Source organism: Pan paniscus, chromosome 23, assembly GCF_029289425.2.
Source record: "Pan paniscus chromosome 23, NHGRI_mPanPan1-v2.0_pri, whole genome shotgun sequence".
In the NCBI taxonomy this organism is placed as follows: Eukaryota; Metazoa; Chordata; class Mammalia; order Primates; family Hominidae; genus Pan; species Pan paniscus.
In genome coordinates, this window is record NC_085927.1 from 46,835,782 (window position 1) to 46,896,729 (window position 60,948).

The 60,948-nt window shown below is 51.7% G+C and overlaps 3 protein-coding genes across 12 annotated transcripts; 1 reads left to right on the forward strand and 2 right to left on the reverse strand.

The window, feature by feature from the left end:
* Window positions 1-9,292: 9,292 nt before the first annotated feature.
* On the reverse strand, window positions 9,293-29,006 carry CIMIP4 (ciliary microtubule inner protein 4). Of its 4 annotated transcripts, none has more exons than XM_055105734.2 (7): window positions 28,865-29,006; window positions 28,617-28,792; window positions 25,103-25,162; window positions 22,976-23,442; window positions 20,977-21,121; window positions 9,662-9,772; window positions 9,293-9,456 (listed from the first exon to the last, which is right to left on the reverse strand). In XM_055105734.2, the coding sequence occupies exons 2-7, from the start codon at window positions 28,633-28,635 to the stop codon at window positions 9,359-9,361; spliced, it is 900 nt and encodes a 299-aa protein (XP_054961709.1). In that variant the 5' UTR covers window positions 28,636-28,792; window positions 28,865-29,006; the 3' UTR covers window positions 9,293-9,358. The 4 variants fall into 4 exon arrangements, with proteins under 4 accessions (XP_054961709.1, XP_003821589.2, XP_054961710.1 ...); XM_055105735.2 differs by having other exon boundaries at window positions 9,318-9,456; window positions 28,617-28,703; window positions 28,865-28,945; XM_003821541.5 differs by lacking the exon at window positions 28,617-28,792 and having other exon boundaries at window positions 9,294-9,456; window positions 28,865-29,003.
* A 2,994-nt stretch (window positions 29,007-32,000) lies between these two features.
* TST (thiosulfate sulfurtransferase) lies at window positions 32,001-40,714 on the reverse strand. Its single transcript, XM_003821545.5, has 3 exons — window positions 40,563-40,714; window positions 39,301-39,916; window positions 32,001-32,461 (listed from the first exon to the last, which is right to left on the reverse strand). Exons 1-3 carry the CDS (start codon window positions 40,698-40,700, stop codon window positions 32,163-32,165), a joined length of 1,053 nt encoding a protein of 350 aa, XP_003821593.2. The 5' UTR covers window positions 40,701-40,714; the 3' UTR covers window positions 32,001-32,162.
* Window positions 40,715-40,762: 48 nt separating this feature from the next.
* Window positions 40,763-50,997, forward strand: MPST (mercaptopyruvate sulfurtransferase). Of its 7 annotated transcripts, XM_063603249.1 has the most exons (4): window positions 40,925-41,035; window positions 45,383-46,001; window positions 46,193-46,318; window positions 50,400-50,536. In XM_063603249.1, the coding sequence occupies exons 1-3, from the start codon at window positions 41,000-41,002 to the stop codon at window positions 46,270-46,272; spliced, it is 735 nt and encodes a 244-aa protein (XP_063459319.1). In that variant the 5' UTR covers window positions 40,925-40,999; the 3' UTR covers window positions 46,273-46,318; window positions 50,400-50,536. The 7 variants fall into 7 exon arrangements, with proteins under 7 accessions (XP_003821591.3, XP_003821590.3, XP_063459319.1 ...); XM_003821543.4 differs by lacking the exon at window positions 46,193-46,318 and having other exon boundaries at window positions 40,763-40,938; window positions 50,400-50,997; XM_003821542.4 differs by lacking the exon at window positions 46,193-46,318 and having other exon boundaries at window positions 40,890-41,035; window positions 50,400-50,997.
* The last annotated feature ends 9,951 nt before the right edge of the window (window positions 50,998-60,948 follow it).

The following is a 60,948-nucleotide window of genomic DNA, read 5'->3' on the forward strand; positions in this document are numbered from 1 at the left end:
CCACCACTGCGCCTGGCTAATTTTTGAATTTTTAGTAGAGACAGAGTTTCACCATGTTGGCCAGGCTGGTCACGAACTCTTGACCTCAGGTGATCTGCCCGCCTCGGCCTCCCAAAGTGCTGGGATTACAGGTGTGAGCCGCCCTACCCAGCCAGTTGTGTACATTTGATTGGCTTCCTTCTTTCTCTCTCTTCCCCACTCCCCTCCCTGCATCTCCTCCTGAGGGTTCCCAAGTAAACCCTTGCATGGGAATCCTTGTTCTGGGGTCTGCTTTTAGGGAACCCAAACTCTGAGGCTCTTCCCCAGCCATGTGGCTTGGTCCCCAGGGACTGTTCTGGAGGGGCTTTGGTTTTTATTCTCAGCTGGGCAATGTGTAATATGCTTATCTGCCCCCTGCAGGCAAAGCCCGGCCCAGACTCCACCCTAGGGTCTAATTTCTGTCCCTACAGATATCCTTCATCTCCCCTCTCAGCTTTCCTGCGTCTAAACTGAAACGGTTTCTCCTTTGTCCTTTCTTTGTTTCTGATCATTTCTGGGTGGCTGGGGTATGTGGAAAATATACTAAGGCTAAATCACACTTATCCAGCCCCTCTTCCATGCCAGGTACTATGGCAGGCGCTTCATCCCAGGAGCCCGTAGACTCTCACGACCGCCCCACAAGGTAGGTTCTCTGACTATCCCCAGTTTACAAATGAGGAAACTGAGGCTCAGAGGAGGCCTCTTGCCCAGGGTCTCACAGCTGTTTGGCAGCTGAGCTGGCATCCAGAGCTGAGTCCTGGTTCTGGCCACCCTGCATTGAATTAGCCAGGACAGCGAGGTCACTGAGGGGGTGCCCCAAAGGAAGGCGAGACACCTGAGCTCAGTTCTGTGTCTTCCTCTCACATGCTTGGGGACCTTGACAGTTCACTTTATTTTCCATGCATGCCTCAGTTTCCCCATTTGTTAAACAGGAAGGTGCAGATAGGGGCCTCTAAAGACCTCCCAGCCTTTTTCCTCTTGCTCTTCCTCAGGGAGGGAGCACAGTGTTATAAAGACTTCAAGTCTACAGTCCAAGAAGCCCTGCTTGGACTGTGGACCTCAAGTCGGCCTGTAATTATCTCGGGTTAATTTATTTGAAGACGTTGCCTGGCTTTTCCCCAAATCCTACCAAATGCATCTGCAGCTTTTCCTTCTCCTTCACCCAGCTTTAAAATATCTCTCGCACTTCATTATTAGGAAGAATTTAATGACTAGCAGCAAATAGGAAAATCTCCATGTAAACTTCCTCCTCTGGACTCTTTGTTTGTTTGTTTGTTTGAGACTGAGTCTTGCTCTATCACCCAAGCTGGAGTGCAGTGGTGTGATCTCGGCTCCCTGCAACCTCCGCCTCCTGGGTTCAAGTGATTCTCGTGCCTCAGCCTCTCAGGTAGCTGGGATTACAGGCACCCGCCACCACACCCAGCTAATTTTTGTATTTTTAGTAGAGTCAGGGTTTCACTATATTGGCCAGGCTGGTCTCAAACTCCTGACCTCAAGTGATCCGCCCCCCTCGGCCTCCCAAAGTTCTAGAATTACAGGCCTAAGCCACCGCACCCGGCCTGTCCTCTGGACTTTTTACATACGTATTCTAGACCTCAACCTTGCCCGCCATAGTTTGTACTTCCCCTGAGCAACGTGACCTTGGTGAGGTTAAAGGTGAGGACCTCCAAGTTAAACCACCTGGATTCAAACCCTAGCTCCAACACACTAGCTGTGTGACCTTGGGCGAGTCACTAGAATTCTCTGTGCCTCAATTTCTGGATCTATGAGGCAATGAGGACAATAAAGGTACCTACCTGGCAGGGGTGTTGTGGTGACTAAGTGAGTTCATGTATATACAGTGCTTTCTCAGTGCTAGCTATTATTCTTAATGGGGTCACCCTGTGGTTCAAGTCCCTTAAGTCTGAGAAAATGTGGTCTCTCCTTGGTGAATCAACTTATCTGTGTTGGACATTGCAAGAAGGCTGGGGAGTAAGGTAAATAGACCTAACTAAATATTATATAAAGGCCAGGCACAGTGGCTCACATTTGTAATCCCAGCACTTTGGGAGGCTGAGATGGGTGGAGCACTTGAGGTCAGGAGTTCAAGACCAGCCTGGCCAACGTGGTAAAAACCCCATCTCTACTAAAAATACAAAAACTAGCCAGGTGTAGTGATGCACACCTATAGTCCCAGCTACTCTGGAGGCTGAGGCACAAGAATTACTTGAACCCGGGAGGTTGCAGTGAGCCGACATCGTACCACTGCACTCCAGCCTGGGTGATGGAGTGAGACTTTGTCTCAACAACAACAACAAAAATCTTTAAAAAATTAAATAAATAAATATTATATAAAACAAAATCTAGGGAAAATCCCTTAGGGGGGTCACAGGTTAAGATGACTGAAAGAAACCTATAATCACCCAGAATTGATTGCACAAAAGAATGGGCTTGCTTGTTTAGGGACAGCCAGAGGGGATGTGCTGTGGGAACCATTTGGGGAGCAAATGGGCAGCTGAACTATGTATTTCTGACCTCCAAAGGGCCCACAGTGACCAACTCCCTTCCCCCTGGAGACCTGGAATGTTTTACCCTAGGAAGTCTGCATGGGACCCTGACCTGCTCCAAAGCTCTAGTAACGCTGACCCCAAATCACCTGGGGCCAGGAGCAATGCTCCCCAGCTTCTAAATTCCCACCCTGGAAGCCCCAGGCAGTTGACTTCCATCCCCCAGGCTGCACCCTCTCTCTCCTGACCCTTCACCACCTTGTATTAATTTCATCTATGTCTCATATTATCATCCCTCTGAGCCAAGGACTACTCATCTCGTCTCCCACATGGTGCCAAACACTCAGCATATAGTAGGTGCTCAGTAAATACTGGTCTGCTGGGGCCAGACATGGTAGCTCACACCTGCAATCCCAGCACTTTGGCATGCCAAGTTAGGCGGATTGCCTGAGCTCAGGAGTTCGAGACTAGCCTGGGCAACATGGTGAAAACCCATCTCTCCTAAAAATACAAAAACTAGCCAGGCATGGTGGCATGCACCTGTAATCCCAGCTACTCAGGAGGCTGAGGCAGGAGAATCGCTTGAACACAGGAGCCAGAGTTTGCAGTGAGCCGAGATTGCACCACTGCACTCCAGCCTGGGTGACAGAGTGAGACTCCGTCTCAAAAAAAAAAAAAAAAAAAAAAAAAAAAAATATATATATATATATATATATATATATATATATATATATATATATATATACTGGCCCCCTGAAAAGGGATTTGGATAGGAGGGGCCCAAGCCTGGCTCCTGCCACTGCCCTGGACAGGTCACCTAACCCCTTTTGCTTGTCGTAAACCAGGGAAGCCAGCAGCACAGGGAGGCTAAGATGCCCTCACTCAGACTGATTCATGCAATGCCAGCAATGAAAGAAACTCAACCCCTTGTCCTGAGAGTAGGCTTACTCCCTTCTCTGATTATCTGCTTCCCAAGTGCGATGCCTGCAGTGTGGGCCAGAGGAAGGAAGTGGCCAGGCCTTTGGCAGGCACATTTCTCCATGAGCATTGGTAATGGGCATCTGGATTAACACATCAGTCCATCTAACCACCCCCCAAAACAGGACTCCTCTTCCTCGGCTGACCTCCCAGGCTTCTGAACCTGCAATTTTAATAAAATCATTGTCATAATCACAGCCGTTGTAACTGATGTTCATAGTTTTCTCTGTCTGTGCCAGGCGAAGTGAGGAACAGCGAAAACTATGTATAATAATTTGGAGTGACGCAATCAATTTTAGCGTGTTCAAAGTTCTGAGAAGTCTTGCCCAAAAGCAATCTGTATAGTGTTATGTAAACCAGCATAACCTGATTTATTTGACAATGGGATAATTTTTCATAGAACATCTGTTAACATGCCACAGAGTTCTTTTAAACATATTTAGGAAACAGGGCCTGGAGGAAGGAAAAGCATAAGTGTTTATTGCGTGTCTATAACTGGCTCTGTGCCAGATACATGGCATGCATTTTCTCAGGTAATCTTCACAATAGCCTCTGAAAGAGGTGGAACTGTCCCTTTGTTAGTACTCTAGAAATGAGAACTGGCTCTGACAAGCGAGGTGGTCTTCCCAAGAACACGAGCCTAGCTAGAGTCTCTTGTTGCCTTTCTACAGCAAACCTGCATTTGAATTTTCCTTTGCTGTGGCTCCTTCTAGTTTCTGTTTATTACAGAGTCCATGATTCTGGGAGGGAGAATGGGAAAAAGATCAGCCTACCACTCTGACATCATTGAGAGTTTGGATTTGCAAAGCAGGCAACGTAAACTCCTCTCTTGCAATTTAAGCATAAATGTGTTCAATGTGGCCTCAGTTTCCTCATCTATAACATAGAACTGGAGTGGGAGTAGGAAAGCACGGTTAGAAAGATGTAACTAAATGGTTTCTCTGTCCCTCCACAGCATGTGCATTGTGGGCTTATGATTCCGAATCTCTGGGCCTGCAATTTGGACATACTGCCACCAGGGGGCGATCTGGACTGGGATTATAGCCATGGCAGGCTCATCTACTGTATCCTGGGTTAAAGCAACCTAAATTGATTTTACTGGTGTTCCCTTGAGTGGTACACGGATATTACAGAAATTATGAAGATGGTTTTCAGTCACAATGGGCAAATGAGGCCCTGCATGAATTGAAGTGTGACCAATTTTTTTCACTATGTGAATTAATGCTTACGTACTACCTGGCCCCTGTGCCTCCTTGAAAGTTAAGAATCATTGTGAATTCCACTATCTAGGGACCTCAGGAACATGAAGAACAAGGAATGCTATTGGGAACCACACCAGTGAAATAAAAGACCTTCTTTAAGTTAAAAAAAAATCTACGCATATTTTATTTACTTTGCCAAAATTACAGCTTTTCTCTCTCTAGAACATTCAATGTTTAATTTAAAAGGGTTCCTCTTTCTGAGGATGAATCTTTAACTGAGACAAAGTCATAAAACATGAGACATTTGTTCCCTTATGTCAACATTGAAATTGCTCACTTAACTTTAGATCAGCTCACCAACACTGTGTTTCTCAGACACTCTTGCTAGCATCTTAGTTATCTCATCAGAAAGCATTTTGGCAGCTCTCTCTTGTAAAGCTGCTTCTGAAAAGTACTAAATTAAATGTAATGTGAAGTTGGATTTCTGTGGCATCCTTCCCATTCACCTTCCATACTCATACCCATAAGCAATGGACTGGTTTTGTGTGTCCCTTTTGAAGGCTACATCAACAGTACATTTCCTGCTGTAGGGGTCGTTCTGCAGATTGTCATTTTCACCCACAATGATGTATTGTGAGATCTTCCTATGCTGATACATGCAGATGTGGTTCATTTCTTTCCACTGCCATAGATCATCCCATTTGTCCATTGTCCAGCTAAAAAGCATTTAGGTTGTTTTACTTTTTTTTTTTTTTTTGAGACGGTGTCTCGCTCAGTCGCCCAGGCTGGAGTCCAGTGGCATGATCTTGGCTCACTGCAACCTCCGCCTCCTGGGTTCAAGTGATTCTCCTGCCTCAGCCTCCAAGTAGCTGGGACTACAGGCACCCGCCACCATGTCCGGCTAATTTTTTTGAATTTTTAGTAGAGACACGGTTTCACCACATTGGCCAGGCTATTCTCAAACCCCTGACCACAAACGATGTGCCCACCTCAGCTTCCCAAAGTGCTGGGATTACAAGCATGAGCCAGTGCACCCAGCTGAGAACAAGATCTTTTAATACTTGCCAGGTTGTTTTCCTATTGTAAACTACGCTGCAATGGAGATCTTTGCACGCACTCCCTATATACATGTTCAAGGGTTTATCTAGGCTGTGTAGAAATGGAAATTGTAGGTTGTATGATATAATTTCAATTTTGCTAAATACTCACCCACAGCTCTTGGCTCATAATTCATCAAGGGTATGAAAGTTTCCATTTCCCTCATTCTCATCTACACTTGCGTTTTAATTCTTGCCAACCTGATGGATTGTTTTCATTTGCATCTCTGATTATTGGGGATAATGAGCATCTTTTCAACTCTTCCGTGTGGCTTCTTTAGTCATTAACTCTTTATGTTCCAGCCAGACTGTAAATTCCTAGAAGGAAGGTCTGAGTCTCAAATGTAAGGCCCTCACAGAGGACAGCCCTGTCCAGGCATAGACTCTCTGTTTCCTACCTCACCTCTGTGTTCCTCCTTGGAGCCCTACCTTCCAAGCTTAACAAGCTACCTGCAGCTTGCCAAATGCATCATGCTGCAGTTTCATGCATACCATGCCCTCTGTCTGGAATGCTGTGCCTCTTCCAGTCCACCTGAACATCCTTATTCATGTTCCATGATTCATCTCAAGAGCCACCTCCTCTATGAAGCCTACCATATGACCGGCACCCTACCCCATCCCAGGCAGAGCTAACCACGTTCTCCTTTGTGCTTTTGCTGGCCCCACGTGAACGTCTCACTGCATGTGTAAGACTTCTGAGCATCTATGTACTGATGTATTTGTCTTCCCGCCAGACTCTGAACTCTTTGAGGACAGGCGCCATGTCTTATTTATTTTTGCACGTCCAGCTCATTGGTCAGGGCTGGGCAGGGGCATTATCATGGGTAGATAAGTCTCTAAGGCAGTTTCTTCCACATCAATCTCCTGCAGACTGCAAAGCTCTGAGGTCTGGACTGTATTGCATATTGCATATTGCATATGCATATTGCATATTGCATATGCATATTGCATATTGCATATTGCATATGCATATTGCATATTGCATATGCATATTGCATATTGCATATTGTATTGCATTCATATTGCTGTTTTCACTGTGCCTAATAGGGCTGAGTGTTTGTGGTGCTCCGTCAACAGGCACCACAAACACTCAGCCCTGTTAGGTACTGCACTGTCATACTACGTACACTGCAGTACGATTGCCTGGTAGAGTAGAAGTGACTTTGAATAGAAATTCCTGGGTTTGCACCCCCAGCTTCCTATGCATATAATCTTGTACAATTTCCTTGGCCTCTCCAAGCCTCAGTTTCCTCATCTTCATAAAGGGAGTGATAACAGCTCTGAGGACTGGTGTAAGGATGAAATACAGTTGCGTATATAAACCATGTGGCACATAATCATTTGCCACGTTATCATTTCTATGTCAGAACAGCACAGAGTCTGCTTTAGCCACAAGACTTTGGGTGGCTCATTTTTTCAGGTGTCACATGTGATGGGCACATAGTAGTTGATGAAGACAAAGTCTAGTGTTTCCAGTGCCCAGAACAGTGTCTTGCAGAAACTAGGTACCCAGTAAAGAAGTTGAACTGAACTCTGCACTTTGCACATAATTAGGTATTTGATGAATATTAAATCAAGTCAGATTCACTTCCCTGTATTGCATTCTGATCCAACCCTACCTTTAAGTCATTCCTGGACGGGCGTGGTGGCTCACGCCTATAATCCCAGCACTTTGGGAGGCTGAGGCGGGCGGATCACTTGAGCTCAGGAGTTCAAGACCAGCCTGGTCAACATGGTGAAATCTCATCTCTACTAAAAATACAAAAATTAGCTGGTCATGGTGGTGCACTCCTGTAATCCCAGCTACTCGGGAGGCTGAGGCAGGAGAATAGCTTGAACCCAGAAGGCGGAGGTTACAGTGAGCCAAGATCACACCACTGCACTCCAGCCTGGACAACAGAGCCAGATTCCATCTCAAAAAAAAAAAAAAGAAAAGAAAAGACAAAGAAAAAAAAGTAAGTAAGTCATTCCCTTTTGTGGGAGGAGGGGCAGTTGAGGGAGAAGTAGGAACATGTCTCCTCTTCTCCCAGTAGTGATTTTGATTCTTCCTCTCGCTTTTGATCTTTCAAAAGCAAGATGACCACCAGGACAAACTATTATTTTGAGGTCGCCAATGAACCATTCCTGCATACAGTAATACTCTTATGTAGTCCCCTCTCACAAAGTCTGGGCTTCGCCATATGTCTCTTTGGCCACAGGGACATTGACAAGCCAGTGCAAGGCTTGATAAACCATTGCACATTGAATCTTGTCCCCTGAGACGGCTCCTTCTTGAAACCCAGTCCCCATTCCAAAAGAAGCTCAAGTGAGCCACGAAGAGAGGCCCCATGAGAGATAGTGATGATCAGCCAGCCCCCCACTGTGGTTCTCATCCCAGCTGAGGCACTAGGCATGGGAGAGGAGCAGGCGTCTTCACAGCAGATGCTATACAGAACAGAAATGAGCCGTACCTCCTGAGCCCTGCCTAAATTGCTCAATCATGAGCAAATTAAGGATCATGTCATTTTAAGCCCACAAGTTTTGGTGGTGTTTTGGAACACAGCAAATAATAAATAACCCATGGGTAGAGCACGGTCTGAGGGTGCAAGTCAGTGATCTGGGGGTGGAGTGTGCTGCGGGCTTAGAGACTCATCAGGTGAAAAGCTTCAGGATCAACTGGAAAACAGAACCGTCTGACCTAGAACCCATTATCTGGGGACTCTTCCCTGGGGCTCCAAGCCCCACGGATCTTATGGGCTGAGGATGCTTTTGGCTGCTTAAACAATGAGGAGACCTCAGGCTCACATTACAGGAAGTCCAGAGGCCGGCAGCTTCTGGCCAAGTTGATGGAGCAGCTCTGCGAGGCCATGGAGGACCCAGAATGTGCTGCGTGGTCTGCAATTCCTCTGGTCATAGGTGTCTGGCAGGAGTGGTCTGGGCTGCATGGTTCCTCATTCATTACATCAGGAAAGATGGATGCTCTCTCAGCATTCCCAGCTGAGAAAAGAATTTCCCAGAAGGCTGCACACATCCACACGTTTCCTTGCATCTTACTGGCCCAAATTGAGTCATATGTGCATGACTGAACCAATCACGTGCAAGAGGTGGGGTTGGAGTAGGGGTAAAGAATCACCATGAGACCAATCAAACCCGCCACTAGATTGGAGGAAATGTGTGTGGCCAACTCCTCTGAAGTCCGTGTCTCGTGGGGGAGGAATGGATGTCTGGGAATAATTGGCATCTTCTAGGAAGAGCATGTAGGGTAAGATCCAGCCGTGTCCACTATAGGACCCCCTCACATAGGGCATGTGGGAGAAGCCAGGCACCCTGGGCTTGAGACAGAGTCATGCCCAGCTCTCATGTCCTTTCCTGGGATAATGGGTGAAGGTACGTGTGTGTGCATGTGTGTGCAGGAGGGAGGACTAGGGAATAGTTTGGGACCAGGGCTTCTATCTTCCCCCAGTTGGTCTCTCCAACACCACACATCGGCCTCCACTCCAATGTGAAGAAAGGCACCAAGCACAGGAGGACTCAGACCTGAGCCTTTCCTTATTGTTAGCACTTTATTTGAGTAGAAGACACCTCTACTGTGTCAAATCTAGTACTTTGAGCTCTTGGATTTGCTGTTTTCTCCATATTTCTCTTCCAGTGCTTTCTGCAAGTTCAGGTTCATAGCGTTTTTCTGGTGCCACCGTCCTACAGCGAGCAGGAGAAGAGCCAGCACAGATTAGATCATCTGGCAGTCTCTGGAGTTGCCCAGAGCCCAGGGATGACTCGTACCTCTTCCAAGTCCACCCCTGGCTCTGTCTCCTGCTCTGGTTTCTCTCTGACCCTTAGAGCCAACACACCCTGCCGGTGGAGGACAGCCCCTGCCTCCCATCACCCGCAGCTCCTCACTTACCCAGATCATCCGTCTTCCTGCCATGCCAGTGTTCTAAGTCCCTCACTGATTTCTCAATGACCTCTGGTGTGTAGGAAGCCTTCATGAGGCTCTTTGTCTCCTCAGCAGCCCCTGTAGAATACCATGAAGAAACCCCAAGTGCCCAATTCAGTGGCAGTCGGGTACTCCATGGCTTATATTGGGTGTCAGTTTCCTCTACGGATGGTAAATTGTGGAACGGAAGGAAAGTGGGAAGGGTTTCAAAGTAAAGTCGTTTGGGTTCAAACCCAGACTCCATTATTTATGGGTAGTATAGCCTCAGAGAAATTTTTAACCTCTCTGAGCTTCAGTGTCTTCAACTATACCAAGAAATGAGATTTTTTTGCATGGTTGGAAAGACAAAATTATTGGACATTCATCAAGACATCTAGCAAGTGGCAACTAATACCTGTAACTTAAGAAAACTTATCTCTGTTTTCAAAATTCAAACATGCACAAGCAGATACGTTGCAATGATCAAGAGTCAGCAGAAACACCAAAGGACAAAATCTCCCAAATTAGCAAAGATTTGAATGATCAGATACAGAATACAAAATAAGTATATTTAGGCCGGGGGCAGTGGCTCACGCCTGTAATCCCAGCACTTTGGGAGGCCAAGGCGGGTGGATCATGAGGTCAGGGGTTCGAGACCAGCCTGACCAACATGGTGAAACCCCGTCTCCACTAAAAATACAAAAATTAGCTGGGCGTGGTGGCGGGCTCCTGTAATCCCAGCTACTCAGGAGGCTGAGGCAGGAGAATTGCTTGAACCCGGGAGGCAGAGGTTGCAGTGAGCCGAGATCGCGCCACTGCAGTCCAGCCTGGGCAACAGAGAGAGACTCTGTCTCAAACAAACAAACAAACAAACAAACAAAAAACTATATTTAATGATTGAAACCATAAGAGAGAATAAAAATATAAGCAAAGAGTAAGAAACCATCCAGAAAGAGCAGATAGATTAGTAAGAGAAGCAAACGGAATTTCAGAAATGAAACACATAATAATTGAAAAAAAATTAAACTCCATGGCAATAAGATGCCTGGGACTTGCTTTGAAATAATCTTGGGTGGGAGTGGATGGGTGGGAGAAAAGATGAGACAAGATCAGCTATGTATTAATCATTGTTGAGGCTGAGTGGTATATGCAACATCTATTTATAAACTAAGTTCTCTTCTTTTCCATAAGCTTGAAAATTGCCATCATAAAAGTTTAAAAAGAAATTCAATTAACAGATAAAATAGCAGATCAAATAAAGCTGAGAGAAAATGGTAAACTGGAAGATATACCTAAAGAAATTAATATTAGGATGCAATACAAAGAAATAAAAAGATGTGGGCTGGGCGCGGTGGCTCACGCCTGTAATCCCAGCACTTTGGGAGGCCGAGAATATATATATAAATTCTATATATACATATATCTAAATCCTATATATAATACATATATAAATTCTATAAAATAATAACATGTAAGCTGAGGTGGAGGTCGGGAGAGTAATTAAAGTTAATTAAAGTTTTTTTTTTGTTTTTTTTTTTTTTTTTTTTTTTTTTTTTTTTTTTTTTTTTTTCCCAAGGCAGAAGAATTTTTCTTAGTACAGAACAAAATGAAAAGTCTCCCATGTCTACCTCTTTCTACACAGACACAGCAACCATCCGATTTCTCAATCTTTTCCCCACCTTTCCCCCCTTTCTATTCCACAAAACCGCCATTGTCTTCATGGCCCGTTCTCAATGAGCTGTTGAGTACACCTCCCAGATGGGGTGGTGGCCGGGCAGAGGAGCTCCTCACTTCCCAGTAGGGGCGGCCGGGCAGAAGCACCCCTCACCTCCCGGACGGGGCAGCTGGCCGGGCGGGGGGCTGACCCCCCCCACCTCCCTCCCGGACGGGGCGGCTGGCCGGGCGGGGGGCTGACCCCCCACCTCCCTCCCGGACAGGGCGGCTGGCCGGGCAGAGGGGCTCCTCACTTCCCAGTAGGGGCGGCCGGGCAGAGGTGCCCCTCACTTCCCCGACGGGGCGGCTGGCCCGGCGGGGGGCTGACCCCCCCACCTCCCTCCCGGAGGGGGCGGCTGGCCGGGCAGAGGGGCTCATCACTTCCCGGTAGGGGCGGCCGGGCAGAGGCGCCCCTCACCTCCCGGACAGGGCGGCTGGCCGGGTGGGGGGCTGATCCCCCCACCTCCCTCCCGGACGGGGCGGCTGGCCGGGCGGGGGGCTGACCCCCCACCTCCCTCCCGGACGGGGCGGCTGGCCGGGCGGGGGGCTGACCCCCCCACCTCCCTCCCGGACGGGGCGGCTGGCCGGGCGGGGGGCTGACCCCCCCACCTCCCTCCCGGACGGGGCGGCTGGCCGGGCGGGGGGCTGACCCCCCCACCTCCCTCCCGGACGGGGCGGCTGGCCGGGCGGGGGGCTGACCCCCCCACCTCCCTCCCGGACGGGGCGGCTGGCCGGGCGGGGGGCTGACCCCCCACCTCCCTCCCGGACGGGGCGGCTGGCCGGGCGGGGGGCTGACCCCCCACCTCCCTCCCGGACGGGGCGGCTGGCCGGGCGGGGGGCTGACCCCCCACCTCCCTCCCGGACGGGGCGGCTGGCCGGGCGGGGGGCTGACCCCCCCACCTCCCTCCCGGACGGGGCGGCTGGCCGGGCGGGGGGCTGACCCCCCCACCTCCCTCCCGGACGGGGCGGCTGGCCGGGCGGGGGGCTGACCCCCCCACCTCCCTCCCGGACGGGGCGGCTGGCCGGGCGGGGGGCTGACCCCCCCACCTCCCTCCCGGACGGGGCGGCTGGCCGGGCGGGGGGCTGACCCCCCCACCTCCCTCCCGGACGGGGCGGCTGGCCGGGCAGAGGGGCTCCTCACTTCCCAGAAGGGGCGGCCGGGCAGAGGCGCCCCTCACCTCCCGGATGGGGCGGCTGGCCAGGCGGGGGGCTAACCCTCCCACCTCCCTCCCGGACGGGGCAGCTGGCCGGGCCGGGGGCTGACCCCCCCACCTCCCTCCCAGACAGAGCGGCTGGCCGGGCAGAGGGGCTCCTCACTTCCCAGTAGGGGCGGCCGGGCAGAGGCGCCCCCCCACCTCCTGGACAGGGCGGCTGGCCGGGCAGGGGGCTGATCCCCCCACCTCCCTCCCGGACGGGGCGGCTGGCCAGGCGGGGGGCTGATCCCCCCACCTCCCTCCCGGACGGGGCGGCTGGCCGGGCGGGGGGCTGACCCCCCCACCTCCCTCCCGAATGGGGCGGCTGGCCGGGAGGGGGGGCTGACCCCCCCACCTCCCTCCCGGACGGGGCGGCTGGCCGGGCAGAGGGGCTCCTCACTTCCCAGTAGGGGCGGCCGGGCAGAGGCACCCCTCGCCTCCCGGATGGGGCGGCTGGCCAGGCGGGGGGCTGACCCCCCCACCTCCCTCCCGGACGAGGCGGCTGGCCGGGCAGAGGGGCTCATCACTTCCCGGTAGGGGCGGCCGGGCAGAGGCTTCCCTCACCTCCCGGACGGGGCGGCTGGCCGGGCGGGGGGCTGACCCCTCCACCTCCCTCCCGGACGAGGAGGGAGGACGCTCCTCACTTCTCAGATGGGGTGGCTGCCGGGCGGAGGGGCTCCTCACTTCTCAGATGGGGCGGTTGCCAGGCAGAGGGTCTCCTCACTTCTCAGACAGGGCGGCCGGGCAGAGACACTCCTCACATCCCGGACGGGGCGGCAGGGCAGAGGTGCTCCCCACATCTCAGACGATGGGCGGCCGGGCAGAGAGGCTCCTCACTTCCCAGATGTGATGGCGGCCGGGAAGAGGCGCTCCTCACTTCCTAGATGGGATGGCGGTCGGGCAGAGACGCTCCTCACTTTCCAGACTGGGCAGCCAGGCAGAGGGGCTCCTCACATCCCAGATGATGGGCAGTCAGGCGGAGACGCTCCTCACTTCCCAGACGGGGTGGCTGCCAGGCAGAGGCTGCAATCTCGGCACTTAGGGAGGCCAAGGCAGGCGGCTGGGAGGTGGTTGTAGCGAGCCGAGATCACGCCACTGCACTCCAGCCTGGGCGCCATTGAGCACTGAGTTAACGAGACTCCGTCTGCAATCCCGGCACCTCGGGAGGCCGAGGCTGGCGGATCACTCGCGGTTAGGAGCTGGAGACCAGCCCAGCCGACACATCGAAACCCCGTCTCCACCAAAAAAATACGAAAACCAGTCAGGCGTGGCGGCGCACGCCTGCAATCGCAGGCACTCGGCAGGCTGAGGCAGGAGAATCGGGCAGGGAGGTTGCAGTGAGCTGAGATGGCAGCAGTACCGTCCAGCTTCGGCTCGGCATCAGAGGGAGACCGTGGAAAGAGGGGAGAGGGGAGAGGGGAGAGGGGAGAGGGGGGAGGGGAGAGGGGAGAGGGGAGAGGGGAGAGGGGAGAGGGGAGAGGGAGCTCTATCTACCACACAGTCCTTCTCTGAATCCTCTTGTTTTTTTTTTTGAGACGGAGTCTCGCTCTGTCTCCAGGCTGGAGTGCTGTGGCTCAATCTTGGCTTACTGCAACCTCCACCTCCCAGGTTCAATCTACTCTCCTGCCTCAGCCTCCTGAGTAGCTGGGATTACAGGCATGCGCCACCACACCCAGCTAATTTTTGTATTTTTAGTAGAGACAGGGTTTCACCATGTTAGCCAGGATGGTCTGGATCTCTTGACCTTGTGATCCGCCCATCTCGGCCTCCCAAAGTGCTGGGGTTACAGGTGTGAGCCACGGCGCCCAGCCAAAGTTAAAGCCTTCTAAGGCCCTTAGTGTTCAGGAAAACACAAATGCCTAGATTAACTTTATAATTTGTTAATTACGCATATAAAAATGTCAAAGGTAACCACTCAAAGAATAAGAGGAGTAGAAAAGAACAAATATCAGATTGAGAAAAATAAGAAAGCTGATGCAAATCCAAAAAGAGAGAGAAAAATAAGCCACAAAGAAAAAGCAGCACACCATCCTGGCTAACATGGTGAAACCCCGTCTCTACTAAAAATACAAAACAAAAATTAGCCGGGCGTTGTGGCAGGCGCCTGTAGTCTCAGCTACTTGGGAGGCTGAGGCAGGAGAATGGCGTGAACCCAAGAGGCGGAGCTTGCAGTGAGCTGAGAGCACGCCACTGCACTCCAGCCTGGGCAACAGAGTGAGACTCCATCTCAAAAAAAAAAAAAAAAAAGAAGAAGAAAAGAAAAGAAAAAGCAGCACAAATAGAAAACGAAAAATAAGATCATGGAAATAAACCCAAATAGTCTATATCAGTAACAAGAATCAATATGAATGAATTAAACCCATTCGTTAAAAACCAGATGATGACACTACAGAAAATGTTTTCCAGGTATATAGCATTGAAAGCATATTTAAAAGGACACAAAGAGAGGATAAACATGGAAGAATAGAAAAAGATATACCCAGGCAAACACTAACCAAAAGCAGTCTGGTCTAACTATATCAGGCGAAATAGACTGTAGGGCAAAGGCACGATGAAAAACAAAAACAATTGCAATTCATTAAGGTAATGTAATGATTCTGAACTTGCTACACTGAAATAATCTCAAAATAGATAAGGCAAAATTGACAGAACCACAGGACAAATGGACAAAGCTGCTATTATAGGGGGAGATTTAAAGACACATATTTTAGTAACTAATAGATCAAACAAATAATATTAATAAGGATTAGAAGATTTGTGCGGAAATCATTAACAAGCCTGTTCTATAGACAAATGCAGAATCCCTTACCCAAGAGATTATTATTATTATTATTATTATTATTATTATTATCATTATTTTGAGAGGGAGTCTTGCTCTGTAGCCAGGCTGGAGTGCAGTGGTGCGATCTCCGCTCACTACAACCTCCGCCTGCCTCCGCCTCCCGGGTTCAAGTGATTCTTCTGCCTCAGCCTCCTGAGAAGCCATTACAGGCGTGCGCCATCACGCCTAGCTAATTTTTGTATTTTTAGTAGAGACATGCGCCATCATGCCAGCTAATTTTTGTATTTTTAGTAGAGACGGGGTTTCACCATATTGGCCAGGATGATCTCGATCTCTTGACCTTGTGATCTGCCTGCCTCCGCCTCCTGAGATTTTTTTTTTTTTTTTTTTTTGAGACGGAGTCTTGCTCTGTCACCAGGTTGGTGTGCAGTGGCACAATCTTGGCTCACTGCAACCTCCGACTCCCTCGTTCAAGCAATTCTCCTGCCTCGGCCTCCCAAGTAGCTGGGATTACAGGCACTTGCCACCACGCTCAGCTGATTTTTGTATTTTTAGTAGAGACAGGGCTTCACCGTGTTGGCCAGGATGGACTCGATCTCCTGACCTCGTGATCCACCTGCCTCGGCCTCCCAAAGTGCTGGGATTACAGGCGTGAGCCACCGCGCTCGGCCCCTGGAGAGATTATTTTTAAGCACACACAGATCATCTACAGAAATCACCATCTACTGGGCTCTAAAGCGAATCTGAACAATTTCAAGGGATTGAAATCATTACAGGGCTGTGCTCTCCAATGACAGTGACATCAAGCTGGGAGATGGAATCCACCCCAAAGACAAGAGAGCAAACCAAGAAAGAGGAAGACACCAAATAAAGGAAATCGGAATTCCAACAATGGAAAGAAGCGAAAAAAAGAAAATCCTTGGTAAGCTGGTTCAGGGATCCCTGGATACCTGGACACAGAGGGAAAAGGACAGGATGTAAGCTACCATTCTGCCTGCTCTGTGACTCAAAGACACAATGTCCAGGTGAGCCCAGCCAAGGTTTTGATTTGTACTTGGCTTGTCCTTACCATGGGCTGACCCTCTACTCTCCCCTCCCAGCCCTGCTGCTTGGAGCAGATGAGGACCTTCATGTTAGCCCACAGGGGTGTTCTGCTCTGACCTCCTTCTGAAGCTGGAGCCACGGTGAGTTGGGAGGCAGAAAATACACAAAGGGCCACTCACCCTGGCCATATTCCTGCAGGCCATCCCACATGGTCCTCCCACAGCCCTGTCTGTGGGAAGCCTATACACCCAGGACTCACGGCCATGGCCAATACTCTCCCCACATGAAGTTCGCTAAAATCTCAGGACACCCAAAGCCAGACTAAGACCCAGAGCCAGCTCCATTTTCCCCCATGCTGTTTCCGTGGTAGTGAATAAATTTCATGAGATCTGACGGTTTTATAAGGGGAAACTTCTTTCACTTGGTTCCCATTCTCTCTTGTCGGCCACCGTATAAGACGTGCCTTTCACCTTCCACCATGATGTGAGGCCTCCCCAGCTACATGGAACTGTGAGTCTATTAAACCTCTTTTTCTTTATAAATTACCCAGTCTCAGGTATGTTTTTATCAGCAGTATGAAAACGGACTATATTATATTTAATGATGTAATGTTAGAATCAGGAAGGAGATAAGGATGCCTGTTTTTCCTGCTTATATACACCATTGTCCTAGAGAGGTCAGCCAGATGCTGATATAAAGGTAAGAAAAGCCTAGTGTTTAAGAATTTAAACTCTAGCCTCTGACTGGCAGGGTTTAAATCCCAACTCTGACAGTTCCTATCTGTGTGGCCTTAATTAAGTTATTTAACTTTTGCATGACTCAATTATTTTTTATCTGGAAAAAAATGGGAATTGTAGCATTTACCACATGGGATTCATGTGCAGAATAAAATATATATATAAAGTACTCAGAGCAGTACCTGGCATATGTTAAATACTGTGCATAAATGTAGCCATTATTACTATTCAAAAGCACTCCTAAAGAATCTATAACTAGTTACTGGAATTAATTGGTGAGCTGCATAAAGCCTGTGGATATGAGATTAATATACAAAAACAAAAATTGCATTTGTGTATACGGTATCAGCAGCAAAGTTAGAAAATATAATTTTAAAAAGATATCATTTTCAACAAGCAGCAAAAAAAGAGATTCTCCTGAGTAAGTCTAACAAAAAAACCTGCATGATGTTTATAGAAAAAAAAATCACAAAATGTTACTGAGAGATATCGAAGGAAGACTTAAATTAATGGAGGTATATACCATATTCATATATTAGAAAATTCATTATAAAGCTGACAACAGCCCTTAAATTGAGCTGTAGATTCAATGTATTTCCAATCAAAATCCCAACAGGGTTTTTCATGGAAATTTCTGTATATTAATAACATTTGTATGGAAGAGTAAAGGGCCTAGAAACCCAAGACATTAACTGGTGATGGTGGTGGAGGGGTGGTAGTGGGAGTATTGCCTGACCAGATATCAGGCTACTTATAATACTTTGGTGATTAAAAATGTAATATTAGACCAATGGACAGAATAGAGCCTGAAACTGATCTATGCATGTGTCAAAACCTGATGGATAACAGAAGTACCACTGCAGGTCACCGGCAGGAAAGATGAGCCTATTCAATAAAAGGTACTGAGGCAGTCAGTAACCCACATAAAGAAGGAATTGAAAATGAATCCCTACTGGGGAAAGATTTCTGGTGTTGTTGTTCCATTATTTTGAGGGCTGGGCACATAGATGCCCAAGGAATGCCTGAGCTCGTCATCTCACTCTTTATACAGCTGGGCAAGCTGCCTAAAGTTTCCTCAAGCCTCAGTTTTACTACTTTCTTTAAATGGCTAAAACTCACAAAAGCCATCTACAGTTTTTGAAAATGAATCCCTACTTCATACTAAAAACAAAAATCAACCCCAGGTGGATTAAAGAGTTAAATGTGAAAAGCAAAACTAAAAATTTTAGAAGACTGTGTAAAAGATGATCCGTGATTTAGCGTAGAATAGGAGTCCCTCAACCTGCTCCCCCTGGCAGCTTCTCTAATTCAGTAAATAGCCATCTCATCCTTCCAGTTGTTTAGGTTTCACCTAAACACTAAACTAAAACGTTGAAGTCAACGTTAATTCCTCTCTCACCCCAAAATCTATTCATTAGCATATTCTTTTCTCTCTGCCTTATACAAATATCCAGAATCCTACTACATCAGGCCACCTTCACCATTACCTCCCTGAGCTGCTATATTGCACAATGGTGCCTTCCAAAATAGTGCAGGTGCACTAGCCCAGCTTCCAACACCAAGCCACCATCATCTGTCCCATCTGGAGTTTTGCACCTGCCTCCTACCGGTTTCCCTGTTTCTGCCCCATCTCCCTATGTCCATTCTCTCCGTAGCAACTGGAGTGAGCCCTTAACCTGAGCCAAACAGGGCCATTCTCCTGCTTAAAATCACGGCTTGGTTTCTCATCTCTCTCTGAGTAAAGACCTTCCAGCAGGCTTCACGACCCAGCCTGTTTCCTCTGATGTCTTCTGCCTCACTCCTGTGCAGCCATACCAGCCTCACCAACCTCAAACAGCAAGTATAAAGGCTAACCCTGGGTGGGTGGAAACAGAGAGGGACAGATGGATGGGCACACTGACAGCACTGTGTGGCAGGGTGAAGCCCTGATTCATAGTGTTTGCCAATTTCCAGAGTGTAAATACTACTAGCATGACCAATTTTAAGACAGCATTTATGTGCCAGTCAGTTCAGGGAGACAATTGCCTCTTGTGAGCTGGTGCAAGCTGCTATGAGCTCCAGCACACCCTTGGCACAGTTCTACTTCCCAGGCAGGATGATGGGACATGGACATTTTTAAAAATAGATTATTTTACATTTATGTAGACATTATCATACAAAGTTGTATGGAATAGCTATTTGGTGACCGATAGTTGTTAAAGAGAGAACTGGAAGGCAGGATCTGGAAGGCCCGGAACAGAGAACAAGCAGAACTGTATTCTCGCTTTCCTCCCCCAGCACCATCCCTTCTCCAAGCTCAGAGAAAACTCCAGAAAGGCTTCCAGTGGGTATCTGGTTCCTCGGGTGACAGGGATCCAAGCCAGGTGGAAGAGGTTTGTCAGGCCCTGGGAGCACTGGAGAGGGCCTGGAGTGAGGAGAGAGGAAGGAGCCGTACCAGAAAGAGCCTTATTTTGCAATGAGGCCAAACCAGAATGTGGGGCAGAGAGAAGCCCCTGCGTGCTGTGACAGGCATCTGAGCCATCCAGAAGACCCTGGGAACAGGATCATAGCTAAGGAGGTGACTTAGTGGTCAAGAAAAGACTATGAGGCTTTGAAGGCGGAAGGAACACCTGACTTTGAGTCCTAGACACAATGCAGACTACTGAGAGTTCTAAGGCAAATGATCTGAAATCTGCCCGTGAAATGGAGCTAATAGCACTCTCCCCACCCCAACCAAACAGGACTACACTGATCCAATGGAAACCCTGTGTAAATGTCAGAGCCTCCAACCCACCCTTCCTTTCTTCCCAGGTGGCGCCACCTCCAGGCTCTGGAGAAGAAAAATGATAGCCTGACAGCTACTGAGTGCTCACGACTTGCCTCGGCCAAGCACCTTCATGTGGCACTTCATAAAGTCCTGCCAATGACCCAGCAAAGGCCATACTCTCATTATCATCCCCACTGTACCGAGAAGACAGCGGAGGCTTGCGGAGGCTTGCAGAGGTTGAGGATCCCACCTAAGGTTATACCCAGCTAGTGAGTGGCTGAGCTGAGCTTTGAACCAAAGAAACTTGATATTGTCACTGTGACCAAAGGTGCCTGGGATGGGGCTGGGGTGTGGGGAGCAGCAGTCCCAGTTCTACTGGGTCCTGGGCCTCCTACTGGCAGATTAAGAACAAGAGGTGGGCAGGGCGCAGTGACTCATGCCTGTAATCCCAGCACTTTGAGAGGCCAAGGTGGGTGAATCACTTGAGCCCAGGAGTTTGAGACCAGCCTGGGCAATATGGTGAAACCTTGCCTCTACCAAAAATACAAAAAAAAAAAAAAAAAAAAAAAACCAGAAAAGAAAAAAATTAGCCAGGTGTGGTGGCGCGCATCTGTGGTCCCAGCTACTTGTGGGGGAAGGGGGTGGCTGAGGTGGGAGGGTTGCTTTCTTGAGCCTGTGAGGCGGAGATTTCAGTGAGCCAAGATTGTGCCACTGCACCCCAGCCTGGGCAACAGAGTGAGACTTCAAAAAACAAAAGAAGGGAAGGAAAGGGAAGGGGAAGGGAGGGGAGGGGAGAGGAGGGGAGGGGAGGGGAGGGGAGGAGAGAGAACGGGAGGGGAGGGGAGGGGAGGGACCAGAGGTGCCTGACTGCCAACTGGGATGAATCATCCACACATCAAGGACAGGGGACTGGATGTTCCCAGCACTCGCAAGCTGACATAGAGGACACATGGGCATGAAATAAGTGTCCTTGAAGATGTGCCCTGGGGTCCTAGACCCCATATGGAGTGGAAACCCCAAAGGCCTTCCCTGCCAATGCCTGGGAGACCATGGGTGTTCACGGCCCCACCCTTGCCCTTTGACTTGACCTCGAAACAAGTTTGACCGCATGTTGTAGCCGAGGTCATAGTAGTCTGAGAAGACGGAGGAGATTTCCACAGGATTCTGGGTCCTGCTGGGCCATGAGCTTGCCCTTCTCTGGCCCTCGAAGACTTCATCAATAGCCTTTTGAGCCTGAGCAGGGAGGCAGGGACGACAGACAGGGGATGGAAAAGCAGTTTCAAGCCCCATATCTCCCTCCAACTCCTCCTCCCTTGACCCTGCCCTCCCCACCCCGATCCCACCTGTAGCCTGCAGCCCTCAACCTATTCACAGGGCTGGGGAGCTGGAGTATACAAAGGCCTCAGCCCCAACCCCTCTCATCATCTGCACTGCTGTGGGTGGGGGGCATCAGGTTAACGATCATAAAACCTCTTCCAAGCATTGAGCATCTGCTACCTGCAACATTGGGGTGGGGGGTCTCTATAGGGTGCCACTCTTCCCACCATTTTATAAATGAGGAAAGCGGGCCTCAGGAGGCCAGAGATCACCCAGTTCACATGGCTGGCAGGCCACAGAGCCCTGGCTTGCCTCCTACAACTGAGGCATCACACAGGGCAGCTCTGGGTGGGTGCTTAACTTTCAATGAGGCCAACTCCCTCTTCATACCAATAGGGAAACTGACACACAGAGAAGCTGAGCCCAGGTCCAGGGGCAGGACACCTAGGTTTGAGTTCCAGTTCTGCAATATATCAGCTGTTGACTTTAGCAAGCCTCTTCTCCGCTCTAGGCCTCAGTTTCCCTACATGTAAAATGTGAAGGCAGGGTGGAACTGGATGGTCTTTGAAGTGGCTTCCAGCTCTGACACTTGCTGGCTCATTGACACTTGTGACATAAGTTACAGATGGGCAGAAAACACGGATTTCTTGATTCCAGCCAGGGACAACGGTGGCTGAAGAAAGAAAGGACTTCTCCCAAGGCTGGGCAGGGCAGTGAGAGGTAGTGACCACAGAGTCAACCTCAAATTGGGACAAGTTCCTCCAAGTGGGGCAGAACATGTCAAGACTGTGACCTTCCAGACTTGCTGGTGGTGGGGTCACTGCACTTTAAGATGACAGAGTGGAAGGGGAGCCTAGGAGAAGCCTGACCCCCAGCTTTTGTGACCCAAGCAGATCGTAGCCCTTCCTTGGGACTTGGTTATACTATCTGCTAAAAAGGAAGCAATAACTCCTGCCTGACCTTCCACACAATGCAGTTGCTATGAGGGTTGAGATGGTGGCTTTAAAAATATGTCTCAGAATGACAGGACAGAAAGAACATAGCATTTGACCAGAAACGGTAGATGAATTTTATCTCAAGTGTCAGTTGATTTGTAATGACTGCCTGGAATGCTATATCGGGTGGAAAAGAGTGCTGGCATTGACTAGTGATGTCTGCCATGAATGCAGGCTGGGAGGGTTGTGATACGCACACCATGTGTTTGTCAGCCTGATCTAGTGCAACTGCCTCGCTTTACAGATGTGGAGACTGAAGCCCAGAGAGGGTAAGTAACTTATCCAAAGTCATCCAGCATTTAGGATCAGGTCCAGGATTCAAACCCACATCTTCTGATTCCCAATAAATGCTATCCATCCACTAAATGCTGTCTTCTTTGGGAGACTTGTTCAGATGGAAAACATCCAATTCACACAAAAGGCTTTTAACTGCAAAGTCATTAAGGACCAGAGTTCCAGAATCTGCCGACCCAGTTTGCACCCTCGTCTCACACAGTTAGGTGAATTTGGTTGACTGACTTAACTCCTCTAAGCCTCGGGCTCCTTATCTATAAAATGAGGACAATAATAGTACCTTCCTCATGGGTTGCTGGGAAGATGTAACAACTTGTTATATGTGAAGTTTAAACAGTGCACAGTGCTTGGCACACAGCAGATGCTCAGGAGATACTGCTTTCTAGTGGTATTATTATAGGGACTCTGTACTCAAGAGTGAGTTTATCTTATGTCCTCATTATAAGACTCTGCATCACCCTCCTGGCCCCTGCTATGACACCTGCTCCTCGGAGACCAGCTGGTCCACCACATTGCTCCCAAACTTGTGGCGAATGTTGTTAGGAATGATGCTGCCCTTCTGGTTCGTGGGCGTGCTCCTCTGGTCCTGAGCCCCCAAGCTGGGACCGTCATCCGTCCCCTGGCATGGCTGAACCCCCTCTCCCGAGGTGGCCCTGTTCTCTCTCGAGGAGGATCGAGAGCCCCCATTCTTCAGGGACCTGGACTGTGGGTCCATGCCCAGAGAATCCCTGCTGGCAGCAGTCGGGGGTGGAGGGGGAATCTCCTTCAAGTGGCACTGCCCTAGGGAGCTGCCTTGAGCGCTGGCTCCCAGGGGCAGGGGCTGTGGGGATGACAGACCCTGGTTCTTGAACTTGGAGGTGTCCAAGGAACTGTAGGCCGCTTTCCAGGGGTCCAAGTCCTGTTGGCCCTCCTTGTCATTCAGATGGGCCCTGGTCAAAGTGGTTGTACCTGAGCAGGACAAAGAGAAATAGAGGGGGAGGGAGAGAGACACGCAGACAAGGGCAGAAAGTAGAGGGTGGGGAGGGGGCAGAGATGGGGGTGAGGAGGGGAAACGGACAGACAAAGAGCCCCAGAGCTCCACAGCCAGAGAAGGGGAGAGGGACAGAGAGGAAGCGCAGGAACCAGAGGCATGGGTGGGAAATTAGGAGACACAATGGGAGAAGAGAGGCCAGCCTGCGTGCCTCCCACGGGCAGGGTTAGTCCACATTGCCTGGGGCAACAAGGGCTGCCGCCCAAGCCTGTCCCGCCTTGAGGCCTAGCTGTGTGACCGCAAGCAAGGGACTTGGCCTGTCTGTGCTTTCATGTCCCTGGCTCCATTTGGATAGTTCCCTTCCCCACTTTTCCATCTTGAAACCTCCCCCTCACTCTCCGCAGTGAGAATCTGGCAGCAGCGGCACTGGCAGAGGCGTTCCTGGGGCTAAGCCACATGCCTGGGAAGTACTGGAGTTGGATGGGACTTCCAGACTTTGCTTCCAATGCAAGGCTGCTCCCCAATACCTACCTCCTCCCTTCGCCAGGGCTGAGAAGTGGCACCATCCCAGCCACCTCCCAGGCTCTCTCCTCCCCGCCTCTCCCTGTCTCCCACGTCCCTGCCCACAGCCTCCGCTTCTCTAGGTCCCTTGCTCTCAGCCTTCAGTGTCTCCTCACAGCCTGGCCTCATCCTCCACCCCAGATTACAGCTGTAAATATGTTTGGTGGTCTTCCCTCCAAAACCTCAAGTCCTCTTAAAAGGTACATAAGGGCTGGGCATCGTGGCCGTCAGGCCTCTGAGCCCAAGCTAAACCATCATATCCCCTGGATGATAAACCTCCGCAGAGTTTATCTAAATGTGGCCATGTATGAGGATTCCCTAGGCTCTCATTAAAAATACAGATGCCTGGGACCCTCTCAGAGCTGCTGCATCAGAAAGGCCCTGAATCTGAGTGTTTAACAAGGCCCCTGGGCATTCAGGTCATTGGAGGAAGATTTTAGCAGGATCGCTGCCCCAACTCACTGGACTCTCTTCTCCCCATCCCACCTGCCAGCCCCAGCCACCCTGCACTCACCCCTGGGGACCATTCTCAGAGCGGGCCTGACTCAGTCACGCCTGCATCAAAATCTTTCCTCTTGTCCTCAGGGCAGAGTCCCTGCTCTCGGGACTCCACAAAAGTGCCAGCCGTCTCTCCCTCCCAAGCCTTTGCCTGAGCTATTTCTCCTGCCTGGAACACTCCCCTCCACTCCTTGGGCTACACTACCCCTGGTCTTGGCTCACGTGTAACCCCATATATACCTCCCATCCATTGAGGCCAGGCCCCTCACCATGTTCCCCCCACAGCCCTGCCCTGGTACACACAAGACTCAGAGCACCTGAGTCACCCCCTCAGGATGGAGACCATATCGGGGTGATAATCCCTGCACATGGCAGGATGGGAGGGCTCAGTAATTCCGTTCCCTCCTTTTTCCTTCTGTCTTCCAACAGAATGCCCCCTAGGAAGCCTGGGCCGATGGTGGGTCTGGAGGCCAACACAAGACGGAGCGGGAGGAGAAAGGGCTGGTGCCCTGCTGCCCCAGGGAGTCCCTCCAGAAGCCTGGATGTGCATTCAGCACATCCCTGGTCTGCCTGTCCTACCTGCTCCGTGGCCCAGCTCCATAGCCTCTTGCTGTGGGACAGGCAATTCCAAGCTTAGTCCTGTAAACAAAGCACCACGTTTCATCGTCTCAGATAACACACAGAGTTTCTGTGAACAAGGATGAGCTGGGAGCTGAACAGGAAGGCCTGTGGCTGTCTGCCCGCCCTTGATCAGAGGTTCCTAAGCTGCCCCTGGTGCCCTCTGGCACTGCCCAGACCCACGGAGCCTCTGCCCCATTCACTCATCACCCCTGGCACAGGGGCTGCCTCCTGGACTTCTGCAGCCTCTGCCCTCTCTGAAAAGCCCTGGCCACCCCCACCCCACCCCACCAGTCCTCAAAGACCTTTCTCAAGCAGCCTTGGAACCCTGGGCTCATTTTACTCCTTCATAATTTTTCCTTTCATCTCCTCCTCCTCTTCTGCCCCATCACCACCACCCTAGGAGACCCTAGCAGGCCCCTGGCTGTGAAGCCCATTGCCCCGGCTCCCATCCTGGCAACCATTTGTCTTCCTGCAAATAAGATTGTATCCATTTGCTGAATGGTCGTTCGTGGTCAGGGAAGGGAAGCAGCTTAGCCACCATGAAGGAGAACCAAGAGCAGGAACCCACACTTTGCTCTGTTGTAAACTCAGTCTTCTCTCTAAGGCCTTGGATTCAAATTAGAGGGGTAGATTCAAAAGCCTCTGCAGCTTTCGTGCTTGTGTTTTGTTTTCTTATGTGATCTTTCTTTTTTTTTTTTTTTGAGACAGGGTCTTACTCTGTCACCCAGGCTGGAGTACAGTGGTGCAATCTCAGCTCACTGCAACCTCCACCTCCCAAGTTCAAGCAATTCTCCCACCTCAGCCTCCTGAGTAGCTGGGATTACAGGTGTGCGCCACCACATCTGGCTAATTTTTGTATTTTTAGTAGAGACAGGGTTTCACCATGTTGGCCAGGCTGATCTCTAACTCCTGGCCTCAAGTGATCCACCCGCCTCAGCCTCCCAAAGTGCTGGGATTACAGGTGTAAGCCACCATGCCCGGCCTGTGACTTCGGTTTTGTTTGCTCTCTTTCCCTGGTTCTCCTTGGTTTGCTCATTCTGATGACAGCAAATGCCATGTTTTGAGCTGCCCTGTGGAGCAGCCCATGGAGCAAGAAACTGAGGGTGACTTCTGGCCAAAAGCTCATAAAGAAGAGAAGCCCTGAGTCCAACAGTCTTTGAAGAACTGAATGAATCCTGACACCTGAATGAGCTTGAAAGTGGATCCTTCCCCAATTGAGCCTTGATATGAGAACACAGCCTGGATGACACTTTCATTACAGCCTGTGGGATACCCTGGGCCAGAGGACCCAGCCAAGTGAGCATCCTGACTCCTATAAATTCTGAGATCATAAATTTGTACTGTTTTAAACATACAGTGTCAAACTTCTAAGCTTTATGGTCATTTGTTATGCAGCAATACATAGCTAATACATATTTTGGTACTAACAGTGGGGTGTTGCTATAACAAATACTTAAAAATTTGGGACTGAATTTGGAACCAAGCAGTGGTCAGAGTCTATAAGGATTTTGAGAAGCATGATAGAAAAAGCCTAAATCACCTTAAACAGTTTTTTTTTTTAAGCAGAAATCTGGAGTTGGAAGATGCTGTCAGTGAGGGCCCAAATGGAAGTGAGGAATATATTACTAGAAATAGTGGAAAAAAGACCCTTGTTATGTAGTGGCAGAAACGGTGACACTGTCATCTGCAGTTATGTGACTAATGAACTGAATGACTTAGCTAAAGAGTTCCAAAGAAAAGATTGTAGTTGCCTCTTACTTTCTTCTTGCTGCTTGTAGTGAAATGTGAAAGGAAGGTGATGAATTGAAGAAGGGACTGTTAAACAAAAAGATGCCAGTACTTAATGGTTCTGAAGTCTCATCCTTTCCAGATCCCAAAAGATGCTAAAATTAAGAAATAGCTTCAGAAGACTGTCTGGAAAGTGTGCCCAGGAGTGTGACTGTGCGACCTGTTGTTAAAACTTCAGAAAGATCAAAGGATCAGGGTATTACTCTGTCACACAAAGGGTGCTTTAAAGAGATTAAAGAGATGCCTGATATATCCTCTTAACAGAACCGTAGGACCTCTAAGAAGCTTAAGGCTCCTCAACAGGAGCCTCAGTTAAAAAGGGGTGTGACTTTTGTTCAATGGAGTGAACCCCTGTAAGTTTTACTGTTGAGAAAATAACATCAGCAAAATGTTGGCAACTTCGGGTAAAAGGGATAGAGACAGTACAAAATGAAAAGATACCATTGAACAAAAAATAAAAATAAAAAAGACAAGTCAGAGAGTGGATGCAAGAGTCCAGAAGGCAGAGCTGAGAGCCATGGAGAATTATCCCCAGGCCTTGAAACCTAATCAAGGAATGTCCAACATTTGTGTGGCTGGATTTCAAAACTGCTATGGACCATTGACTCCATGTCTCCATTTTCCTCAATTTTGAATAGGAATGTCACTAGTTCTTATCCTATGCCTATCACATCACTGTATGTTAGGTGTGTTCAGGGCAAATTACTTAGTTTCACAGATCTATGATGGGGAAGAATTGAATCTGAGAAGCTGTACTTAAGGAACGACACTGGAGGAGCCTCAGCCACACCTGGAGCTGATTTATATGACCAGATTCTAGCTTTTAAACTGATGCTTTAATAGGATGAGAATTTTAAAGATCTTAGGAGGGGATGACTGTATTTTGCATGTGGAAGGGATGTACATTATTGGGGGCCAGAGGGCAGAGAGTGGCAGGCAGTCGACATGGCTCCCAATGATCCCTGTTTCTTGGTATAATTCCCTCCCCTTTGGTGTGGACTGGACATAGTGATGAATGGAATGTGGCAAAAATGAGGGATGTTGCATCCATGATGAACTTATAAGAGACTACAACTTCTGTCTTTTTCACACACTCTCTGCAGTTCTCCTCAGCTCATCTTCTCTGACAGAAGCCAGTTTCCCTGTTGTGAGATGCCCTATGGAGAGGTCCACAGGGCAAGGAACTCAGAGTGGCCTCTTGCCAACAGCTCCAGAGTAGCTGGATCCTGCCATGTGAATGGGTTCCTTCTCTGGTCGAGCTTTGAGATGAGACTAGAGACCCAAGCAACACCTTGATTGCAGCCTGTGAGAGACCCTGGGACAGAAAAATCACCAACACTCCACCGGTATTCCCAACTCACAGAAACTGTGAGATAGTCAATGTTGTCTTAAGCCCACTAAGTTTTGGGGTGATTTGTTGTGCAGCAAGAGATAACTAACACAAGTCCATGTCAAGCATTCTCACATCTGGTAAATTAGTCTGGTCTTCACAAATACCCAGTAAGGTGTTCGGAGACACTACTAATTTATCTTCTTTCACAGATGGAGAAAATGAGGCTCCGAAAAGACACAGGACTTCACCAGGTGGGGCTAAAATTAAATTGCACATCTTCAAGCTAGGTGAAGTTCAAGTTAGCTCCAAGTTTTCTTTCTCCGCCTATCCCCAGCCACCAACCTGACGTACCCACGGCAGCTCTGTACATCCCAGTGCACTGCCAGTCCACAGCAATCTGGACGGGCTACAATAGAAGTGTGGACTCACTTCCAGTTTCTGACCCAGAGAGAGAGATCCCAAGAGACTTTGGTCAAAGAGGGCGGGAAGGTAATTCCAGTCTAGGCAGTCTTCACTCACAAGCAACTCTGAATGGGGAGAAGGAAGATGAAACCTCATGTCCTGGAAGAACCCTGGCCCTTCATAAGTCTCTGCCTCACCTCTCCAATCTCTTTCATAACAGCAGGAAACACGTGAACCACACTGATGTGTGCTGAAGCCCAGAAGTGCAGATCCCCGCTGCAGAACTACTGGTGAAGACCAATGGATGGTTGCTGGGAAGTGGCCCTCCCCAAGATGTTCATTGGAGTTGCCATGGTGATCACTATACACAGGGCTCTGTTACCTCAGAGGGCTGATAGGCCCACCCGTAGGGAAAAGAGGCCAGGAGAAAGCCAGGATTGAGGCCAGGAAAAGGCAGGAGGGGCTTCAATTATTGTTCACTCTCTCATCCACTCAAGAATGTCGGTTGAGCCCCCACTACGTGCCAGGTGTGCCAGGCACAGGGGGCTCAGATGCTACCAAGTGCAAAAGATGTTCTTGGGAGCTCAAAGTACTAAGTAGGGAGAAGAACTAGCTCTGTGTAGGACAAAGGAGGAAGGACTTATGAAAGAGCCATTTGAGTTGGATCTTGAAGGATGCCTAGGAACTTAACAGTTTTGAAGGGATGAGAATATTAAAGGCATGGATGTGTATAACAGCATAAATGTAGGTCGAGGTCAATGGGGAAGGAGAAAGATGCATCTGGAGCTGTCTGATTTGGACACCCAGGGATAAGGGACCTGGGAGTAAAACTAAAGCAAGGGTCCTCTCTCCTATTCCTGAACAACAAGGGCTACAGAAGGAGATCAACAAAATTAAGTGACTTCTTTTCTGCAGAGAAGAAGGAGGCAGAAGTCATTGGTGCCAGCACTGGCCCATTCCTGTCTGGCTGTTGCTCAGCCTGGACAAAGAGTGGGTATAGTGAATGCCTCCTGCAAGCCCAGCCTTTCAGGATTTCCCCAGGAAACAGAGAGTGCTGTGGTTAAACTTGGAGTCCCCAGAATCTGGGCCTGTCACTTATTAGATAAGAGACTGGCCAAGTCCTTTAGCTGAACTTCCTTCACATGTGAAACAGATATCACCCAACACTAAGGATAAGGGTGATGGGCGAATAAAACAATTTTTTGCAAAATGTAGCACATTGCCTTGCACAGAGAGAGACATCACAAAACTCTAAGCTACTTCCGCAAGCAACCCATCAGCAAGTCGTTCAAAGTACACTAGATTTGGATGCCTTCGTCCACCTCCACAACTCCCCCTACTCCCTGGTCCAAGCCACCCTCATCTCTTGCCTAAGTATTATCTATTGCTGCACGACAGTCTTGCCATAAACTTCGAAGCTTAACATACAACTGTTATCTCACAGTTTCTTTGGGTCGGGCATCTACTCATGGCTTAGCTGAGTTCTCTGCATTGGGGTCTTAGCAGGCTACAATCCAAGTATTGGCCAGGGCTGCAGTCTCATCTGAGGTTCCACTAGGGAAGAATATGCTTCCAAGCTCATGTGGCTGTGGGAGGATACAGTTCCTTGCAGTCTGTTAGACTGAGGGTCTCAGGCTCTCTCTGGCTGTCAGCCAGAGGCCATCCTCAGTTCCTTGCTATGTGGGCCCCCCAACACCAACATGACACTGACTTCATCAAAGCCAGCAAAGAGGGAGTCCCCTTGCAAGATGGGGCATTACAATGTTGTGTACCATAGTCACAGAAGTGGCATCCATCACCTTTGCCATAGGCTGTTGGTTAAAAGCAAGTCACGGGTCCCACCCGCAGTGAAAGGGAGAGGGTCACACAGGGCATGAACACGAGGGGGCAGATAACATGGGGACCACCCTGGAGTCCACCATATCCTCTGACAGTCTTCTCACTCAACAGCCCAGCAATCCTGTTAAGACCTATGTTAGATCATATGTCACCCCTCTAATCAAAACCTTCCAGCTCAACCACAGTAAAAGCTGACATCCTCCCATTTATCTGCAAGGCCCTACCCAACCTGTCCACCATTCTTCTCTGACCTCTGCTCCTCTCACTTTCCCAAGTGCTCCCTGGGTCCCTGCCATGCCAGGCTCTGCTGTTTTTTGGGCACACCAAGCACAGTCCCTCCTCGGGGCCTTTGCACGGGCTGTTCCCTCTCCTCTCCTGCAACTTCCTTCCCCCACATGCCTACATGGCTTGCCTCTTCACCTCCTTCAAGACTCTGCTCACCTTCCCAGACCACCTTTTCTTAAAAAGCATCCCAGCCCACCCCACACTCCCTACTCCTCTTTTCCAACCTTTTCTACCATTGCACCTTATTGCCATCTGACATACTGTGTATATTTGCTTCTTCTTCCCACAGTAGGATCTGAGCCACATGTGAGCTGGGAAGAGGACTGTTTTGTTAGTGGCATGGAAGTGAGAGGGGTCAACCCTCCAGACTACCAGTCCCACCACTACAGGTCCCACCGGCCTCAGCATTCAGCCCCATCACCCAACCTGCCAGCCCCAAAACCAACCTCCTCAGCATCTCCTGAGCACCTATTTGCCCCAATGCCAAGCCAAGGACAGACTTGGTCTCCGGCCCTCCAGGATCCTGTCTTCACTGGGAAGGCTGGATAGTGGGGAGCCGGGAGTCCCCAGTACGTGGGGCCCGGAATTCTTCTTGCAACCCCAAAGGAGGTCTAAGAGAGGCTGTTTCTGGGAAACTCGAAATCCAGCCACATGGGGCCAAGCTATCAGGTTGCTTTCTTCTACTGTGGCTTCCTGATTCACCTGCCAGAGCCTGGACCTTCTCCCAGGGCCAAAGCTCTTTCTCCAGCCCCTCCCTCCACTGCTCCCCAGGGGGTCTTACTCTGAGCCAGAAAAGGTGCTCGAGACAGAGGCCACCTTCCTTTCACCTGCTCCTGAGCATGGCCTCTTCTGAGAGGCCCTGGGGCTGTGTGACACCTCTATGGACATATTGGGAAAGCCAGCTGTCCCCGCGCCCCTACCCAGGAGGCTGGGGCTACAGCAGCTGGGACTTCAGCTCTCTGGCTTTCTGGTTCCCTTCCCACCTGTCTTCCTGGTAGGACCCAGCATGCTCTGGGACAGAGTCCACCTGACATGGGACAGCAGGAGGCTGTTTCTGCCAAAACTGGGTGAAAGTGGTGTCCTCGGTATGGCTTCCCCAGCCAGAGGGGCTATGGTGGTCTCTGTCCTTGGTGGAGTCTCCGGAGTTTGAAAGAGATGGAAGTTTGGGGGCAAGGATGGAACCCAGAGAGAGGCAGGCAAACACACTACTCAGAAAAGGCGAAGTTTATTCCAGTGTTGACAGAGAGAGGGTGAGCCTTGCACAGCAATTCTAAAAACATGTCATCTCCTTCACCTAAGAGGTAAGAACCGGCTGTAAGTCATGGGGTCACTAAACCGGCCGCAGTTACAGTAAGCAGGAGAGGTCACGGCTCAGGCCTTCTCAGACCTTTCCTGGGACACGCGGCTCTCTGGGGGGGCCCGGCGAAACCACTCGGACCAGGAGCCGTCGTACACGGCCACGTCAGGCTTGCCGCAGAGGTAGGCGGCCAAGGCCACGTGGCAGGCGGTGACTCCCTTGCGGCACGTGGCAATGAGAGGCTGCGAGAGATCCACCTTCTTGGTCTGGAACAGAGCACGGAGCTCTTCTGGGCCCTTCTCGAAGCCATCCTCAGTCAGGAAGTCCATGAAAGGCATGTTGACGGCACCACGGATATGGCCCGAGTCCAGTCCTGGGCAGGGCAGAGGACACAGCTTAGGGGATGTATGAGGCGTGGGGACTAATGGGGCCTGGAGGATTCCATCAGCTGTAGCTGGAAGGATAGATAGCTTTGCAAATAAAAATAACATCTTTGCTCTGCTTGGAGCTCAATTTATTCCCAGCCCCACCTACTATCATTTCTCATGACTTAAGATGCCTGCAACTCCTCTCCTAACACCTGTCTTGAAGTAGAGATGCCCCAAATCACACCTGCTTGAGAAGACAGCGGCATGAGTCTCAGCTCCACTAACCTTTACCTTGGGCAAATCATTTCACTTCTCTGAACCTCAGTTTTCTCATCTGTAAAATGGGCTCAGTGGTACATACCCATCTCACAGCCATGTTGAGAAGAGCAAATGGGACAACTTACTGCAAATGCTATGTGTTGAGAACACAGCGGTGAAAGGCAGAGACACAGCCAGGCCCTCTGGGAGATTCCAGTCTAACAAGAAAGGCAGATGCTAAACAGATAACCACATAACTAATCAGATATGTCCCCATTTTACAGATGAATCCGCTGAGGCTTGGCAAAACAACACGGCTCACCTAAGGCCACACAGAAAGATGAAGGCAGACCCAGGATTACATCGGGGCCTCTGGTTTTCTGTTAAGCACACAGTTGCAGAAAGAGCAAGTGACCTGGTGTCAGACGTGAGGTCAAATCCCACTGGAGCAAGTTATGTCAGCTCTCTGAGCCTCAGTTTCTCCATAGGAAAAATGGAAAGGAGAGTATCCACTGCGTATTGGCTGCTGCACGAAGCGGGTGGCACAAGGAAAGCGCTGGCTTTGGAGGCTGGCCCACCCACCCTGCCATGCTGCGCCCCCAGCCACTTCACCACCTATGGAGGGGGTAGGGGGAGAATAGGGACAGTGTGGGCCTTTTTGGTCCCCTCCAAGAACTTGGATGGAAGCAGAGTGGAGGGACTCGGCTGGCTCTAGAGTCCTTTCTGGAACTGTCTCAGTACCCAGTGAGGGCCCTCGGCCAAATCTGGCTTCAGAAGAGCCAGGAATTGGGGCAAAGGGGAAAGCCATGGCCAGAGCTGGTGCCACCCACAGGGTGAGGCCACAGGCCAATCTCACACATGCCCCAGGCCACTCCTGTCTTCCTCGAGCAGCCCACACCCTGGCAGGGGTGGGGGCTCTATGGTTGGCCCCACTCCCAGTGCCCAACCTGCACTTTGGCCTGACACAGGCCTATCTCCATCTCTTTGAGCCCTCCTTGCTCCCCAAATCCCCACCCCCATTCAACCTGGATTATGGGACAGGGCAGGAGCAGGGTGGCAGGAGTGGGAGGGGAAGGATCTGACTAGTGTGGCCAAGGCACATACTGGGGCTGGGTACAGCCAAGCAGGCCCTGAACCTCCGAGCCTCAGTCTCCCTCCTGCAGAACGGGGACAAAACCCCACCTAGGCCGGATGCAGTGGCTCACGCCTGTAGTCCCAGCACTTTGGGAGGCCGAGGTGGGTGGATCACGAGGTCAGTTCAAGACCAGCCTGGTCAACATGGTGAAGCCCCGTCTCTACTAAAGATATAAAAAATTAGCCGGGTATGGTGGCATGCGCCTGTAATCCCAGCTACTCGGGAGGCTGAGGGAGGAGAAACGCTTGAACCTGTGAGGCGGAGGTTGCAGTGAGCCGAGATCACCCCATTGCACTGCAGCCTAGGCAGCAAGAGCGAGACTCCGTCTCAAAGAAAAAAAAAAGTAAACCTCACCCACCTCACAGGTGTGAGGGGAAGTCTAACTACTGCAGCTAAAAGCACCCAGTGACCCTGGCAGGCACACGATTCGGTACATCATCACGCCAGCTATGCCCTGGTCCTTTCACCCTGGGGCCAAAGAGGATTCCAAAATCTATTAGTACAAGTCGAGTTTGATTGGCAGTGGTGTTTACAATCAACTGATCACCAGTTACAGATTTCTTTCTTCCTTCTCCACTCCCACTGCTTCACTTGAATAGCCTGAAAATAAAGTAGAAAGGCCAGGCATGGTGGCTCACATCTGTAATCCCAGCACTTTGGGAGGCCCAGATGGAAGGATTGCTTGAGCCCAGGAGTTGGGTAACATAGCAAGGCCCCATCTCTATAGAAAAAAAAAAAAAAAGAGCCAGGCATGGTGGCATGTACCTGTAGTCCCAGCTACTTGACAGGCTGAGGTAGGAGGATCACTTGAGCCCAGGAGGCTGTAGTGAGCTGTGATCATGCCACTCCAGCCTGGGTGATAGAGCAAGACTCTGTCTCAAAAATATAATAATAATGAATTAAAAAAGAAAGTTTGATTGCATATAACGTATAAAATTAGAGCAATTTCTTCCTGTTGCGTTTCACCTGCTTTGCCTGGAAACTTGAATCTAAGATGTGTGCCCACCCTACCAACGAGGAACAATGGATCAGCTGGCATCGAGGGCATTCTTTCCCAAGAAACCCAGCTTTAAAATGTTTCCACAGTGGGCTGGATTGAAGTGCATTTGAAAGCACAACGGGTTGAATCCTGTTTTGTTTTGTTGTCCCCATCCCTGATGACACAGCCCCACTGTGTTCTTCTTATTACATAAAGGGCACCCCTTCTGAGTAAAGATGAAGTCAGGGAGTTTCTGTAGAGCGGGCCTCCCACACTGGGCCAGCTGGACGGGGTGAAGCGAGGGGAGCTCAGGGCCTGTCTGGGGCATTTAAATGAACTGTGGGAAGGGCTGAGATGAACCTGGGCCAGAGAACTTTCAAGAACAGCCAGTTTGGCCGGGCGCGGTGGCTCACGCCTGTAATCTCAGTACTTTGGGAGGCCGAGGTGGGCGGATCACGAGGTCAGGAGATCGAGACCATCCTGGCTAACACGGTGAAACCCCGTCTCTACTAAAAATACAAAAAAAAAAAAAAAAAAAATCAGCCAGGTGTGGTGGTGGGCACCTGTAGTCCCAGCTACTCGGGAGGCTGAGGCAGGAGAATGGTGTGAATCCAGGAGGCGGAGCTTAAAATGAGCCAAGATCGCGCCACTGCACTCCAGCCTGGGTGACAGAGCGAGACTCCGTCTCAAAAAACAAACAAACAAACAAAAAGAACAGCCAGTTGGTGGAAAGGCACGTTGGGCCAGAAAGCAGAGGCTCCCATGCTTCTCTTCCCAAGTCTAGCTGAAGGCTTCTGGCTCTCCCTGCCCCCAGCAGGCATGCCCCCATTCCCATAACCTGCGGCACCAGGCACTTGACAGCAGGTGCTCTCAAGAATTTTATCCTCCTCAATCCTCACAAAGCAGGGGAGATTATTCTCTCAGCATTGCTGGGGAGCCCAGGCTCAGAGAGGTGAAGTCGCTTGCCTCAGGACACACAGCAAAGGTAAGTGAAGTCTGATTGGTCTGCCCCCAACGCCTGTGTTCTTTGACCACCCTGAGCCTCCCTGGAAAAGGAGACTGAGGCTGGGGAATGGATGAGATGACCTCTTGTGCTCAACTACTAGAGTTAACATCCCTCAGGCCACTGGTAGGTGTGGATTTTTAAGGCCAGGAAAAGCTGTCTGGCCCTTTCTCCTTTCACTAAGGAATCCAGAGCAGGCAGCCCCAGAAGGCAACCCCTTAACCCTGGCCAGGAACAGGCAGCCCCGCACCTTCCCTCTTCCCTCAGCCAAGCTCCCAGCCCTGGGAGGGAGAGATAGGCAGAGTGGATTTTCAGTCCCATACAGCAGCCCGGGAGCCACACCATGGAGCCGTGACCTTTCCCTCAGCCCCTGGGTTTGCTTACAGCTCACCCCACCCACAGCAGTAGCCTTGGGAAACAGCCCCAACTTGAAGCCTGCCGACCTGGGGTCAAGTCTCAGCCACTTTGCCTTAACAGAGAAGCCCTTTCCTTGTCCCCACCCACAAAGTGGGACCCAGCCTACCTACCCCTGCCTGCCTCCCCTTGCAGGGCTGCTGTAGGTGTCCAGAAGAGACTATATAAAAACGGTTCTGTAAATAAAAGTGCTCATTAGCGGGTCGATACCCTCCTCCCTTCTTCACCCTCACTCCCTCCAAGAAGGGAGGCAAAGAAAATTAAGTCGATAAAGAAACTGGGCTGGATAAACTCCTGCTCTGCCTCTCTCACTTCCTCCAGCCCCCCTCTCAGGTGAGCAGCGCTCCTTTCACGAACAAGTTAGCGGTGAAGGCACTAGCCTGAGGCTAAGCATCAGTATCACACCTGGATGGAACCTCAGATCTGGCTGACTCCAGGACTAAGGGCTTGTGGAGGCACAAAACCACAGCCAAAGAGGAAGGCGCTTGCCTAAGGTGAGCAGGAAGTGGCCGCCAGGTGTCTAAGCTCTGCTTCCCGCTCCATTTAGGGTCATTCCTTCCAGAGATGATCAGGGCCAATGCCTGACCCCCAGGTCTGCCACCCCCATGCCCCTGTGTGTTACATCTGGACCGCTGAACCTACAGGGTGCCTCCCTGATCCCACACCACGCTGGGAACCATAAACTTGGCAGAGCCTCATGTGCCTTTGTGTCCCCAAAATATCTTGTATGGGAGGCCAGCAAAGCCTCTTGGAGGAGGGGGTTGGGGGGGAAGTGCCACACCCTCCAGTATTTGTATCGTTCCTTACCCTTCTCGAAATCCCTTTCCAGCCACTGCTACTTTTTTTTTTTTTTTTTTTTTTTGAGACAGAGTCTTGTTGTGTTGCCCAGGCTGGAGTGCAGTGGCGCGATCTTGGCTCACTGCAACCTCCACCTCCCGGGTTCAAGCGATTCTCCTGCCTCAGCCTCCCAAGTAGCTAGGATTACAGGCACGCACCACCACACCTGGCTAATTTTTTTTTCATTTTAGTAGAGACGGGGTTTCACCATGTTGGTCAGGCTGATCTCGAACTCCCGACCTCGTGATCCGCCCACCTCGGTCTCCCAAGGTGCTGGGATTACAGGCGTGAGCCACCACGCCCGGCCACCACTGCTACATTTAAACAAATGCATACTCATGTGGGTAGGGCTGGCGTGACTCCTCTCATTTTATGATAAGGAAACCCAGAGAGGCCAAGCGACTGGACTGAGGTCACTCCAAGGAGGAGCGGCTGAGCTGAAATGAGAATCCATGTTCCCTGATGCTCCTGAGGGAAACTGAAGGAGGTGTGAACACGATTACAGAGGAGGAACTTCAGCATCCCGGGCCTTCAGGAGGCATTACCCACTGCAGGCCATTCTCCTCCTCTGAGCCTCAGTTTCCTCATCTGTAAAATGGGTGAGGACATTGGGCCTGGCACCTCCAAGCTGTCCCTTCCACTTATTTCTTAAGTTGCTTCAGGGCAGGCTGGGAAGCAGCAAGAGAACCAATTCCACTGATCCTCCCCCATGACAGCTTAAATCCCAAGGAGAAGAGGCGTCTTGAACCAAGGCCAGGAGAGGGCTGCAGGCGTTCCCAGCCAGGATTCTCTGGGAGGTGCCAAATGAACTTGAATCTTCAACTCCAGACCTTCAGAGAGCAAGCAGGCAAGAAAAATATGGGGCCTGGAAAAAGCTGCGCTGGAAAGGGCAGAGACCCTGCTGTCCTGGCTCTGTCACTAACTAGCTATGCGGCCTTGGCCCCTGCCTCTGTGCACCTCAGTCTCCCCTCTGTCAGGTGAGGTCACCGTTCAGGCCCTCCAGCTCTAAGAGTGTGCAAAACAGTTTTCCCAGCATTCTCTCTGTAGGAGGTACAGACAGGAAGAGATGTTTTTCAACAAGTCAGGCAAAATGTTGCACACGAGTTAGATTCTGTAGAGAAGGAGCTCTGACTGAGGAAAGAGCCACCAAGGAGGTGCCCAGAGACAAGAGAGGGCCCTGCTCCTGGAAATGGCCAGGCAGGGACTGGAGGGCACTCAGCAGGAGTGATGGCAGCGAGACGGCAGTCCTGCCTCTAGAAAAGGGAAGACCTCCGAGATTCTCTCTGGTTAGGAGGTTCTAGAACTCAGCATTTCCTCTCCTGAGGCTCTCCCCAACCCTCAAGCAGTATCCAATCCACCTGGCCTTCCCTTCCACAGGAGGGGAACTTCTGAGTCGCCTTCCTGGGGCAACTAGCAGAGGGGACTCCCTCCTGGCCCTGGGAAGTAGGGGTAGGGCAGCATTGGGTGCGTCCTGGTTTATAGCCCTGGTTTGAAACAAGGCAGCATTGGATTCGAATCCTGCCTTCCACCACTTTATGTCCTGGCATCTCAGTCCCCCCACCCCCCGCTACCAAAACAGGGGCATTGAGCTTTGTTCGCTGAGATAATGCGGTGCCAAGTGTCTGGCATGAAATGGCAGCTGCTGTTACAGCTCTGCCTATGGGCTGCAGCTGCCTGGAAAGGTTATGGAACAGACGGCCTTTGCAAACAGCAGGCAGGGGCCCCAGGAGAGCTAGATTTGGGGAGAGGGGGATCCTGGGGGGAGGGATACTGTTGATGTCTATAAGGGTTTCTGTGGGACGAGAGAGGCCTGGAGAAGCTGGATGTGTCGGTGGGAGGTTTCTGTACAGCAATGCAAACGCTGGCTCAGGGGCATGACACCCTTAGGTATATCCCAGTACATGTGGGGCAGCTGGTGCCTGGGGAGTGGAGATGGTGGACATGTCACCAGTGACTTCTGCTGATGTCACTCCACACAGATGCTAGGTGGCTTCTTAGCACATGGCTATGAGGACACATTCTTGGGTCCTTGTGCATCCAAGCTGAAAAAGCCTTTAGGTTTGTCTCCACTTTCTGGTTTTATCAATGGAAAGACTGAGGCCTACATGGGAGGATTGAAGGCATGGGACGGACCCTGGAGAGGGTCCCAGTCATCCTTACTCCCTATCCTTCCATGGGGCAATACTCCCCAGGGACCACCCAGCACTGGGACACCTACCTACTGCATCCGGCTCCGGCTCGGTGCCCAGGAACCGCCCTTGAGACCGTGAATCCACCAGCTGGAACCTCTTAGATTCAAGGTTCTCCAGCACCTGCTCGTAGGTCTTGAGCAGGGAGCGGTCCAGTGTGGCTTTGAAGACGGCCGGTTCTGGGCGTGAGGGCTCGGATGTCACCGGGTGGCCCTCCTTCAGCCAGTTCCGGAAGCCACCATTGAGCACTGATACGGTGCGGTGGCCAAACACACGGAACATCCACCAGACCCGGGGAGCATAGAAGCTGCCCAGGTGGTCACCATCATACACCACCACGTGCGTGTGGTTGCTGATGCCCAGGCGGCCCACATACTCGGCGAAGCCAGCCTCGCTGGGCAGCATCATCTCGTAGGGCGACGCCGTGTCCCGGCACTCTTCTATGTCAAAGAAAGAGGCGCCGGGTACGTGGCGCTCGAGGTACTCCTTGCGGGCCTCTCGGGTGCCTGGTGAGTACCAGGACGCGTCCAGCACCCGCAGGCCGGGCCCCAGCTTGCCAGTCCTGATGGACTCCGCCAGCCACTTGGTGGAGACCAGGGCCCGGTAGAGCACCTGATGAACCATGGCTTCAGCTCTGCGTGTCACCTGGCACGGGTGGGAACCAGGAAAGAGAGACAGGCGTGAGGAAGGAAGTCGGTGTGTGCAGTAGGGTGAGGCCTGGGAGAAGCTCTTTCTCCCTCCGCACTCCCCCGGGTTCCTTGTTTACAGCAAGCCAGCGGGGCTGGGGCGTGCAGCGGGATAAGTTTGCAGATTCCCTCTGGAAAGCCGGCCCCGCCCCTCCCAGCCGGCCCGGGGGCCCAGCGCAGAAGCGGGTGGGGCAAGAGTTTCCGAGGACTCCAAGTAGGGGCGCTTCCTGGGGCGGGGATCTGGCTCCTAGAAGTTACAGTACTCGATCCCGCCAGGAAAGAGCAGTGAAAACATGCCCGGGATGGGGGGCGATGGCATCTTGGGCTTAGAATCCCCTTTCCTTCCAAGGCAGAGGGGGTGGGCGCACGGCTAGGAAGCTCCGCGGGCCGTGCACACGCCATCGCCTGCGGCCTCCCCAGGCAGCCCGAGCTCGCCCGCCTCCAGAGTGCCCGAGTCCGGCCCGCAGCTCGCTGCCCTCTGCCCTAGGTGGTTCAGGGGTTCCCGGGGCACCCCGTCCCACTCTCGCAACGCTATCCTTCCCCGGGCAGCAGGTGGCCCGGCCGGCGGCCCAGGCGCCCGGCCGCTGCCCCCGCCCCGCACTCACTCGCCCCGGACGCCGCGCTGGCGCTCGCCCCGGCCGGCTGGAGAAGTTGGCCGGTTCAAACCCCCGGCCGCAGCTCCCCAGGCGGCGCGCACCATCGCGCCACCGCCAGAGGGGGGACCCTGCGCCGCCCGCCGCCATCCCGCGCCTCCCCCGCGCCGCCGCTTCGCGCCCGGCACCTGCCAACCTCGCGCGCGGGGCCTCCGGGACCCGCGGGGGTCTGAGGGGGACGCCGGGTGGCGCGGGGGCCGCGCGGGCCTGGGCTGGGCGGAGCGGGCGTACCCCCACGGCCCGGCCGGTGGAAGGCGCGGGCAGCAGCGGCTCCGAGTGGCCGCGGCGGTGGGCTGTGCCGGAGTCTCCTCCCTTTGGCCCGCTGCAGGTTGGTGGCGGAGGAGGGGACAGCTGCGGGCGCGGGGAGGGGGCGCCGCGCCGCGGGGGCCATGGTGGAGCCAGGAAGCCGGGAGTCCGAGACCCGGGTAACTGCCGCGGCGTGGCGGCTTGCCTTTCTGGAGGGGGAGGGAGTGGCTCTTTGGGGGTGCCCGGCGCGGGGCTCCCGCGCGGGACCTGGGCGGAAAAGGGGGCTTAGTCTAGGAGAGAAGGCGCGCCGCTACGTTGGCACTAAGGGTGACTGTCCGCTTGGGGCGGCCTGCCGGGTGGGGTCGTGGCGAGTGGCGGGTGGGGAGCCTTGGGTGGAAGTGGGTGACCTGGTGGCACCAGAGAGGGCGGGAGAGAGAGAGGAGGACAGGGAGACCAGACCCCGCTGACCCTGAGGCCCCAGGAAGAGACACTAGCCAATAACTTGTTAGTGAGTGAAAGGAACTAACATTGTCCAGCCCTGCTTGGTGTGGCACTTTGCTGGGTACTCCCGTGGTGTGACTTAGTTCCCACAATAACCCTGAGGAGTAGGCCAGAAACTTACTAAGACGAGAGAGCGGCAGAGCGAGTTGCTGGAGGACACACCCAGAGTTGAGGCCGGGCCTGATCCCTGGTCTGAAGCCCACGTGGTACCAGTTGCCTTTGTTTACCTGGCTCTTCCCTGAAGGCTCATGCTTTTTAAAAAATTGCCTGTTTTTAACTTAGCCCGTTTAATCATAAGTTGATGTAATTCAATTTTTAATAATAGCTGTATTTAACAACCAGTTGGCAAAAATCCTGAAAAGCTCGCCATGGGCTCTTGCAAACTGGGGGACACCATTGCCCCTCCCTAGCTTTTGCAGAGGCTAGCCTGGAAGCTTTCCCTGTTCCCCAACCCCGACCTTTTGTCTTGTTTTGTTTTGTTTTTTGAGACAGGCTGTGGTTCTGTGGCCCAGACTGGAGTGCAGTGGCGCCATCTCAGCTCACTGCAACCTCCGCCTCCCAGGCTCAAGCGATCCTCCCACCTTAGCCTCCCAAGTAGGTGGGACCACAGGCATGTGCCACCATTCCCGGCTAATTTTTAAATTTTTGGTAGAGATGGGGTTTCGCCATGTTGTCCAGGCTGGTCTTGAACTCCTGGGCTCAAGTGATCTGCCCATCTCAGCCTCCCAAAGTGCTGAGATTACAGGCATGAGCCACCATCCCTGGCCTCATCCCCCTTTTTAAAAAAAGCTTTTGTTCTAAAATGCTCACAGCAATCCTCAAAGCCTAGTGTCTGGTGGTTGGGGGAGGGGGTGGGCAGGAGGGACCAGGCTGGGGAGGTCCAAGAGGAGCACCCAAGCCCTGCTCCTCAAGGGGTACCCTGGATCCAGCCTGCGGCTCACGCTTGCTTCAGTGCAGCTGTGTACCCTTCTGACATGAGCCTGGGGCGGTTACGTCCTGGGGTCCTCCACTCCCAGGGCACCCCCACCTACAGTGATCCCGGCTTCTGAATCACACAGGCACCTGGTTTCTACCCCTCCCTGACACCCACAGCCTGCCTTCACACCCTCCTTTATGGCCCACAGACCTTTGTGAGAAGTGCCAATCAAGCAGGGAGACTGGGGCAGGGTGACCTCAGATCTCTGAAGTCCCACCAAGCCCTGAAATTCTAAGATTTTAGATTTGCTGCTGGCAGTTCCAGGGCCACCAATGAGAGTAATGGAAGAAATAATGCAATATTATTATTATTATTATTATTATTATTATTATTATTATTATTATTTTGAGATGGAGTCTCACTCTGTTGCCCAGGCTGGAGTGCAGTGGCGCGATCTCGGCTCACTGTAACCTCTGCCTCCCAGGTTCAAGCGATTCTCCTGCCTCAGCCTCCCAGGTAGCTGGGACTACAGGCTCATGCCGCCACGCCCAGCTAATTTTTGTATTTTTAGTAGAGATGAGGTTTCACCATGTTAGTCAGGCTGGTCTTGAACTCTTGACCTCGTTATCCGCCCACCTTGGCCTCCCGAAGTGCTGGGATTGCAGGTGTGAGCCACCACGCCCGACCCAAACCGTTTTTAATGATTATTAAAACCAGCCAGATGTAATGCATGGTGGTTGCCCCTCTACATTTATTGTTTAATCTTGGCTCTAAGAGGTGGGGGTGGGAAGCTCCATTATAAGGAACAGAAACCACCCAGAGACCCTACACACCCACATCACACAACCAGTTAAGCAGTGGAGTGGGGTTTACATTGATTTTGGGGGCTCTCTGGCTCCTAAACCAGGGCTCTTTCTACTGTAAATGGATGATTGGGTGAGGGAAACAAAGATCCTCAAGAATAGGGGACAGTGTTGGGGGGTGCACAGGGGCTACTGTGGTTCCCACAATAGGGTTCCTCAGGAAGGAACCTGCAGCATCTGCCAGCACAGCGCCCCCTAGCTGTGCTGTAACGCAGATAATGGGGATCGCCCCTTAGCCAAACACCCCTTGGCAGCCTCCCTACCCTAAAGACCGTGCTGAGGCTTCCTGGGCCCCTGGAAAAGTCAGATTAGTCTGGACTTCCTCCTACTACAGGAGGCATTCCCACCTTTTCTGCTGCCACCCCAGGCAAACATAGGGGCCCTCTGTGCTCAACATTGAATTCTAAACTATCCTCAATTTCACTGTCTCTTGCCTGCAGCCTGACGTTTCCCCCCAGGGCTTGGCAAAGGCAAGAGTGCCTCGGTGTCCGGCACAAGGCCTGACCGCATGGGTGAAGTAGGTTCCTAAAAGCCAGCTGCGACCAGACTGTGGGGGTGGGCACAGGGTGTCACCCTAGAACTCATTAGGCCCTGGTCATCATGGCACCTGGGGCAGGGGAAGTCCAGCCTGAGGGGTCAAATTCTGGCTGCAAATCCCGAGGCTGCCTCCTGTGACCACGGGCAAGGCACTTATTCTTCTAATTGCCAGTGGCCTCATTCATAAAGCAGGCATCCTAATACCCGCCCAAGGCTGCGGTGCCTAGCATGTGACCTGGCCCACAGAGGCACTCGGTCCACAGATGTTGTTCTCTACCTGCCCCCTTCATTTCGATGGCAGGACTGCATGCAGTGGGTGTCAAGGTTGGGCCTCACACAGGGGATAAGTGAGGGCTGACCTGCAGCCCATACTCCACACACCCAGCCATGTGCCCTGGTGGGGGCTCAGCCTCTGCCTGGCAGAAGGGGCCCTTTCCTCTCACCTGCACAACGGTGGCTTCCCAGCACAAAGGGCTTAAAGTGTTTGGGAAGTTTACACCCAGGAAGGCTGTGGGCTGGCCTGGCATAGTGGGCTGGCGAGCTGGTGCACTATCTCTGGTATGCAGGAAAGATGGAGAGGAGAGGGAGGGAGGTGCGAAGTCACTGTTGCTGCTGCTAGAAGGGCCAGAGAGAGCCCAGGCTGGACAGGCAAAACCTGGCCTCGCCAGACTCCCAGAGCCTGCACAGAGTGTGTGGCTGAGAAGTCCGGATTCTGGTGCCAGACCGACTGCCTAGTGAGAAGCCTGGCACCGCCGGGTCAGGTTAGTGCACTTTTTCCTGTTTGTTTTTTGTTTTTGAGACAGAGTTTTGCTTTTGTCCCCCAGGCTGGATTGCAATGGCACGATCTCGGCTCACTGCAACCTCCACCTCCTGGGTTCAAGCAGTTCCCCTGCCTCAGCCTCCCGAGTAGCTGGGATTACAGGTGCCTGCCACTAAGCCCGGCTAATTTTTTGTATTTTTAGTAGAGACGGGGTTTCACCATGTTGGCCAGACTGGTCTCAAACTTCTGACCTCAGGTGATCCACCCGCCTGGGCCTCCCAAAGTGCTGGGATTACAGGCGTGAGCCACCGCACCAGGCCAGGTTAGTGCACTTCTGTGAGCCTGAGTGTCCTCCTTGAAACGGTGACAATAATATACCAAGCCTCTTAAGATCACTCATTCAACACATACTGGAGAGTCTACTGTGTCAGGCATTGTTCTAGGATATTGTTAGGATTCAGTGGTACCCAGCAAGGACTCAGTAAATTCCAGCTACTGTTCCTATTAGGTCACCAATATAAATGCTTGATGAGTGAATGAATGACTTCCGTCTGGGACTTGGTTGCAAATAAAGCCGAGCTGCATCTTAGGGAGGGGTGGAGACTTTGCCCCTGTTTGTGCCTTGAAGCCAGCAGGGCCTTGGCCTAGGATACCTCCACCCACCCTCCTGCCCAGCAAGTGGAGGTGAGGGGCGTGGCCTGGGGGCTCTCCGGGAGGTCATGGTCATTGGGTCACTGGGAGCTTGTGTTTTTATGAGGCCTGGCAGAGGGAGGCCCCTGGCTACCCACCTTTGTGCCCGGGTTCACCACCGCTGGTTTCTGCGTTCCCTGGACTCTGCCCTTCACGGGCCCCACCTCCCCCGCCGGCCCTCGCCCATGCTCCAGCCCCAGCCCTAGCCCCAACAGCGGCCTCTCCCTGCTTCCCTCCTGACATCCTCCCTGTCGCCCAGGCCCGCAGCCCGAGTGTCGCCGCCATGGCTTCGCCGCAGCTCTTCCGCGCGCTGGTGTCGGCGCAATGGGTGGCCGAGGCGCTGCGGGCCCCGCGCGCTGGGCAGCTCCTGCAACTGCTGGACGCCTCCTGGTACCTGCCGAAGCTGGGGCGCGACGCGCGACGCGAGTTCGAGGAGCGCCACATCCCGGGCGCCGCTTTCTTCGACATCGACCAGTGCAGCGACCGCACCTCGCCCTACGACCACATGCTGCCCGGGGCCGAGCATTTCGCGGAGTACGCAGGCCGCCTGGGCGTGGGCGCAGCCACCCACGTCGTGATCTACGACGCCAGCGACCAGGGCCTCTACTCCGCCCCGCGCGTCTGGTGGATGTTCCGCGCCTTCGGCCACCGCGCCGTGTCACTACTTGACGGCGGCCTCCGCCACTGGCTGCGCCAGAACCTCCCGCTCAGCTCCGGCAAGAGCCAACCTGCTCCCGCCGAGTTCCGCGCTCAGCTCGATCCCGCCTTCATCAAGACCTACGAGGACATCACGGAGAACCTGGAATCCCGGCGCTTCCAGGTGGTGGACTCCCGAGCCACTGGCAGGTTCCGCGGCACCGAGCCCGAGCCCCGAGACGGTAACGCGGGGGAAGGGGGCAGGAGGTCGTCGGGGGCGCAGCCTCTACGCCCTGAGCAGTGCCCTGGACTTGACCTTTCTTTTATTTTTTTAATTTATCTTGCTTTCATTTCCTTTCCTTTTTTCTTTCCTTTCCTTCCCTTTCCCTTCCCTCCTTTCCCCCTTTTCCCTACCCTTGCCTTCTTTTCACAGGGTCTGGCTCTACCGCCCAGGCTGGAGTGCAGTGGCACAATTATGGCTCACTGCAGCCTCAACCTCCTGGGCTCAGGTGACCCTCCCTGCTCAGCCTGACCTTGCCTTTAAAGGCCACTGCATGAGGTGGGGAAGGAGATTTGACTTCCACTTGCCTTGGTGACTTTGTTTGTTAAGCAGAACAATAATACTGGCCCTTCCCCTCCTGTGCTTTGGGCAGTGACTCTCCCTAGCTCATTGGGAACTCTGGTTGGCCAAACAGCTCTCAATCCAACACTAGAGGTGTGGGGGGTCACTGTGGAATGTTGGGGGGCAGGCCCCAGTATGAGAGAAAAACCCAGAGGGATGGTCCTGATCAGGGCTACCCATGCCCCTGAGGATGGTGGAATGAAGGCAGAGTCGGGGGCTGCATGAAAGGAAAGTCTCTCCCAGGGGCCAAAGCTTGGAGAACTGAGGGTGGAAGGGGGGTTAAACAGAAGTGGGTAGGGCAGAGCCTTCTGCCTGTGGGCTGGATTTCCTCAGGCAAGAAGCCTCTGGGTAAGCTCTGTATAATGCGAGGAGGAGTCCCCACAAAGCAGGCTGGTCAGTGGTCACACTGGTGTGAGTCTTTCAAACATCCCGTGTAAGTAGATACTGTCATTGCACAGAGGAGGAAATGGAGCCTGGCCCAAGGTCTCAAGAAACAACCCAGCCGGGATTCAGACTCGGCAGCCTGCACACTTAACAGCCGTGAGCAACCAGGAACTCCCCAGCCCTTTCTCTTGAGCCTTCAAGAGTGCAAGAAACTGACCACTGCCCCTAGAGAGCTCTCTGAAGAGCATTCCCATGGCTACAGATTGGGTTTGGAGCCGCTTGGGCTCACCATGGGCCAGCATTGTTTTGGATGGCCTGAGGGCAAGGACTGTCCCTGCTCTTCATGCATCCTGAAGATTAGCTCAGTACCTGGCACAGAGTCGATGTTCCAGAGAGGTTTGGTGAATACAGAAGGTCCCTGTTGCATGGAATCCTGCAAAGCAATGTTGGTGTTACCGGAACCATAGGAAACAGCTGATATCCAACCATTTTTGAACCTACACAGGTGTCAGTTTCATGTGGTTCAGCCTAATGAGAGCACCACCTTGATCCTGTTGGGTTCTCCATCTCAGCCCCAGGGGGATGAGCAACATAGGGGAGCTAGCTGGTGGTGCCAGACTGGGGTTCAGATCCCTGCCACATTTACATGGGCTTCGTGACACACGACGGGTCATCTAATGTCTCCGAATCGCAGCTTCTGCCTATGTAGAATGGGAGCAGTAACACAGAGCATAAAGACAAGATAGGGGCAAGGAGAGCCAGTGTGTAAAGCACTCAGCTCCGGGTTTTCATGCACAAGTGTGCTGCACACTTGTGCCTCACACTTATTTCAGTCGCGCTCGCTCATCTATAGAATGGGAGGTGATACACGCCTAGCAGGCTTGTTGTCAAAACAAACTAAGCTCAGTGCAGCTGGATCAGTGATGAATGTCACTGTCATCATTCCCACTCCACAGCCTGAGGCCTGGCCAAGTGCTCCTGTGATGTGCCACACCAGTCCAGCAGGCAGGGGAAACATGCTTTGCTTGGTGGGATTCAAGGTGTAGGGATGGCCCTCCCTTTACAGTCACCACCCTGGGTTGAGAGTTTGTTCCTCCTCCTTGCTCTGGGCTGGTCTCTATGTGATATCTGACCAAGCCCGGTAACTGTGTCTGTTAAGTGGGATGCATGACCCATTCCAGCCTCTCCACAGACTCGGGAGTGCTGTCTCTATGCCAGGGTCTGAGAATAGATACCCATACATGGGTCAGCAGCTCCTGTGGGGGTGTCACTCCACTGCGGAGGGAAACCAAGGCAGAAGCTGGACAAGAGTCTGAATGGCTCAGATTTGAATCATTAGTTTTTGGGGGGTTTTTTGTTTGTGTTTGTTTCTGTTGTTGTTGTTATTGTTTTGAGACGGAGTTTTGCTCTTGTTTCCCAGCTGGAGTACAGTGGTGCAGTCTCGGCTCACCACAACCTCCGCCTCCCGGGTTCAAGTGATTCTCCTGCCTTAGCCTCCCGAGTAGCTGGGATTACAGGCATGTGCCACCACGCCCGGCTAATGTTTGTATTATTAGTAGAGACGGGGTTTCTCCATGTTGGTCAGGCTGGTCTCGAACTCCCAACCTCAGGTAATCTGCCCCCCTCGACCTCCCAAAGTGCTGGGATTACAGGCGTGAGCCACCGTGCCCAGCCCAAGCATTAGTTGTGAAGGTTTATTTTGTTGCAAATCCCAGTCCTGCATGAAAATGGGAATGTTAGTAACCCCTGCCTCAAGGTGGGGCAGTGAAAACAAAAAACACCCTGGGAGTCTGCAGAGGTGTGGGCCTTTCCCATCCCATTCTTTCTGCTACAATCAAAATGATCGTTTAAAAATGGAAATCTAGGTTGGGCAAGGTAACTCCTACCTATAATCCTCACACTTTGGAAGGCTGAGGTGGGAGGATCCCTTGAGCCCAGGAGTTCAAGACCATCCTGGACATGATGGCAAGCCCCTTCTCAATAGAAAAATTAAAAGTAACAGTAAAAAAGTAAACACAGAAGCCTGAGTTCCCCCTGCAGTCAGGTCAAAGCCCCCAAGTCTTACTCCAGGCCTGCTAAGGCGTTCCCATCCCCTTCAGCTTCCCCTTTGGGCCTCTGGCTCCTCACTGTCTGGGCTTTCCCGACAATGACCTTTAACCCCTCCAGGCAACAGGTGGTTCCCTCGCCTCTCAGATTCCCTCTGCCTGGGATGCTCTAGGCCTCCATCCACCCAGACCCCTTTATGTGACTGAATCCTACTCATCCTTTGGGGCATTCTCAGAGAAACTTCCTCCACCCACTGAGCCCCCAGCCAGTGTGGCATGACAGTGGGAAGCATAGACTTGCCTGGGTTTACTCCTCCCTGCCCTCTGCTAGCTTGCACAAGCTAGTCTTTGTACTTCATTCTCTTCATCTTTACAAAAGAGAGGATAATAATTTCTTTCCCAGAGAATTTCGGGGTGGATTAAAGGAGAAACTATAGCTGACCGTCTCCAAACAGTGCCTGGCAGAAAGTAAGCATTCAATAACATCAGCTATTGGCCAGGCAAGGTGGCTTACTCCTATATTCCCAGCACTTTGGGAGGCCGAGGCAGAAGGATTACTTGAGGCCAGGAATTCAAGACCATCCTGAGCCACATACTGAGACCCCATGTCTATAAAAACCAAATTAGGCCAGGCGTGGTGGTTCACACCTGTAATCCCAGCACTTTGGGAGGCCAAGGCAGGTGGATCATCTGAGGTCAGCAGTTCGAGACCACCCTGGCCAATATGGTGAAACCCCATCTTTACTAAAAATACAAAAATTAGCCAGGTGTGATGGGTGCCTGTAATCCCAGCTACTCAGGAAGCTGAAGCAGGAGAATCACTTGAACCCAGGAGGTGGAGGTTGCAGTAAGCCAAGATCATGCCACTGCACTCCAGCCTGGGCAACAAGAGCAAAACTCCATCTCAAAAAAAAAAAAAAGAAAAAAAAACAAATTAGCTGAGCATGGTGGCATGTGCCTGTAGTAGTCCCAGCCCCTCGGGGGGAAGCTGAGGCAGGAGGATTGCTTGAGCCCAGGAGGTTGAGGCTGCAGTGAGCCTTGATCATGCCACCGCACTTCAGCCTGGGCAACAGAATGAGACCCTGTCTCAGTAATAATAATATCAGCTATTGCTATTACTGGCATTATTTTTTTTTACATGCCCCAGGCCACCCAGTAGGGCACTTTTGGAACACCCATTATGCTTGTAATTATTCAGTTGCCTGTCTGCCCTGCCAGATTAAAGCTCCTTGCCTGCAGGTACTGCACGTTCTAGCTAGGCAGGGGTCTTGTTTATTGCTTCGCTGTCCCTAGGGTGCATAGTCAGGAAACCTTGGGGCCCAGTTCTTAGGTTCAAAGTTCAGTCAGCAGTTTGCTAGATGCATTAGCCTCAGGTGGTACTTAACCTCAGCATCACCGTGTATAAAATGGGGGCTCCTCTAAACAGTGCTCAGGTTTTATGGTTGTGAGAATTAAATGAGATGGTGGATATAAAGGATTTAGCACCATGCTTGCATGGGATGCTCTCAATATCTCGAGCACCACAAATACGAGGTACCATTCATAGCATCCTTCTATTTGTCCCCTCCTCCCTGGCTCCCCTGCTGTAGGCATTGAACCTGGCCACATCCCGGGTACCGTGAACATCCCCTTCACAGACTTCCTGACCCAGGAGGGGCTGGAGAAGAGCCCTGAGGAGATCCGCCATCTGTTCCAGGAGAAGAAAGTGGACCTGTCTAAGCCACTGGTGGCCACGTGTGGCTCTGGCGTCACGGCCTGCCACGTGGCACTAGGGGCCTACCTCTGCGGCAAGCCAGACGTGCCCATCTACGATGGCTCCTGGGTGGAGTGGTACATGCGCGCCCGGCCCGAGGATGTCATCTCAGAGGGCCGGGGGAAGACCCACTGAAGCTGGGCAGGACACAGGCGAGCTCAGGTGATGCCGGCCACCAGCAATGCCTGGCCTGGTAGCTCCGCTTCTGCTTTCACCAAGAGAGTGTTTCTTCACTCAACTCAGGTGGCATTTGGGGTGACATCTCAAAGGCCAGGAATTCCGTTGACTTGTTGGCTGCCAGGAGGAAAGACGGAGGCGAGCCCTGGAGGAGGGAGGCCACAACTCCGAGCTGCCCACCTGGTGCTAAGCTGGGGCCCCGCCTCCTTTCTGTTTTATTTTTGAGGAAATAAAATAACCAAGTGCTAAATCTTGTAGCTCTGGGGCTGCCTCGGTTTTCCTAAGGAGCCAGGGGTTCTGTCATGCCCAGCAAAGGTCACTCTGGGGAGCCTGAGGGTCTTGGAGATCCTGTCTCTGCCTTCCAAGCAGTGCTGGGGCCCCAGAGCTCCCCACTTCTGTGACCGGGCTAGCCCCTAGCAAGCCATCCCTCACCGCATAATCCTGGGCGTTCTCCCTTCTGGCATCTGGGCTATTTAAGGTGAATTTTGCTGTGACATGTCTGTGGTCCCACCCAAAGCTACTCTCCCACCACCTGCCCTCCTAGCAGGTAAATAGTACATCTCATTTCCAGAAGAAGATGGGGCCAGAGCTTAACAGAAGCCTGTGCCATGCCAAGGAGGAATGTCCCAGCCCAGCTGGGATGTTCGGCTAAGCTGGGCTGAATTGGAGGAGAACCTTGCTCTAAACTCTGGAAGCTCACACTTGGGGGCTGGTCTGTGGAATTCCCGGAGTGGGTGGACCCAGGGAGTTTGATTCTTTCTGCTCAAAGAGAACATCTCTCCCCATTTCCCAAGGGTAAGGATTCCATCCTCCTTGCTTGGCATTTATCCTTTGTGCAGAGGTGGACGTAGGTGTCTGAGAAGGCCCCAAACTCCCCCCTGCCCATTACGACCTGGATCGCCCCTCCCCGTCTTTCCAGCCCTCAGGCACCATCTCAGCAGCGCAGGGGCAGTGTCCTGCCAGGCGGTACTGGGGAGAGCTCGAAGTTATCTTATTGGCCCTTCCTTTGGAAACGAGACCAGAGAGGGGCAGTGACTTACCAAGGCCACACTGAATTTATGAAGAGCCAGGGCCAGATCCAGATTCCCTGACTCAGTTTATTCCTCTTTTCACCTGACTGTATCCCCTCAACTTTCCCCTGATGCTGAGTCATTTCCCAAGTCCGCAGGGACAGGAGAAATCGACACAGCCTAGAATCTTGGTTTTCCAAGTAAGAGCTCTAAAGTAACTCCCAACCTCTCGGAGCCTCAGTTTCCTCCCCTAAAACATGGGAATCGTGTACTTCCGAAGAAGAAACTCAGATGAGAGCCCTTCCAAGAGTCCACTGCAGAGTCCCCGTTTTCCACACCGGGGGTTCTCAGCCTCAGCGCTGCTGACATTTACACTGAATGATTCCTTGTCATGGGGGCCGTCCTGTGTGCTGGGGGATGCTTGGCCGCGTTTCTGGCCTCTGCCCACTAGATGCCAGTAACACTGCCCAGTTATGACAACTGAAAGTCTCCAGATGTGGCTGGATGTCCCCTGGGGGGCAAAAATCACCCCCAGTCAAGAACCACTGCCCTAGGGGCAAATAACACAATTGACCACTGCAGTCAGGAGCAGTGTAGACAGGGAACCCCAACATGGAGGGGCTCCCCGACTCCCCATCATAAGCACCTTCTCCCAGAAGTGGAAGTGAAACAGTTTAGACACTCCCCCCTTTCTGGCCGGTCTCAGACAAGCTTTAGTTTTCCTTCCTGGAATGGGTCTGCCACTTTGAGGAGACAAGTTTGTCTGCAAACATGTGAGGTTCTGATCCAGCTTCCAGTCCCAACCACTCCACACAAGCCAGCCTGACCTCGAACATGCTGCCCAGTCTCTGCAGGCTTCCGTTTCTTTTTTTCCCCCCCACCCCGAGATAAGAGTCTTGCTCTGTTGCCCAGGCTGGAGTGCAATGGCACGATCTCGGCTCCCTGAAACCTCTGCCTCGCGGGTTCAAGGGATTCTCCTACCTCAGCCTCCCGAGTAGCTGGGATTACAGGCACTCACCACCACGCCCGGCTGATTTTTGTATTTTTAGTAGAGACAGGGTTTCACCATGTTGGCCAGGCTGGTCTCAAACTCCTGACCTCGTGATCCACCTTCCTCGGCCTCCCAAAGTGTCGGGATTACAGGCGTGAGCCACAGCGCCCAGACCCGTTTCTTCACCTGTAAAACGGGCAAAATAGTACCTTCCTGGCCAGCACAGTGGCTCACGCCTGTAACCTCAACACTTTGGGAGGCATAGGTGGGAGGATCACTTGAACTCAGGAGTTCAAGACCAGCCTGGACAACATAGTGAGACCTCATCTGTATGCAAAAATCAGAAAAAAGATGAGCCGGGCAGAGTGGCATGTGCCTGTAGTCACAGCTACTTGGGAGGCTGAAGTGGGAAGATCGCTTGAGCCTGGGAGGTCAAGGCTGCAGTGAGCTGTGATGACACCACTGCACTCCAGCCTGGGAAACAGAGCGAGATCGTATCTCAAAAAAAGAAGTACCTTCCTGAGCAGTATGAGGATTACATGAGATAATCCACAGAAACTGTTTTGCTTGATGCAGAGTAAACACCAAGCGTTTCTTCCCATTAGTTTTAAAGGAGTTTTACCTATTCAGCATGTTAAGTGCCTTCTGCACTTCCGGCATTGGAGGAGAGAGAGTGACAAATAGAATTGTGTCCCAGCCCTCTCAAAGCTTCCAAACTAGGGAGGAGAAACTAGTCTTTTAGAGTACATTTCCAGAGAGAAGGGGGTGCTGTGAAATGATCTATTTCACAACAGACTAATTTTACAGGTGGGAAAACAAGCTCAGAGAGGTTCAGTGATTTGCCTCAGGGCACACAGCTAGTTTGCTAGAGGAACCTAACTGGAGTTAGAATTCTCCAGGGGAGGAGTTTCTCCAGCGGATCTTGCCTGCCATGGTTTTCCAGATTCCAGGATCAAGGTGAGAACAGAAACGCATGAGAAGCTCAGGGAAGATGGCCATGTGTTTCTCAGCTCCACAGGGAAACCTTGAGCAGTGGAATTTAACCAATGGGTTTGGGTTAGGCGCCCTTCCCCTACCCTAGTCCAACCTGCAGCGAGGAAACCAAGGCTGATTCCAGCCCAGGCTTTTTTCTCCTGGGAAGGTCCTCCTTGGGTCGGGACAGGCTCGGAGGTGACCTGCCTAGAGGTGGGCGATCTAGCCGCACCTTTCTAGGACTACAGAGCTTCAGTTTAACTTTGCAGGAGTTTGTTAGGAATGAACTAGACACACACCCTCCCCCCAGCTCCGTCCCGCCTCCTGCAAGCCTGAACTCTTAGAATAATTAACCACTGACTGCAGGATCCTGGCCTCTGCCAGGGCCCGCCCCACCCACCCTGTGTGTTCGAGGCAGGAACTTGCAACACTGAGCAACAAGAATGATGAAATTTTTATCCGCTTGGCAAATATTTGCTCGGCGCCCCCTCTGTGTCAGGAACAGTTGGAAATGCGTTTCCCAACCTTGCCTAACCAGCTGCCCTGGAATGTTTTCCACTTCCTGGGTCATTGCCTCCAGAGATCAAAGCCCCCATCCACACAGTGGGCTGAATATGGATCCATGCAGCGATCTGGTCCTGGTGCTGTGGAATCAGCTTTGCACCAGGCCCCAGAAGGTCTGCGTTCCAGAGCCTTCCTGTTGGGGCCTCAGTCTTCTCATCTGAAAAATGGGAGCAAACTCAGTTCTGCCATGCCCAGTGTGGGTGTGATGTCACATCAGGTAAGGCTCAAAATGAAGTCAGGTGTCACACCTACTGGAATAACCTCAGCTATATAAGCACAGTGGAGCTTTATTATCCTTAACTCATGGAGGATGAATCACTTGGGGGAAGATGAAATGTTGAAATATTCAGGTTAACGGAAAGTGTTATTTTAAGCACCTAAATTTTTTGCCTGTTAACCTAGTAGGAGTGGAACTTGGTAGGCTGATCTTGCCTGAACTTCCGGGGGCTTTGTTTGATCCCTTGATTGCACAGCGATACCTGCAGGGGCTCCTTGCCCCTCAACTGTCAGGATGTTGAGGTCTTCAGGTCCTCGATACTGAATCCTAGCTGACTGCCCTTCTGGTTTCCCGTCTGTGTTCTCTGGAGTCTCCCTCGGCCTGCTTCGAGGCGGGCCCGCTCTCTAGATAATGCCGCCATTTGGATGGTTTCAACGACAGTGCTGAGCCAATGACTCTGGAATCAGGGCCTCCCGCAACTCGATTCCTCCTGAACTCAGATCCCTGAGTCATGGCCTCCCAGCCCCAACCCTGCTCCTCCACCTGTGTCCCCTGTCTCAGCGTGCACGGTCACCACTTGTGGGTCACCCAGGCCCACACCTGGCAGCAAGTGATCTGAGACTCTGTCCCACTTACCCACAGCCGCTCAGACCTCCCCCTCTACTCCCATTGCCTTTGTCCAAGTCCCCCACTCAGCCCACACCCAACACTCAGCCTGTCTCCTCCATTCATTCCGGGGTACTTCCTAGGGACAGGCCCTGTGGCAGGATCTGGGGGCATGGAGGATAAAGACCAGCCCTGAGAGGGGGCATTCGCCCCATGGGGAGGGACAGATATGGATCCTGGCAACAGCGTGGCGAGGAGTATCTGAGAAGTGGAAACACAGAGAACCGCCATGGGTTGGGGGGCTGGTTCTGGGTCTGAGAGGCACCTCTGCACCCACGCATAGTCCCTTTTATGAATTCCCTGGACTGTGCCCTCTTGCTCCAGGGAGAGCTGCAGCAGGGGACGGTTCAAAGGGCAGCCTCCGGAGCACCCTGACCTCCAACTCCCTGGCCGTGAGTGTGGGCAGAGGGGCCTGGATTTCCTCATCTGTGACGTGGCAATAATCCACTTTATAGGATTGCTGTGAGGATGAAGTGATTTGATTCATACATAGCACTGAGAGCAGAAGCTGACCTCATAAGCACCAAATCCACGGGCTTGTTTGTTTGTTTGTTGTTTGTTTTAAGATGGAGTCTCACTCTGTCACCCAGGCTGAAGTGCAATGGCAAGATCTTAGCTCACTGCAACCTCCACCTCCCAGTTTCAAGCGATTCTTGTGCCTCAGCCTCTGGAGTAGCTGGGATTACAGGTGCCCACCACCACACCTGGCTGATTTTTGTATTTTTAGTAGAGACGGAGTTTCACCATGTTGGTCAGGCTGGTCTCGAACTCCTGACCTCAAGTGATCTGCCTGCCTTGGCCTCTCAAAGTGCTGGGATTACAGGCCTGAGCCACTGTGCCCGACCACCATGTTGTATTGTTACTGTTACTGCTCTCCTGTCCTGCACCTGCCCCGCCTGCCTCCCTTGGCTGGGCTGTAAAACCTTGAGGGGTAACGTATCTTATTCATGTTTCTTGTCCTGGTACCAGCACAGCAACTGACATGGATGGGGGGTTTGGGGCTCAGAAAGCGTTGCCCTAAAATATGGCGCTCTGACATGAAGCAGCCTCAAGGTCTATCTGACCTCCCTGCCTCCTTCTCTGAATCCTCTGTCTCTCTCAAAGTGCAGGATGACGCTGTTCTCTGAAGTTTCTTTATCTGCCTAGAAACGGGACCTGCCAAAGGGGAACACAATTACCTTCCCTGGAATATCATTAGCTAGAGGTTAAAACTCATATCCCAGAGGATATGAGACTGAACATTAAACACCACACCTACAGCCAGATAAACTTCATCCCAAACCATTATCTGCTCTCTTTCCCTTTCAATGTCCAAAGAAATTATTAATTATCATCTGGACGCTGGACTCATTCATTTCCCCCCTAAGAACCATTGACTGTCCTTCAAATTGCCACGTGTCCCCCATCTCTCCTTCCCCCGTGAAGAAGGGCGCATGCACCTGTACCCCACTGGGTTATTGGGTAACTTCTGTGATTCCCTCATGCTCTGCACGTTGAAATAAATTTTGCCTTTTCTCCAATTAATCTTCCTTTTGTCTGTTGATTTTCAGCGAGCCTTCACGGGGAGAAAGGGAAGCTTTCCCTTTGTCTCTGCAGGGGCCAATGAATGTTTAATATTACACAAGTACACTCTCAGGGCTGAGAGGCACCTTAATAACCCCTCCTGTTTACTGTTTCCATGTGCCAGAGAGGATGCTAAGTGCTTTGCCTCCATTTACTCTAACCACTCTGAGAAACAGGTGTTATTATCCTCCATAAGTCAGGTGATTGAGGTCAGGAGTTCGTGACAGCCTGGCCAACATAGTGAAACCCCGTCTCTACTAAAAATACAAAACATTAGCTGGACGTGGTGGTGGGTGCCTGTAATCCCAGCTATTTGGGAGGCTGAGGCAGGAGAATCACTTGAACCCAGGAGGCGGAGGTTGCAGTGAGCTGGGATCGCGCCACTGCACTCCAGCCTGGGCAACTTTGCCTCAAAAAAAAAAAAAAAAAAAAAAAAGTCAAGCGACTTGCCCAAGATGACAGGAGAGGTTAGATCTGGGGCTGGGCTCTGAATCCTAGAGAGAATGACCACAAGGCTTTTGTCCACTACAAGACAGAATTGGGGAGGGGATCACAGAAGAGGGAGCAGGCTTCTCTCTGGGTGGGGAGGTGTCATACACCCCTTAAAACACATACGTGTGTATGCACACGCACACAAACACACACACGTTCACGCCTTTGTACACAAGTGAGGAATAGGGCAACCAAAGGCTAATTTACTTGTCTGGCTAGCTGTGTGCTCTTTGATATGTTTCTCCGGGACTTTTTTTTTTTTTTTTTGAGACGGAGTCTAGCTCTATCACCAGACTGGAGTGCAGTGGCACAATCTCAGCTCACTACAACCTCCACCTCCCGGGTTCAAGTGATTCTCCTGCCTCAGCCTGCCGAGTAGCTGGGACCACAGGCACCTGCCACCACGCCCAGCTAATTTTTGTATTTTCAGTAGAGACGGGGTTTCACCATGTGGGCCAGGATGGTCTCGATCTCTTGACCTTGTGATCCACCTGCCTCAGCCTCCCAAAGTGCTGGGATTACAGGTGTGAGCCACCGCGCCTGGCCTCTCCAGAACTTTTTTTTTTTTTTATGCTGCCTGATTGACTTCAAAGTAAAAGCAAGGACAGGCATGGTGGCTCATGCTTGTAATCACAGCACTTTGGGAGTCCCGGGCAGGAGGATTGCTTGAGGCCAGGAATTTGAGATCAGCCTGGGCAACAAGTGAAGACCCTATCTCTTCAAAAATATAGATTAGCTGGGCATGGTGGTGCACACCTGTCGTCCAAACTACTCAGGAGGCTGAAGCAGGAGGATCACTTGAGCCCAGGAGAAGTTCAAGGCTGCAGTGAGCCACTACTGCATCCCTGCACTCTAGCCTGGGCAACACAGCAAGATCCTGTCTCTAAAAATAAACAAATAAAAAGAAAATAAAAACAAGAAAGCATGTGAATATGAATTTTATTCACTTCAGCTTATTCCTTTTCTTGAGGTGCCTTTCTCACCTTCTGCAAAGTGGCAGGTAAATGCCCCTCCTGTAACCGGCAGAAAGTGAATTAGGGGAGAAATTCAGTACCAGGCTGTGCTTGCTTTTCCAATGACTGGAGCTACACATGCAGCTCCGGAAGTGGGAATAAGGAGCTGTGCATCATTCTAGGTAGGAGAGATGCATGATGGGCAGGGACAGGCAGAAACCACTAGAGACAAGAGCTGCTGTGGGCTGGCTGGGAGCTCCGGGCCAGGAGGAGCATCTGTAAGAGCAGAGCAGAGCCGCCGAGGGTGGTATGGGTCCTTGGGTGTGCGCACCCTCATGTTACCTGCTTGTTCACCACGCCCCTGGCTCTGAGACATTTCTGGCTGCCTGGTTGCCCTTCCTCAGCCCTGTACTCATGTCTAGCCTCTGCCATCTTGACTCAATGACCCTTGGCATGCCCCACTGAAGTGTCTGCTCTGGCCTTGCCAGCTCCCACCTGGATTGGCACATCAGCCTCCCAAACCCTCCCAAGCTATCCTCTTCCTCCTTATCTATTGTGTGGGCCATGCCAAGAGCCAGGCTGAAGCAGGCAGTGGGGAAAAGAGAAACCAGGTGGGGAGGGGACGCATGTGACTGTGCAGGGAGGACCGCAAGACCCTACATGGAGGCTTCGCCAGTGTTCGGCCAGTGGTCAGCTGAGGCGCTGGCATGGGGCTTGGGCCCCTGGGGTCGGAAATAGGGCAGGATGGTCAACCTGAGGTGAACAGAAAGAGGTTTTGGAACTGAGGTCCTTCCAGTGCAGCCCTGGAGGGTGGAAACAGGAAGGAGAACGGGAGACAGAGCCTGGGAGCAGGGGTGGGGTGGGAAGCCGCCAGGAGCCAAGGGAGGAGGGGGCAAGCCCCAGAGGCTGCAGCTGTCCTGGCCTGGCCATTGCACAGGATGTGCGAATATGTTAGACTGGCTGGCAGATTCAGCGTTGGGGAAACGGACTGCAATAGAAAGTGAGGCTGAGTATCATTACACTAAGTCACCTGCTTGCCATTCGAGGACAGCAGAGTCCAAACGGGAGTTGCAGGAATTGGGCTCTGAATTATCATCACACTCAATCATTTATGTTCCAACCGATTCTGCTGCCTTTAAAAAAAAACTGGCCATAAGAAATATTTATTAAAGACCCAAAAATAAAATAGCAGAATAGGCAATTAGAGAAAGCTGTGAATTCATGATTTCTAAATAACTGGTTTTAAAAAAATAAATTATTGGCCAGGTGCGATGGCTCACGCTTGTAATCCCAGCACTTTGGGAGGCCGAGGCAGGTGGATCATGAGGTCAGGAGTTCGAGACCAGCCTGGCCAACATGGCGAAACCCCGTCTCTACTAAAAATACAAAAATTAGTCAGGTGTGGTGGCATGCACCTGTAGTCCCAGCTACTCGGGAGGCTGAGGCACAGGACTCTCTTGAACCTGGGAGGTGGAGGTTGCAGTGAGCCAAGATCATGCCACTGCACTCCAGCCTGGGTGACAGTCAGACTCCATCTCAAAAAAAAAAAAAAAAAAAAAAAACAACTAACATACGGAAATCAGTAGATTTCATACACTCAAACAATAGCCAGTTAGAGAATATAATGGTAGGCCGAGTGCAGAGGTTCACACCTGTAATTAATTCCAACACTTTGGAAGGCCGAGGTGGGTGGAACATGAGAGGATCGCTTGAGCCCATGAGTTCAAGACCAGCCTGGGCAACGGGCGGGGGGGACTCTGTCTCTACTTTTTTAAAAAAGAGAAAGAGAAAGAGAGAGAGACTCTAATGGTAGAGAAAAACCTCAGTTACAATAGCAACAAAAAAAATTCAAAAGGACAAAAAAAGCAACTTAACAAGAAATGCGCAAAGCCTATTTAGGATAGCTTTAAAATAACCTCCTAAAAGACTCAAAAGTAGGTTTGAACAAATGGAAGACATCCCTCGTCCTTGAATAGGACAACTCAACGTCATAAAAATGTCAGTTCTCCCTAAGATAATTTAAACATTTGACCCATCCACAATAAAAATATCAATATGCTTCTTTATTGGGCTAAAAATGCTGACCCAAGTTCACATGGAAAATCAAGCATGCAAGAATAGCAGGAAAACTTTGAAGAGAAAAAGCTACAAAGGGTCTGACCCTACAAGAATACTCTAAAGACTCTCTGTAATTAAAACAGTGTGTGGCTTGTGCATGAATAGACAGACCAATGGACTAGAATAGTGAGTCCAGAAATAGGCTCAAATACTCCAGGAAACTTAGTGTATGATAAAGGCATCTCAAACCACTGGGGCAAAGATGGACTTCTCTTTTGTTTAAGAGACAGGGTCTCGCTCTGTCATGCAGGCTGGAGTGCAGTGGTGTGATTATGGCTCACTGCAGCCTCGAATCCCTGGGCTCAAGCAATCCTCTTGCCTCGGCCTCCCAAGTAGCTGGAACTACAGGTGCATGCCACCACACCCAGCTCCAAGTAACTCTTGAATGCGATATTTTGGCTGTTTGGACTATACATACTCAGGCAAAATACAAAATAAACAAAAAAACTTCCGATAACAAATATTTAACTCTTGTTAATAGGTTTGTTTTTCACAATGTTATAGGTTACCAATTATAAAACTAGGACTGGCCAAATAAGTAAGTAAATGTATTAAAGATACTGGGAACAAACTGTTTCCCTATTGGAGAAAAGACAAACAAATATGGAAAGGGAGAAGACTTAAATGAAGCCTGTGGTGCTGGACTGAAGTTGGAGATATCA

Coding starts and splice junctions, on each gene's coding strand:
- CIMIP4 (XM_034948937.2), bottom strand. CDS start 25,187: ATGAAACGTGGTGCTTTGTTTACAGGACTAAGCTTGGAATTGCCTGTC. Junction 21,122..22,975: donor AGCTGGTCTCCGAGGAGCAG/GTGTCATAGCAG, acceptor CTCCCTGCTCAG/GCTCAAAAGGCTATTGATGA. Junction 9,773..20,976: donor GCGGTCAAACTTGTTTCGAG/GTCAAGTCAAAG, acceptor GGTATTCTACAG/GGGCTGCTGAGGAGACAAAG.
- TST (XM_003821545.5), bottom strand. CDS start 40,700: ATGGCGGCGGGCGGCGCAGGGTCCCCCCTCTGGCGGTGGCGCGATGGT. Junction 39,917..40,562: donor CAGCGCGGCGTCCGGGGCGA/GTGAGTGCGGGG, acceptor CACCCGTGCCAG/GTGACACGCAGAGCTGAAGC. Junction 32,462..39,300: donor GCCGGAGCCGGATGCAGTAG/GTAGGTGTCCCA, acceptor TGCCCTGCCCAG/GACTGGACTCGGGCCATATC.
- MPST (XM_055105508.2), top strand. CDS start 44,234: ATGCAGGAAAGATGGAGAGGAGAGGGAGGGAGGTGCGAAGTCACTGTT. Junction 44,435..45,382: donor GCCTGGCACCGCCGGGTCAG/GTTAGTGCACTT, acceptor CCTGTCGCCCAG/GCCCGCAGCCCGAGTGTCGC. Junction 46,002..50,399: donor CGAGCCCGAGCCCCGAGACG/GTAACGCGGGGG, acceptor CCCCTGCTGTAG/GCATTGAACCTGGCCACATC.